Source organism: Phyllobates terribilis, unplaced genomic scaffold, assembly GCF_046119375.1.
Source record: "Phyllobates terribilis strain yellow unplaced genomic scaffold, ASM4611937v1 Scaffold_5__5_contigs__length_657084704, whole genome shotgun sequence".
In the NCBI taxonomy this organism is placed as follows: Eukaryota; Metazoa; Chordata; class Amphibia; order Anura; family Dendrobatidae; genus Phyllobates; species Phyllobates terribilis.
The window spans coordinates 363,732,646-363,804,734 of record NW_027362765.1 but is presented as its reverse complement, the minus strand read 5'-3'; the positions used below and the strand labels follow the sequence as shown (position 1 = coordinate 363,804,734).

The window sequence follows — 72,089 nt, the reverse complement described above, 5'->3', positions numbered from 1 at the left end:
ATGTCAATCGCCTTGAAGCCCATCCTCAGCAGGAGCTCCACAACTTTAGACCTTGGAGGACATGCATCACTGCCCCTCCACCGAAGACGGACCACATTCCTACGCACACTGCCTGGCCCGGCTGTTGGGAGGGACCACACTGTATCCCCCCCTTTTTGCTCTCGGAAGGCCCCGAGGCCATGCCTCTCTATCCAGAAGGATAGATCAACCTCTCGACCCTCTACCATTAGTGATCTCTCCCCTTTCTTTAGAGCCTCCAGAAGGCGCCGTTGCAACATGCCGTCCCCAAAGCCCGGAGACAAGGAGGATGCCCTATTTGCCCCGGAGGTGACACTGGCATAACTCTGGACAGGTGTTGCCACCCCCGGGGGGGCAACCGGACCAGTGACCACATCAGCCCGAACAGTATCACCATTACCCACCTCCATCTCACCCTTCCCCAAACCAGCAACCACACCACTAGACAATGAATTAGCCTCATTCACCCCCACCATCACATTCATTCCTGCTGGACCAGTAACAATGGCGGATGACATTTTGACCTCTGCATCAGGCACAAGGGGCTCAGTCACCTCCATAGAACTAGAGGCGACCTCACCCCCGGTCTTATGTGTGCCCTCCACATCATTGGTCGGTAATTTCCGCTGTTTGGCATTCGGAATAATGTGCCGCTGATCTTTAGATGCTGTTAGGTGCCGCTGATCTTTAGCATCAGGATCTTCCGGACCAGCGACGCCAACACAAAATAGCACTTTCGTGGGAGGACCGGAACGCTCAGCCCCGACAGCCCCCTCACACTGCCGTCGCTTCTCAACTAAGTGATCAGCGGCAACAGCACTCAGAGGCGCCGAGGCTACCGGAGCTGCCCCCGACACCGGGCTGCTCCCCCCTCCCACTGAGGAGCGCACCACAGCATCGTGGCCTGATGGAACGCCCGCCGCCGGGCCGCCCTCACTGTCCAGCCTCTCGGCTGATGCACCTCCTGCTACGTCCCCACTACTACAAGCAGAGACGGAGCTCTGCGCCTCACTACCGCGCTCTGTAATCTCCCTGCGCCTTTGCACCGGATCCACAACAGAACCCGGGTTGGGCTGGGCAACGGGGCTTATACAGCGAGCTGAGCCTGCCGCCGACTCAGGGGGTACAGGGAGGGGGGCATATACGTATCTTACCGCCTCCTGCAGCTTTGGCTTGGTCTTCTTTGCCTTTTTGTGGCCCCCAGGTGCCTCTTCTGGTAGATCGTCACCAAGATGGAAGTTTTGGAGGCACACTGGGGACTCCAGGAGCTTAATCTCTGCCATTAGCGCCCCTCCCTGGCCGCTGCTGTCACTGTCCTCCCCAGAGCCGGCAGAACTGCGACCGGATGTCACTGTCGCCTGTCCTGCAGGGAGCTCGCTGCACGTGGCCTGCGGGTGACTTTGCAGGCTGCCAGGTGGGGCTTCCTGCTGGTCATCATCACTCTCATCATCCACCTGGCTCTCAGGCTGCAGCCCCATCTGCCTTTGCTCTCTGGTATCAGCCATTTCTCTAAAGCGGTCTTCATTTATTAGTTTTTCTTTGAAATGACCACTCTGCTCCCTGATGTCAGCTTTCCTCAGTTCCAGCAGGTGAATCTCGCTGGTCAGTCGCTTTACCTCGGCCTGGAGTTTAGCCTTGCTCTGTTTGGAGGCCCCCGCAGCTTTGGCGCTTGTGCAGCGCAGCTCCTCCCGGAGCCTCCTGATGAGCTTACTGGCATCTTCATACTCACGGAGGCGGATCATGACCCGGGAGGCATAGGTGGACACAGACTCCCGGGGTCCCTGCAGGGAGGTCGGCCTCACCTCCGTGAGCACTCCGCTTTCCTCCGGAAGGAGCACCATCTTGCACGCCGCTGTCAGGCTTTACCTCCATGCTGGAAGCCTTGCGGCTTCTAGGGGTCTCCACAATCCCGGGAGGAGTAGGAGCCACATTGCTGCGACTCCTGGTGCAGCGTCTCACCCCCGAGTCCTCTGATGTGCAGGCCGGTTGCTGGTTTCTTCTGCCCCCCGCCGGCCTGGTTCGGGAAGCAGAAGCCTGGGACTTGGCTCCTTCACTCATCCCAGAAACCAGCTCTCCCTCCGGGAAAGAGAGAGAGCAGGTCCCCAGGTGGAGAGGTGTTGGTTCTCAGAGATCAGGAGCTCACAGCAGGATCTGCAGCCACCACACCCGTAATCACCACACTGACTAGCAGCTGATCAGAGCTGCACCCAGTATGCTGCTGGTGGAGTCACTGTGTACATACAATACATTACTGATCCTGAGTTACATCCTGTATTATACTCCAGAGCTGCGCTCACTATTCTGCTGGTGCAGTCACTGTGTACATACATTACTGATCCTGTGCCCTCGCTGCGGTCTTATGAGGCGACTACAGAGAACCTGAGGCCGCAGGTGGGAGTCTCATTCATGGACAGGAAGCTGCACACAGTGGAGGCGCCGCTGATCATCATAATGAGAGACCACAAACTCCTCCAGCTCCAGAGACATCAGAGGAACTTCCCCCAGAGACTACCGAGAAGACTGACACATCAGCCGCAGCATCAGCAGCCACACATTACTGGAAGAGACAGCACAGATGATGGGGGGTGTAGTACTGACAATCACCCAGGATTAGATACACGGCTCAGCAGACAGTATCACACAGGATAGGATTAGATACACAGCTCAGCAGACAGTATCACACAGGATAGGATTAGATACACAGCTCAGCAGACAGTATCACACAGGATAGGATTAGATACACAGCTCAGCAGACAGTATCACACAGGATAGGATTAGATACACAGCTCAGCAGACGGTATCACACAGGATAGGATTAGATACACAGCTCAACAGTCGGTATCACACAGGATAGGATTAGATACACAGCTCAGCAGACGGTATCACACAGGATAGGATTAGATACACGGCTCAGCAGACAGTATCACACAGGAGAGGATTAGATACACAGCTCAGCAGACAGTATCACACAGGAGAGGATTAGATACACAGCTCAGCAGACAGTATCACACAGGAGAGGATTAGCTACACAGCTCAGCAGACAGTATCACACAGGACAGGATTAGATACACGGCTCAGCAGACAGTATCACACAGGAAAGGATTAGATACACGGCTCAGCAGACTGTATCACACAGGATAGGATTAGATACACAGCTCAGCAGACAGTATCACACAGGATAGGATTAGATACACAGCTCAGCAGACAGTATCACACAGGATAGGATTAGATACACAGCTCAGCAGACAGTATCACACAGGATAGCATTAGATACACTGCTCAGCAGACAGTATCACACAGGATAGGATTAGATACACAGCTCAGCAGACAGTATCACACAGGATAGGATTAGATACACAGCTCAGCAGACAGTATCACACAGGATAGGATTAGATACACAGCTCAGCAGACAGTATCACACAGGATAGGATTAGATACACAGCTCAGCAGACGGTATCACACAGGATAGGATTAGATACACAGCTCAACAGTCGGTATCACACAGGATAGGATTAGATACACAGCTCAGCAGACGGTATCACACAGGATAGGATTAGATACACGGCTCAGCAGACAGTATCACACAGGAGAGGATTAGATACACAGCTCAGCAGACAGTATCACACAGGAGAGGATTAGATACACAGCTCAGCAGACAGTATCACACAGGAGAGGATTAGATACACAGCTCAGCAGACAGTATCACACAGGAGAGGATTAGCTACACAGCTCAGCAGACAGTATCACACAGGACAGGATTAGATACACGGCTCAGCAGACAGTATCACACAGGAAAGGATTAGATACACGGCTCAGCAGACTGTATCACACAGGATAGGATTAGATACACGGCTCAGCAGACAGTATCACACAGGAGAGGATTAGATACACGGCTCAGCAGACAGTATCACACAGGAGAGGATTAGATACACAGCTCAGCAGACAGTATCACACAGGAGAGGATTAGATACACAGCTCAGCAGACAGTATCACACAGGAGAGGATTAGATACACGGCTCAGCAGACAGTATCACACAGGACAGGATTAGATACACGGCTCAGCAGACAGTATCACACAGGATAGGATTAGATACACGGCTCAGCAGACAGTATCACACAGGATACGATTAGATACACGGCTCAGCAGACAGTATCACACAGGATAGGATTAGATACACGGCTCAGCAGACAGTATCACACAGGATACGATTAGATACACGGCTCAGCAGACAGTATCACACAGGATACGATTAGATACACGGCTCAGCAGACAGTATCACACAGGAGAGGATTAGATACACGGCTCAGCAGACAGTATCACACAGGATAGGATTAGATACACAGCTCAGCAGACAGTATCACACAGGAAAGGATTAGATACACGGCTCCCCAGACAGTATCACACAGGAGAGGATTAGATACACGGCTCAGCAGACAGTATCACACAGGATAGGATTAGATACACAGCTCAGCAGACAGTATCACACAGGAGAGGATTAGATACACAGCTCAGCAGTCAGTATCACATAGGATAGGATTAGATACATGGTGCAGCAGACAGTATCACACAGGAGAGGATTAGATACACGGCTGAGCAGACAGTATCACACAGGAAAGGATTAGATACACGGCTCAGCAGACAGTATCACACAGGAAAGGATTAGATACACAGCTCATCAGACAGTATCACACAGGAGAGGATTAGATACATGGCTCAGCAGACAGTATCACACATGATAGGATTAGATACACAGCTCAGCAGACAGTATCACATAGGACAGGATTAGATACACAGCTCAGCAGACAGTATCACACAGGAGAGGATTAGATACACGGCTCATCAGACAGTATCACACAGGAGAGGATTAGATACACAGCTCAGCAGACAGTATCACACAGGAGAGGATTAGATACACGGCTCAGCAGACAGTATCACACAGGACAGGATTAGATACACGGCTCAGCAGACAGTATCACACAGGATAGGATTAGATACACGGCTCAGCAGACAGTATCACACAGGATACGATTAGATACACGGCTCAGCAGACAGTATCACACAGGATAGGATTAGATACACGGCTCAGCAGACAGTATCACACAGGAGAGGATTAGATACACAGCTCAGCAGACAGTATCACACAGGAGAGGATTAGATACACAGCTCAGCAGACAGTATCACACAGGAGAGGATTAGATACACGGCTCAGCAGACAGTATCACACAGGACAGGATTAGATACACGGCTCAGCAGACAGTATCACACAGGATAGGATTAGATACACGGCTCAGCAGACAGTATCACACAGGATACGATTAGATACACGGCTCAGCAGACAGTATCACACAGGATAGGATTAGATACACGGCTCAGCAGACAGTATCACACAGGAGAGGATTAGATACACGGCTCAGCAGACAGTATCACACAGGATAGGATTAGATACACAGCTCAGCAGACAGTATCACACAGGAAAGGATTAGATACACGGCTCCCCAGACAGTATCACACAGGAGAGGATTAGATACACGGCTCAGCAGACAGTATCACACAGGATAGGATTAGATACACAGCTCAGCAGACAGTATCACACAGGAGAGGATTAGATACACAGCTCAGCAGTCAGTATCACATAGGATAGGATTAGATACATGGTGCAGCAGACAGTATCACACAGGAGAGGATTAGATACACGGCTGAGCAGACAGTATCACACAGGAAAGGATTAGATACACGGCTCAGCAGACAGTATCACACAGGAAAGGATTAGATACACAGCTCATCAGACAGTATCACACAGGAGAGGATTAGATACATGGCTCAGCAGACAGTATCACACATGATAGGATTAGATACACAGCTCAGCAGACAGTATCACATAGGACAGGATTAGATACACAGCTCAGCAGACAGTATCACACAGGAGAGGATTAGATACACAGCTCAGCAGACAGTATCACACAGGAAAGGATTAGATACACGGCTCAGCAGACAGTATCACACAGGAGAGGATTAGATACACAGCTCATCAGACAGTATCACACAGGAGAGGATTAGATACATGGCTCAGCAGACAGTATCACACATGATAGGATTAGATACACAGCTCAGCAGACAGTATCACATAGGACAGGATTAGATACACGGCTCAGCAGACAGTATCACACAGGATAGGATTAGATACACAGCTCAGCAGACAGTATCACACATGATAGGATTAGATACACAGCTCAGCAGACAGTATCACATAGGACAGGATTAGATACACAGCTCAGCAGACAGTATCACACAGGAGAGGATTAGATACACAGCTCAGCAGTCAGTATCACATAGGAGAGGATTAGATACACGGCTGAGCAGACAGTATCACACAGGAAAGGATTAGATACACGGCTCAGCAGACAGTATCACACAGGAAAGGATTAGATACACAGCTCAGCAGACAGTATCACACAGGAGAGGATTAGATACACATCTCAGCAGACAGTATCACACAGGATAAGATTAGATACACGGCTCAGCAGACAGTATCACACAGGATAGGATTAGATACACGGCTCTGCAGACAGTATCACATAGGACAGGATTAGATACACGGCTCTGCAGACAGTATCACATAGGACAGGATTAGATACACGGCTCAGCAGACAGTATCACACAGGATAGGATTAGATACACAGCTCAGCAGACAGTATCACACAGGATAGGATTAGATACACAGCTCAGCAGACAGTATCACATAGGACAGGATTAGATACACAGCTCAGCAGACAGTATCACACAGGATAGGATTGGATACACAGCTCAGCAGACAGTATCACACAGGACAGGATTAGATATACAGCTCAGCAGACAGTATCACACAGGAGAGGATTAGATACACTGCTCAGCAGACACTATCACATAGGACAGGATTAGATACGCAGCTCAGCAGACAGTATCACACAGGACAGGATTAGATACACTGCTCAGCAGACAGTATCACACAGGATAGGATTAGATACGCAGCTCAGCAGACAGTATCACACAGGAGAGGATTAGATACACGGCTCAGCAGACACTATCACACAGGATAGGATTAGATACGCAGCTCAGCAGACAGTATCACACAGGAGAGGATTAGATACATGGCTCAGCAGACACTATCACATAGGACAGGATTAGATACACAGCTCAGCAGACAGTATCACACAGGAGAGGATTAGATACACGGCTCAGCAGACAGTATCACACAGGAGAGGATTAGATACACGGCTCAGCAGACAGTATCACACAGGAGAGGATTAGATACACGGCTCAGCAGACAGTATCACACAGGATAGGACTAGATACACGGCTCAGCAGACAGTATCACATAGGATAGGATTAGATACACTGCTCAGCAGACAGTATCACACAGGATAGGATTAGATACACGGTTCAGCAGACAGTATCACACAGGACAGGCTTAGATACATGATTGGAAACGTGCGGTGCACAGATGTTGCTTTCTCAGTGTAGATTGTATCCACCTTTAGATACTTTCTAACATTTTATTACATATATTTTCAGATTCAGGACCGAATCCTCGCTGACCCCCAGAAATGGCTGATAACAGAAAGGAATAGCTTGTACACAGCTTTCCTACAGTCAGCAAGAAAAGGCTGATAACAGAGAACAATTGCTTGCATTCACTGGGGCAAACCACCAGGAGAAGTCCCATTTTCTATGCATGGAGGTGACTCTTCACTGTCAGCAGATGTGGGGGAAAGAATGATGGGGCATGTCAGACTTCATCATGCCCGATCCTTGGTTGATCAGCGGTATATCCCCTCCTCCCCATGGAGACCACGTGCACGCTCAGCTGAGGGGAGGATATTAGGCAGCAATATAAAAGCCTTTGGTTGACAGGAGGATCACAATGGCAGGTGCCCTGATTGATGAGCAATGCCAGAGGCACTGTGAGGGGAGTCTATGGGGTCAGTGTCTGGCAGCGAGAGTCTCTGGCTGGTGATTATGGAGCACACACCTCCAGAGCTGCATTCATAATTCTGCTAGATGCTACTTGGATTAATCAATACTTTTTAGGCAAACACTCTCACAGCATCGCTCAGGTCCTAGAAGTCGCTGCACGCTGTGACATTGCATTCTGGGAAATGTAGTTTATTTCTGCACCTGTTGCCCCCTAGAATAAATCTGCACAGACACTGAACCAGCAGGGGTCTGCAGGCGGATATAGGGGCAGGGAGTCTCCGATGTGTCTTCTCATTGGTCCTATCCAAAAACACTACATTAAGGGACCCTACTCTCTGCCCCCCCCCCCCCCCCCAAAAAAAAAGTGGAACTGACTGATAACAGAAGACAATAGAGCAATGTCTGATGACATATTACATTCTTTTTTCTATAGTGGGTCTCTCTCCAGTGTAAAATAGCTGAAAGCAGAGAACAATAGAACGTTTTCTATGCCCCACATCCGGAGTGAAATAGCTGATAACTGGGAACAATGGAGGTCAATCTCCTGTCCTTACTGTCAGCCTTTCACTGCCTGATAACAGAGAGCACTAGACTGCATTCACCTGCATGGAGGAAGAATTCGGACCCAAATTGCGCCATTCATGTGGCCCCCGGCCGTGCACCAGATCTACGATGTGTTTAACCCCTTACTGGACGTCCTTGAAACGTGACTAAACAATGGGTTGTGGCCAAAAGGAGTCGCAAAATGCGCCAGTTTCTGAATGTCGCGCACTATTGTTTAGGTGTTAAAAATTGGTGGTGGCGTAAGTAATGGCGCCTCGTCAGACGCGGCAAATCTCTGCTGCCTGTGATCGCACACCGCTGTGAAGAATTAGGTGCACTTCCTACCAGTCGGTGAGGATGAACCTCCCTCCATGATCTGACGCTTTCCCCCTCTGCTAGGTGGGAGCTCAGCGTCTGCGTGCAACCCTCCAGCGGGTGACAGCCTCACTTCTCAGGGTTGGCGCAGTCAGGCGGGTCCACTCATAATGAAGAAATTGCAGGTATTTCACGTACTTTTCACATTTCACAAGCAGCGCTCCCCAGCCGTCACATCAGAGACAGCGAGTGGCAGCGCCAGCACACGACTGTGCCCATCATCCTTCCTCATCCTGTGTAAAGAGGTCGGAAAAAAAGACCCGAACGGTTTGAATATTGTGGACCGCGCTCGTTTAACGGCCCAAACTCAGCGCAAGTAAACGCAACCGAAATGTTTCTGTGTGATGGAGCAATATGTCAGCATTCGGGGCCCCACTTTGTATTTGTCTGTCATTACGACACATTTTGGGCAAGGATGTGAAATCCTATTCTCCTCTGTTCCCAGAACCATCCCCAACAGTAAGGACTTCTCACCCCTGAGGCTGATCTGCTGCTCCGGCCTGAGTCCTGGGCTCTACACCTCCGGAAGGGGTTCATTCTCTCACAAGTGGCACCATGCTTGGCACAGTAATAGTGCCGCCTCCTGAATGGAGAGGGAATGAATAATCTCATGTACATGTCACCAGCTTGTTTCATACACCAATCATAACTCCCAGCGCTCTGCAGAGATGATTCAGAGTTCTCTGTAGCTCCACAATATTCTCTGCCCTAATATGCACATATGCAAAGAGGGACCCTGCTATACCTCCAGACTGCTGGGGGCGCTCTACAGACGCTAATAGGCATGGAGATGAAGGAGCTCTGTAAATATAACACTGCTTATCCTGACCTGATCCTGAGTTACATCCTGTATTATACTCCAGAGCTGCGCTCACTATTCTGCTGGTGCAGTCACTGTGTACATACATTACATTACTGATCCTGAGTTACCTCCTGTATTATACCCCAGAGCTGCTGTAGCACCCCGAGGACTCGGCTGCTACAGGGGTATTGCACCTCTGCCAGAGGTGTGATATTCCACTCCCGGGTAAGGATGGAGTGTGGACCAGGGCTCAGTAAGCTGCATGCACCACATACCCCATTTCCGAGGAACAGACCAACGGTGCTCCCACTAGACAGAGTGCAGGCACGACCGACCATGTCCCTGGCTGGAGTGGGGAGGGAGGGGTGTAACACCCAGTGGTGTAGGAGCAGATAGGGTTGGGTTTCTGGGCATAGGTAGGAGCCCATTGGTTGCTAGTCACCTGGGCTCGGGTGTCAGAAGGAGGTATATAAGGTGGGCACCATCTTAGAACAGGGTCGAGTTCAGTCCGGTCAGTTCAGAGAGGAGCTCAGCCAGAGAGGGCTGACAGGGAGCTGTGGCTCAGTCTGGGCCCAGCTCCAGAGCCAGGCCTGGAGTAGAGGCCTGAGACAGCAGAGAGGGAGAGAAGAGAAGGAACGGAAAGGAAAGTAAGAAAGGAACTGAAACAGAAAGAGAAAGGAGGCGAGGAACACAGAGAAAGGCCCAGAGACACGAAGGCAGAAGGAACCCCATATTCCCAGAGGAGATACTGGGTGAAGGGTTGGCAGAGCAGGGTACCGGAACCCGAATTGGTGGAGGCGACTAATCCTCAGCCAAAACCGGAGGTTGTCACCACATCTTGGTGCGACCCCTCACTACATCCACCAGAAAGGCATACCGCATAGGGTCAGGGAAACCGGAGAGAGGTTTCACCAACAGGAGGCCCGAGGAAGCTGGACAAAGGTGGGTCACTGGTGAGGACGGCCAGTAGAAAGGAAGAGAGGGGAGCTCTGAACCGCACTCTGGAATTGCCTGGGAGTTGACCGAGTCCCTCACCTGGTGGACGCAGCACGGCTCGGGCGGTCACTGCTGGCCGAAGTGATCTGAACAACAACAGTGAGTAAAGCTTTGGAAACTGCACCACAAGTCTCTGTGTTTCATCGCCGCACCAGCACCATCAGTACTGGGACACTCGCACCATCACTCCCATCATTATCCACACTAGCTGCCCTGAGGCAATACTCCTCCCGTGGGGAGTCATCCCATACTCAGCTGCACAAACAACATCAGCCTCAGCGGTCTGCAGTGCAGCGGCGGTCCCCACTGACCGCAATCCACGGGTGGCGTAGTCGGACACTTATTACAATACAAATAGACTGCCACTGGTTTGACCACCCTGGGCACGGACCGGGTCACCGCCATGGAGAACTACAACCCCCAGCGATCCGGCTCCGGGTATTCCCCCTGCACAGCAGCAGCAGCACAGGCCCAGGGGGCGCGTCAACTTTGGCGTAGTCGGCAGGATCATTACCAACCCGCCACAAACGGGTATTGCGTGCCTGAAGAAAATTGCACATGTACCTTAAAAAGAAGTTTCCCGCCGTCCGGAGTCGTTTCCCGCCATCCGGAGCCGATTCCCGCCATCGGACGCCATCTTGGACTGTTTCCCGCCATCTTCATCCGTTTTTCCCGCCCTGGCAGAGCGGACGCCATTATGTGCGCACCAAAGGACAGCAGGAAGCCACCTCCCATCGTGGGCCAGGTCCCAGAGTGGCGCCAAAGAAGGAGCCCGCCCCCACCAGCCATGAATGCAGCAATGGAGATGTCCATCAACGTGGGGGGGCTGCCCCTGAAGGTGATTGTCAGTAGATGCCCCCAAGACCAACCCCCATGGGGGCGGATAGGAAAGAAAACTGAGGGGCTGGGTGCGGCCTTGATCAGTCTGGACCTGCTGCACCCGGAGATGGAGGGAGCAGAAAAATCCACCAGCACCCTGGCCCGCAGCCTGCTGCAAGCGGAGCCACCCTGCAGCCTGACAGAACTGCTGGCCCAACTGCCTAGAGACCCGGAGCGTGCGCGCGCAGCGCTGGAAGATCTGAATAGAAGAATGGTCCTGGCGCAGCGGGATGTGTTTGCCGGGTGGAGAGAGGAGATGGCCCGGCAGCACGGAGGTGACCAGCAGAGGACCCCGCCGGAACCGGTCAGCGCGCTTACCACTGGGCGCGGAGAAGAGGGACCGGCAGCTGCATATGACGCCGCGGAGGAGGCCACGGAGACCGAGGCAGGTAATGGGGACGCCACCACCCCAAGCCCGGGGAACACCAGCCTGCCCTCACCCTCCGTTGCGGGACCCGAAGCCCCGTGGACCGTACCTGACACCACGCCTCCACCGCCACCAGCTAGGCCTCAGGCAGCAAGCACCGTCGTAACGCCCCGCCCCGCACTGTGCCCTCTGAACCCTGGCGCCGTACAGCGTGAGACGTCACAGGCCAGGACCCAAGGCCCAGCACACCCGGGCGCCGCTGCCTCACCAGCGCCCCCTACCTTGGCGGTGCCACCCCCGGGCGCGACCAACAAGCGACCACCGGCCTGGTCGCAAGGCCGAGTGCCCCCGGACGCTGCCACCCGTCCGAAGCCCACAGTGCCACCCTTGGGCGCGGACCTGTATGCCCAATATACCAGCCCGGACGGGCTACCCTTTGAATGGCCGCCGGAGTTCGCCAACCCCCGTCTCCGGAAAGAGCGACCCCTGAGTGAGCCTTTGATCCCGGCCCCGGAGACCGCCAACATCGCTCCACCCCTGCCGGAGGATGCCCAGTTTGCATGGGACCCCACTGGCGAGAACCTCATGGGCTTCACCCAGGAGACCCGGGCGGAAGAAGCCCAGCGCCTGGAGTGTTGCCGTCAGCAGCTAGCCACCTATGAAAGAGAGCGGCATCAGAGGCGCATCAGGGAGCAGCGACTCCAGGCCAGGAGCGCGGAGCAAAAGAGGAGGGCCCGACAAGACACCCACGCCATCCGCGGACCCAGAGCCACCGGGACCGTAGTCAAGTTCCAGCTGGAGCATGGCTGGGGCTTCGTCAGAGACCCGGAGGCTGACACCGACGTCTTCGTCACTAGAAGGGACGTTGAAAGCCACCTGCCAGAGGGACGTCACGGACGTGACCTGTACCCCGGCGACGTGGTCACCTACACCCGGCACAAGGGCGCAAAGGGACTGTATGCTCTCCATGTCCACCATCTAACTGAGGAGGAGCTGCGGTACCGCCCAGACATGGACTACCCTGAGGATCCGGACGGGTCTGAAGAGTACAAGGAAGAAGCATCAGGAGGACACCTGTTAGAACCTTGCTCTTAGGTTTTTTCCTTTGCTGGTCACATGACCTTGTTGGCCTATTTGATCCTGCTCCGCCCTTCTGGCTTTGCTGGACTTCATTGTATATCTACTTTCTAGCTAGCCTGTGCTCTGTATCTAACTCTGTTAGTTTGCTTGGTCTATGGACCTCTATGTTCTATATATTTTGTTTGTTCGTCTGTCTGCTACTATTTCTGTTAGGAGGTGTCCCATTTTCCTCCCAGTCCTTAGTACTTGTAGGGATTCCTTCCCCACATCTATAGGTCTCCGTACAGACTAGCTTAGGACTTTAGCAGGTCTGATCGCAGGATCAGGTCCCCTGTTACATCGTAGGGATTAAGCTGAGTTCTATCGTAGGGACAGATCTCCTCTCTTTCCTTAGCTCTGGTAGCAGAACATAACAGTAAGTCCAGCCTACAAATTCTCTAAGGAAAGATTTTTCTGTTCCATCATGGTGGCGGTTCAGGATTTGGCTCATCGCCTGCAGGGACTCTCTCTGGAGGTGGCAGAGCTCCGTCAGCACGTGAGTAACTGTCCTGGAGCACATTTCTTGGAGCCTAAGGTATGTTTGCCGGATTTATTTTTTGGTGAACACCGAGAATTTTTTTCATTTAAAAATGCTTGCTTATTGTATTTTCGTTTGAGACCCAAGTCCTCTGGGGATGAATCCCAGCGCATAGGGTTCATAATGTCACTTTTGCGCAAAGAGCCTCAGGAGTGGGCCTTTTCTTTGCAACCTAGTGATACATGCTTCAGATCAGTGGATAGTTTTTTTTCTGCTTTGGGACTATTATATGATGATCCTGACCGTGTCTCATCAGCTGAGACTGAGTTGAGACGTTTGAAACAGGGATCAGGTAATGTGGAAAAATATTGTACTCATTTCCGTCGTTGGTCTACTCAAACAGGGTGGAACGATTCTGCTCTGAAAAGTCTATTTCTTGCTGGGCTCAATGAAAGGGTTAAAGACCTGCTAATTGCTTATCCTACACCTGAAGATTTGCAACAGGCTATGCAATTAGCTATACGGGTGGATAGGAGACTGCGTGCAAGGGTTAATGAGAGCAAATCCTCTGCTATGTCAGTTTCTGGTTATGAGAATGTGTGTACTAACAGTGGTGAACCGATGGAGATTGGAGCGATGGCACCTCGCTCTCAAGAAAAAGACCGTAGATTTTCTGAAGGCTTGTGTTTCTATTGCGGAAAATCTGGTCATTTGATTAAAGGCAGTGAGCTTCGTATGAAGAAAGAAAAAAAAATGGTCAGTCGTGCCCGTATTGCCTGTTTAAATTCCAAGGGTGTATTTTTATCTGCTTCCACGATTGCTCAGGAAAAATTAATGGAATTTCGGGTGTTTGTTGATTGCGGGTCTACTCTGAATGTTATTGATGGGGGATTCTTGGAAAGACTCAATTTAAAACCCGAACCTTTATCATCCCCCATTGCTGTGGTTTCTGTGGATGGTTCCCCTTTGAAGAATATTACTCTCAAGGTCTGTGAATTTCCTTTCACTATTAATGGTGTTCACCATAAGAAATTGGATTTGGTAGTTTTGAATAACTTGCCTTCTCCAGTAATATTGGGTTTGCCCTGGTTAAAATTTCACAATCCTGTACTGGATTGGTCTACCAGTGAAATTAAATCCTGGAGCCATAAATGTTATGACAAGTGTTGTAACGGGCGTATTGCAGCTTTGGATAGGGGAGAATTGCCTGTTCCTATTCAGGATTTTTGGAGAGTTTTTTCTGAGAAGGAATCGCAGGTTTTGCCTCCCCATAGAGACTATGATTGTTCTATTGAATTTGTCCCTGGAGCGACTCTTCCTAAAAGTCGTTTATTTAACCTTACTATTCCTGAGAGGAAGGCTTTGGAGGAATACATACAGACAAGTTTGGCCGCCGGTCACATTAGGCCCTCTAAGTCTCCTGTGGCGGTTGGATTTTTTTTTGTAAAAAAAAAGGACGGCGGTTTACGTCCTTGTCTGGATTTTCGTGAGATTAACAAAATTACTGTACGCAATCCTTACCCACTGCCATTGATTCCTGATCTGTTTAACCAGTTAATGGGGGCCAAGTGGTTCTCTAAAATTGACCTTAAGGGGGCATACAATCTGTTGCGCATGAAGGAGGGTGACGAATGGAAGACTGCTTTTAACACTCCTGTGGGTCATTTTGAGAATCTGGTGATGCCTTTTGGTCTTACCAATGCTCCTGCATTTTTTCAGAATCTTATTAATGACATCCTTAGACCTTTGATCGGCAAAAATGTGGTTGTGTATTTGGATGACATTTTGATTTATTCGCCTGATCTGGAGTCTCATTGGCGGAGCGTACGTGAGGTATTACAGTTATTAATGGACAATTCGCTTTTTGCTAAGCTGGAGAAATGTGAGTTCGCTGTACAGAGAATTAGTTTTTTGGGCTACATTATCTCCAGCGAAGGTTTTGAGATGGACCCGGTTAAAGTTCAAGCTGTACAGGAATGGCCTAGGCCTATTGGTTTGAAATCGATACAGAGGTTTTTAGGTTTTGCCAATTATTACAGAAAATTCATAAAAAATTTTTCTAGTATTGTCAAACCTCTGACTGATCTCACCAGGAAAGGTGCTGATGCGGTTCAGTGGTCTTCTGAGGCCATTGAAGCTTTTGTGTATCTCAAGGAGAGGTTCACCTCTGCTCCCATCCTTATGCAGCCTGATGTGACTAGGCCGTTTTTGGTTGAGGTTGATGCTTCCTCTGTGGGGGTTGGCGCAGTATTGTCTCAGGATAACGGGGATGGATTACATCCCTGTGCCTTTTTTTCAAAAAAATTTTCGGAGACTGAACTGAATTACGATATTGGTAATCGGGAATTATTGGCTATTAAACTCGCATTTGAACACTGGCGCCACTTCTTGGAAGGTGCGGAATTTCCCGTTCAGGTTCTTACGGATCATAAAAATCTGATATATCTTGATGCTGCCAAGCGCCTGAATGCCCGTCAGGCTAGGTGGGCACTGTTTTTCTCGCGGTTTAATTTCTCCGTTACTTACATCCCTGGTACTAAGAATGTTAAGGCGGATGCCTTGTCTCGCAGTTTTTCTCCCATAGTCGGTGCTGAGAAAGAGGAGAACATTTTACAAGAAGGTGTTGTGATAGCTGCTTTGGACTCCGTTTTGGAAAATGAGATTCTTAAAGCACAGGAGAATGCCCCTTCTAACACTCCTCATGGGAGGTTGTTTGTGCCTGGGACCTTTAGGAGAGATTTGTTTGTTGAGTGTCACGAATCTCGGTTGGCAGGTCATCCCGGAATCTCTGAGACCAAGAGACTGGTGGGTCGCAGTTTTTGGTGGCCTGGATGGCAGAAGGAAGTCATTAAGTGGGTGCGTCAATGTACTATATGTGCTAGATCTAAGTCCTCACATACTCCGGCTGCGGGGTTGCTTTGTCCTTTGGAGGTTCCCAGTGCTCCTTGGACACATTTGGCTATGGACTTTATAACTGACCTTCCCCCCTCTGAGGGTTTTACTGTCATCTGGGTGGTCGTGGACCGTTTTAGCAAGATGTGTCACTTGGTTCCCTTCATCAAACTGCCCTGCGCTAAAACTCTCGCAAAGGCCTTTGTCAAGGAAATTGTCAGACTTCATGGCGTTCCTACTGACATTGTTTCTGATAGAGGTCCTCAGTTCGTGGCTCTTTTTTGGCGTGCCTTTTGTGACAGGTTGGGAGTTCATTTGTCGTTCTTGTCCGGATATCATCCTGAATCTAATGGCCAGACAGAAAGGAAAAACCAGGATGTTGAGCAGTTCTTGCGTTGTTTTGTGGCAGACAATCAAGAGGGGTGGTCTGCCACTTGCTGAATTTGCTCTGAACAATCATACATCTTCTTCTGCTGGTTGTTCGCCTTTTTTTTGTTGTTCTGGGAGACATCCGTCGTTTGGGTCGTTCTCCAAGTTGGGATCTGCCGTGCCTGAGGAGGAGAATTTTTCCGGTGATTTGGAGAGAGTTTGGACGGATGTGCGTGGTAATCTTCAGGAGGCCAACAGAAAATCTAAAGACTACTTTGATAGGAAATGACAGGAGGTTTTGTTCGCTGTTGGTGACATGGTTTGGTTGTCCTCTAGGAATCTGCGGTTGAGGATTCCTTCTAAGAAATTGGGTCCCAAGTTTGTAAGGCCCTTTAAGGTGCTTCAGGTTGTCAACCAATCTGCTGTTAGGTTGGAGGTTCCTACCTCCTGGAGAATTAATCCGGTATTTCATGTCTCTCTGTTGAAAAAAGCTGTTGTATCGGATTGTGACGCCTCTGCCTCTGTTCCCCCGGTGGTGGAGGACGGGGAATATGAAATTTCTCGCATCCTTAACTCTAGACGGTATAGAGGTAGTTTGCAGTATCTTGTGGCCTGGAAAGGTTTCGGACCCGAGGATAACTCTTGGGTGAGGTCGGATGATGTTTCCGCGTCCAGACTTATCAGAGCGTTTCACAGGAGATTTCCTGATAAGCCTGGTCCTAGGGGATCCGGAGGATCCTCTTAGAAGGGGGGGTACTGTTAGAACCTTGCTCTTAGGTTTTTTCCTTTGCTGGTCACATGACCTTGTTGGCCTATTTGATCCTGCTCCGCCCTTCTGGCTTTGCTGGACTTCATTGTATATCTACTTTCTAGCTAGCCTGTGCTCTGTATCTAACTCTGTTAGTTTGCTTGGTCTACGGACCTCTATGTTCTATATATTTTGTTTGTTCGTCTGTCTGCTACTATTTCTGTTAGGAGGTGTCCCATTTTCCTCCCAGTCCTTAGTACTTGTAGGGATTCCTTCCCCACATCTATAGGTCTCCGTACAGACTAGCTTAGGACTTTAACAGGTCTGATCGCAGGATCAGGTCCCCTGTTACATCGTAGGGATTAAGCTGAGTTCTATCGTAGGGACAGATCTCCTCTCTTTCCTTAGCTCTGGTAGCAAAACATAACAACACCGTTACCAGTAAACGGTAAAATGGAACTGTGTATAGTTACCCGTCAGGGTACAAGAACTGTTACTTGTGTGCCCCTTCCTAAATTACCAGGCTGAGGACTGTGAGCAGCCATTCCCTATTCCCACTGGCCGAGGACTGAGAGCGGCCATACCCTTGTAAATAGTTGCGCTTCTTAAAGCGCCCCCTACTGGTTTTATACAAAAACCGCAACGTCTACCTCAGGATTAAATGGACTGTTGCACCTTTTCCTGGTCGCAAGTTGCACAGCGGCCAGAACTCAAGAATCGGTCTTGGAAATGTTTTACTTGAAAATGTTTTTGCTTAAGAATGTCTTATACTGAAAAAGTTACATATGCTGCTAAAAGAGTTTATAGCATTTTATATGTGTGTGAAGAAAGTCTTGTAATGTTTTATGATGTTTATACCAGTAACGTTTAAAAGGAAAAGAGTACCTCCCATAAAGGGATGGGTTAAAAGTTATTGTCTTATATACAAATGCATTCTAAAAACTTGTATGTTTAAATTGTCTTTGCTCTTTTCCAGCCCGAGGACGTGCTGTGATTTACCAGGGGGGAATGTAGCACCCCGAGGGCTCGGCTGCTACAGGGGTATTGCACCTCAGTCCAGAGGTGTGATATTCCACTCCCGGGTAAGGATGGAGTGTGGACCAGGGCTCAGTAAGCTGCATGCACCACACACACCCCATTTCCGAGGAACAGACCAACGGTGCTCCCACTAGACAGAGTGCAGGCACGACAGCTTCTGTTCCTGGCTGGAGTGGGGAGGGGGGTGGAAAACCCAGTGGTGTAGGAGCAGATAGGGGTGGGTTTCTGGGCATAGGTAGGAGCCCATTGGTTGCTAGTCACCTGGGCTCGGGTGTCGGGAAGGAGGTATATAAGGTGGGCACCATCTTAGAACAGGGTCGAGTTCAGTCCGGTCAGTTCAGAGAGGAGCTCAGCCAGAGAGGGCTGACAGGGAGCTGTGGCTCAGTCTGGGCCCAGCTCCAGAGCCAGGCCTGGAGTAGAGGCCTGAGACAGCAGAGAGGGAGAGAAGAGAAGGAACAGCAAGGAGAGTAAGAAAGGAACTGAAGCAGAAAGAGAAAGGAGGTGAGGAACACAGAGAAAGGCCCAGAGACACGAAGGCAGAAGGAACCCCATATTCCCAGAGGAGATACTGGGTGAAGGGTTGGCAGAGCAGGGTACCGGAACCCGAATTGGTGGAGGCGACTAATCCTCAGCCAAAACCGGAGGTTGTCACCACATCTTGGTGCGACCCCTCACTACATCCACCAGAAAGGCATACCGCATAGGGTCAGGGAAACCGGAGAGAGGTTTCACCAACAGAAGGCCCGAGGAAGCTGGACAAAGGTGGGTCACTGGTGAGGACGGCCAGTAGAAAGGAAGAGAGGGGAGCTCTGAACCGCACTCTGGAATTGCCTGGGAGTTGACCGAGTCCCTCACCTGGTGGACGCAGCACGGCTCGGGCGGTCACTGCTGGCCGAAGTGATCTGAACAACAACAGTGAGTAAAGCTTTGGAAACTGCACCACGAGTCTCTGTGTTTCATCGCCGCACCAGCACCATCAGTACTGGGACACTCGCACCATCACTCGCATCATTATCCACACTAGCTGCCCTGAGGCAATACTCCTCCCGTGGGGAGTCATCCCATACTCAGCTGCACAAACAACATCAGCCTCAGCGGTCTGCAGTGCAGCGGCGGTCCCCACTGACCGCAATCCACGGGTGGCGTAGTCGGACACTTATTACAATACAAATAGACTGCCACTGGTTTGACCACCCTGGGCACGGACCGGGTCACCGCCACAGAGAACTACAACCCCCAGCGATCCGGCTCCGGGTATTCCCCCTGCACAGCAGCAGCAGCACAGGCCCAGGGGGCGCGTCACTGCACTCACTATTCTGCTGGTGCAGTCAATGTGTACAAACATTACATTACTGATCCTGTACTGATCCTGAGTTACATCCTGTATTATACTCCAGAGCTGCACTCACTATTCTGCTGGTGCAGTCACTGTGTACATACATTACATTACTGATCCTGTACTGATCCTGAGTTACATCCTGTATTATACTCCAGAGCTGCACTCACTATTCTGCTGGTGCAGTCACTGTGTACATACATTACATTACTGATCCTGAGTTACATCCTGTATTATACTCCAGAGCTGCACTCACTATTCTGCTGGTGCAGTCACTGTGTACATACATTACATTACTGATCCTGAGTTACATCCTGTATTATACTCCATAGCTGCACTCACTATTCTGCTGGTGCAGTCACTGTGTACATACATTACATTACTGATCCTGAGTTACATCCTGTATTATACTCCAGAGCTGCACTCACTATTTTGCTGGTGCAGTCACTGTGTACATACATTACATTACTGATCCTGAGTTACCTCCTGTATTATACTCCAGAGCTGCACTCACTATTCTGCTGGTGCAGTCACTGTGTACATACATTACATTACTGATCCTGAGTTACATCCTGTATTATACTCCAGAGCTGTACTCACTATTCTGCTTGTGCAGTCACTGTATACATACATTACATTACTGATCCTGAGTTACCTCCTGTATTATACTCCATAGCTGCACTCACTATTCTGCTGGTGCAGTCACTGTGTACATACATTACATTACTGATCCTGAGTTACATCCTGTATTATACTCCAGAGCTGCACTCACTATTCTGCTGGTGCAGTCACTGTGTACATACATTACTGATCCTGAGTTACCTCCTGTATTATACTCCAGAGCTGCACTCACTATTCTGCTGTTGCAGTCACTGTGTAGATACATTACATTACTGATCCTGAGTTACCTCCTGTATTATACTCCAGAGCAGCACTCACTATTCTGCTGGTGCAGTCACTGTGTACATACATTACATTACTGATCCTGTACTGATCCTGTATTATTCTCCAGAGCTGCACTCACTGTTCTGCAATCTTCAGTGTGAACTCTTCCAGCATTGTCTGCTTGCCTGATGCTTTCTCTGGAGATTTGCTCTCTGCTCTGGATTATGAGATTACATGCTGGATTACAGGACTGTTGCTGTATTTTGTTCTCTGTTACTTTGTATCATGTTGTTTGTTGCATGGTTTCCCTGATGTAGATGTTGCCCCCCGTGGCTCCCGTAGAGCTGACTCTTTGCTGAGTTATTTTAGTTACTGAGTCACCTGCGCTGTTTGGTTTCGCTTTGTAACGCTCCCCAATATGATGGCGGCAGATCCCGCGCCCCGAGGTGTCGGCCATTTGCCAGGAATCTCCATTACTCCTGAGCGAGATATTATTCCTTCTGCTCGCAGTAAAACCTGTTCATCTTGTTATCACTCGTTTCACTTCCGAGATCGTACACGGAATAATGCCGATAGTGCGGCTGCCGCTGGACGTGGCGGTGAATCAGCGGAGGTCACGTGATGCGTCACCGGATGATAAACCGGGAGAGCAGATCACACAATAGAGGAGCTTTCATGTTACTGACATCTCGTTCTCACCTCAATGGCGTCTGTACACGACCGCAATAAACGTGTGCGGTTTACCACCAATGGCCGCGCGTCCGCAACCACCACGCGGTGGGTACAGCTGGTTATACACGCACCGCGGCGCTGCTCCCCGCCGCACTACTCCAGTCCTGCAGTTTCTAATAGGGTGTGTGCCCACGGTCAGGAGCCGCTGTCTATACAGCGTCAGACCCGCAGCGTCCGGATGTCACAGCATTTCTAGAAATCCCATGTCACCTGTGCGTCTCTGTACTCCTGCGGATCACCCGCGGACACGGACATGCGTCGCGTCTTTCAGACCCGTAGCATGTCAAGTTCTCTTGCAGGTCCACATGCAGGCTTTCCCCATAGACTAACATCTAACGTCAGCATGTGAAAAAAAAAAAAAGGCGCCGCTCATTTGCATAATGGGCGGAAGCCGCGCAGCTATCCCACAGTGTCGAGTCCGTGTGCACATACCCTCTAAATCTCTGCTTGCTTCATTTCTGAGCTTTTTTGGATTTTTGCTTGAATTTAGCAGCATTTTGGCGCAATTTTTGAAAAATCGTTGTGAAAATGCAACATGTGTACAAGGTGTGAAAACCCTCAGAGTAGATCTGCTGTGGATTAGCGGCATGAATACCGCGCCAATCTGCAACAATGGTGATCTATGGCTGATATATGCAGCTGTATAGGCGCATATAGTGTATATAGGTATATAGTGGTATATGGGGGTCTATAGATGATGTATGGAGATGTATAGGCACATACAGGGTGTATAGGTATATATTGGTATATGGGGGGTTTATAGATGATGTATGCAGCTGTATAGGCACAGAAAGGATATATAGTGGTATATGGGGGGTTTATAGATGATGTATGCAGCTGCATAGGCACATACAGGGTGTATATAGGTATATAGTCGTATATGGGGGTCTATAGATAATGGATGCCGCTGTATAGGCACACACAGGGTGTATATAGGTATATAGTGGTATATGGGGGTCTATAGATGATGATGGATGCAGCAGTATAGGCACATACAGGGTGTATGTAGGTATATAGTGGTATATGGGGGGGTCTATAGATGATGGATGCAGCTGTATAGGCACTTACAGGGTGTATATAGGTATATAGTGGTATATGGGGGGTCTATAGATGATGATGGATGCAGCTGTATAAGCACATACAGGGTGTATATAGGTATATAGTGGTATATGGGGGGTCTATAGATGATGATGGATGCAGCTGTATAGGCACATACAGGGTGTATATAGGTATATAGTGGTATATGGGGGGTCTATAGATGATGATGGATGCAGCTGTATAAGCACATACAGGGTGTATATAGGTATATAGTGGTATATGGGGGGTCTATAGATGATGATGGATGCAGCTGTATAAGCACATACAGGGTGTATATAGGTATATAGTGGTATATGGGGGGTCTATAGATGATGATGGATGCAGCTGTATAGGCACTTACAGGGTGTATATAGGTATATAGTGGTATATAGGGGGTCTATAGATGATGGATGCAGCTGTATAGGCACATATAGTGTATATAGTGGTATATGGGGGGTCTATAGATGATGGATGCAGCTGTATAGGCACATACAGGGTGTATATAGGTATATTGGGGGTCTATAGATGATGGATGCAGCTGTATAGGGTGTATAGGTATATAGTGGTATATACTGGTATATGGGCATCTATATATTCATGATGTGACTTTTGTCTGGCCAGCAGGTTTATATTTCCCACTTCTTGACTTCTCAGAGCTTATTCACATGGAGCAGATTCCTGTGACTGATCCCCCGGATTTCTGCAGCCTCCGTTCACCCCCATGTTTCTTTTTGACACTGAGCAGAGATATAAAATGTTCTCGCTGTGACACAGATCTGAGTGATCGGAGGATGCGGGTGATTTACAGAACTGATGGCTCCTCTTTCTCCTCTTTTCTTCCGCATTCATTTCTATCTCAATCTAATGGTTTATTAAAGGGATGGGCGGGTACAGTATGAGCTTCTCTGCCCGGAGGACCCAACACCTCGATACATGGACAGAGTGTAATGCTTCAATCCCCCTGTGGGGGCGCTGCAGGAAAACTGAGCACTTACAGTAGTGTTACCCACTCTGACTGATACTGATCACGGGGGTCCAAGTGTGTGATCTACCTGCGAGGTGTGGTGTCCTCCCTGGATGAGGTTGGTTTTGGGAGAGGATCGGTGGGATCTCCTTACACTTGGTGTCCTGGTCAGATTCAGATTGTCCACCTGACCCCCCACAACGTCACCCACCCACGTACATACAGTGTATATGGGGAGTCATGCTCCAATCCTGCTGCCTTATCTGGATAGTTTGGGGGTCCGGGCTGCGTCCCCTTATATCTGCAGCTGTGATGATATATGGCAGCGGCGCCCTCATGGAGTCAGATGACTATATCGCACAAATTATCCCAAAAATAGAGGACAAGCCGCCCCCACACGAGACATTAATAAGCCGTCTCCCCCGTATGGAGTGCTACAAATATAAGACGTGAGTGTCGCTGGCGCCCCCCGGGACACGGGGTAAATATAAAGCTGCAGAAGGCTTGGAATAGAAGACACATGCTGCTCCTCCATGGGAGAAATGACAGAAGACGTCACCGATTCCAGCAGGGGGTGAAGCTCCACAACCTCCGAGCAGACTTGGTACAACTCCTCGGCACCTCTGCTTGCTGTCAGGGACTGTCAGCGACCCTGCTCATCACCACGTACCAAGACCGAATACAACCCTATATACAGAATATTCACCGACAGCAAGCCCAGATCTGCAATACTGGAGGGGCAGTGTACTCGGGAGGGACACAGATTCTCATTATACACCTGGATCCTCCGCCAGGTGTCGAACCGCGGCTCCACCTCCTCGTAAACGCTGCGACATACAATAAGGCGTTTTATGGGGAGTACGCAGCACCTATGAAAAAATCTTCACGCCTCCAGGACCTGGAGCTGCTTCATGGTGCTATATATAACGGAGAAGCGTCTGTGGGGAGTTTGTCAGCGTTTTTCAATGCAACTCTTTTAATAACTGCAAAAGCGAAAAAAAAGTTTGGCCTCCGAGACCCCCACTGATCGCCGACAATGCAATATAATGCAATATAACTGCTGATAACTTCTTCTTTCCAGAATATCCCTTTAAGAAAATCCACCCTTTATATCTGGAGCAGTTATTGTCCTTAGACTCTGCAGAATGATCTACATTCTTCACACTTATCCAACACCAAGGAAATAAGTGCATAAGTACTCACGCCCCGCACCCCTCCCCTAGGGCTGTAGACTCACCGCCATGGCAGTCGTCTCTCTCATGAGAACGCCAGGACTGGAAGCAGCGGTGACGGCATCTGAATTCCTCTACATCAATATCTGACATTATGTCTCATGTCATGCTCTGACCCCAACATGGAAGATAGGGGGGGTCCTTTTAAGAAAGGGTCACAAAATACATTGTTGCCCCATTTCTGATCCACTAGAAACTATTCCAGACCATTAAATCACAACAACAATCGGTCTACTAAAAGGCAGAGTAAATGTGACTCCGCCAGCAGAATAGTGAGTGCAGCTCTGAAGTATAATACAGGATGTAACTCAGGATCAGTAATGTAATGTATGTACACAGTGACTGCACCAGCAGAATAGTGAGTGCAGCTCTGGAGTATAATACAGGATGTAACTCAGGATCAGTAATGTAATGTGTGTACACAGTGACTGCACCAGCAGAATAGTGAGTGCAGCTCTGGAGTATAACACAGGATGTAACTCAGGATCAGTAATGTAATGTATGTACACAGTGACTGCACCAGCAGAATAGTGAGTGCAGCTCTGGAGTATAATACAGGATGTAACTCAGGATCAGTAATGTAATGTATGTACACAGTGACTGCACCAGCAGAATAGTGAGTGCAGCTCTGGAGTATAATACAGGATGTAACTCAGGATCAGTAATGTAATGTATGTACACAGTGACTCCACCCGCAGAATAGTGAGTGCAGCTCTGGAGTATAATACAGGATGTAACTCAGGATCAGTAATGTAATGTATGTACACAGTGACTGCACCAGCAGAATAGTGAGTGCAGCTCTGGGTTATAATAGAGGATGTAACTCAGGATCAGTAATGTAATGTATGTACACAGTGACTGCACCAGCAGAATAGTGAGTGCAGCTCTGGAGTATAATACAGGATGTAACTCAGGATCAGTAATGTAATGTATGTACACAGTGACTCCACCAGCAGAATAGTGAGTGCAGCTCTGGAGTATAATACAGGATGTAACTCAGGATCAGTAATGTAATGTATGTACACAGTGACTGCACCAGCAGAATAGTGAGTGCAGCTCTGGAGTATAATACAGGATGTAACTCAGGATCAGTAATGTAATGTATGTACACAGTGACTCCACCTGCAGAATAGTGAGTGCAGCTCTGGGATATAATAGTGGATGGGTAATGTATGTGCACAGTGGTTGTGATGTGAATTATTATGCTTCCTATACCGCTCCTCCTGCTTGTGCAGGTGATATTTGGGGGTGGGTGTATTACCAGCAGCTCCTGGGGCCATTATGGGGCAATGTGAATAGGATCGGTGTCGCCTGCAGGAGGTCGTTTATTAACATCACATCAGGTAATCGCTCACAGTGCAATTCCCCAGTTCTGCTGCTTCCCTTTGCTCTCCTTGTTGTGAAGGGTGCAGCGATATCTTCCAGGTTGAGGACTCGTCATCTGCTGCAGCCGCCTCCTGATCACTTCACAGTTTCCCCTTGATCGGGCTGAGTCACGCCTGCCGTCCCCTGTGCTCTCATGTGTCTATCACCCTGTGCCGGCCATGACATCACACTTGTCACACGCTCCGATGTGCGCACACAGCCGCGTATAAGAAAGTGCTGGACGTTATCACCGGATCCGTCATTCCATGCAGATTATATACATGGGCTCCTCATCCGGGGGTGTTCGCTTACTCCCTGTTATCAGCCTTCTCAGGCAGGAATGAAGCTGATCGTAGAGATTTTTTTTCTTATGCTCCAAAACACCTGAAATATATTAGCGAAATTGTGTCGACAGTTCGTTTGCTGACTGATGTGTCTCCACGGTAACAGACTACAAACAAACTGTAGTCTGATCCTGCAGTGGCACACTACTCCACCCGCTCATTCATTCACATCTGCAAGTAGTTTCACTTTCCTTGCTGTGCTTTTTGTCCGTGGGCCGAGTATTCGTGGATCACATGACGATACTACATCCCAATTCCTCCCTATAGGTTTTTTCCAATGCTGTCAGTGAAAAAGCTCTACAGAGTGAAGAGGTTGCCGCTTAGGGACAGTGTGTCTACCCCAGCTGGCCACCCAGTCAGCACCAGGAGTCAGGAGTCAAAGGTTTGAGAGCCCCCAAGTGGTCTTCAGGGTCCCTCAAGGTCAATGCTCAAGTGACATTTTGAACCTTGGGTTTTCCCAACCTGAAGGCTTTAATCAGAAGGCCCCAAGTTCCTACAACCGTTCGGGACAACCTGCATTCATCTCGGTGCAAACCTCCTCGACCATTACCAATGGTGCCACCGGTCCCAGCCATTGATGCTGATACCAATCCTTAGTAAAAAGGCCGACAACCAAAAGCTAGAAGACCTGGGTGGGGACAGGGTGACTATGTGGTTCACGCCACAGCCGGACTGCAGAACTGGACTGACCACGAGGCGGAGGACTGAGGTGGAGACGAGAATTGGAAGTGCGTCCATGGGGGATTTCAGTGCACGACATTGTGATTCCTGTGATCGGTGATTCACTCAGAGAAACGTCCCCGAGAGATGGAGGAAACCTCAGAGCAGACGAGAGCCGCTGTATATAACCTGCACTTACCCAGACCAAGAAGAGGAGCCGACAATCTGCCCCCGGCCGAACTATCAGGAATAACCCTACCGGACAGGAATAGTCCACACAGAGAATAGAAATCATAACCCTCATCATCCAGGTCCAATAATCATCCACAATCTAAGGAGACAAAACCTCAAACTACATATCCATCATTCATCAACATAGTTCACAGCAGAATCACTGTGTATATACAGTACTCATCCTGTGTTATACATACTCCTGAGCTGAACTCACTATTCTGCTGGTGAAGTCACTGTGCACATACATTACATTACTGATCCTGAGTTACATCCTGTATTATACCCCAGAGCTGCACTCACTATTCTGCTGGTGCAGTCACTGTGTACATACATTACGTTACTGATCCTGAGTTACATCCTGTATTATACTCCAGAGCTGCACTCCTTATTCTGCTGATGCAGTCACTGTGCACATACATTACTGATCCTGTGCTGATCCTGAGTTACATCCTGTATTATACTCCAGAGCTGCACTCACTATTCTGCTGGTGCAGTCACTATGTACATACATTACATTACTGATCCTGAGTTACATCCTGTATTATACTCCAGAGCTGCACTCACTATTCTGCTGGTGCAGTCACTGTGTACAAACATTACATTACTGATCCTGAGTTACATCCTGTATTATACTCCAGAGCTGCACTCACTATTCTGCTGGTGCAGTCACTGTGTACAAACATTACATTACTGATCCTGCGTTACATCCTGTATTATACTCCAGAGCTGCACTCCTTATTCTGCTGGTGCAGTCACTGTGCACATACATTACTGATCCTGTACTGATCCTGAGTTACATCCTGTATTATACTCCAGAGCTGCACTCACTACTCTGCTGGTGGAGTCACTGTGTACAATACATTACATTACTGATCCTGAGTTACATCCTGTATTATACTCCAGAGCTGCACTCACTACTCTGCTGGTGGAGTCACTGTGTACAATACATTACATTACTGATCCTGAGTTACATCCTGTATTATACCCCAGAGCTGCACTCACTATTCTGCTGGTGGAGTCACTGTGTACATACATTACATTACTGATCCTGAGTTACATCCTGTATTATACTCCAGAGCTGCACTCAGTATTCTACTGGTGCAGTCACTGTGTACATACATTACATTACTGATCCTGAGTTACATCCTGTATTATACTCCAGAGCTGCACTCACTATTCTGCTGGTGCAGTCACTGTGTACATACATTACTGATCCGGAGTTACATCCTGTATTATACTCCAGAGCTGCACTCACTATTCTGCTGGTGCAGTCACTGTGTACATACATTATATTACTGATCCTGAGTTACATCCTGTATTATACTCCAGAGCTGCACTCACTATTCTGCAGGTGCAGTCACTGTGTACATACATTATATTACTGATCCTGAGTTATATCCTGTATTATACTCCAGAGCTGCACTCACTATTCTGCTGGTGAAGTCACTGTGTACATACATTACATTACTGATCCTGCACTGATCCTGAATTACATCCTGTATTATACTCCAGAGCTGCACTCACTATTCTGCTGGTGCAGTCACTGTGTACATACATTACATTACTGATCCTGAGTTACATCCTGTATTATACTCCAGAGCTGCACTCACTATTCTGCTGGTGCAGTCACTGTGTACATACATTACATTACTGATCCTGAGTTACATCCTGTATTATACTCCAGAGCAGCGCTCACTATTCTGCTGGTGCAGTCACTGTGTACATACATTACATTACTGATCCTGAGTTACATCCTGTATTATACTCCAGAGCTGCACTCACTATTCTGCTGGTGCAGTCACTGTGTACATACATTACATTACTGATCCTGAGTTACATCATGTATTATACTCCAGAGCTGCACTCACTATTCTGCTGGTGAAGTCACTGTGTACATACATTATATTACTGATCCTGAGTTACATCCTGTATTATACTCCAGAGCTGCACTCACTATTCAGCTGGTGCAGTCACTATGTACATACATTAATATGGTCATTATTATTATGGATTGATCGGCCGGACACTTTGGATTCAGGTTTTCTTACACCGGGTCTTGTGTTGCTCTCTGGCACTTGATACATTGGGTGGTCTCTACAGTGTTTTTCCCACAGTCCGGGGTCTCTTCAGTGTCATCATGAGAAGAATTTGCACTTAGAGGTGTTGAGTGCAGCAGAGGCTGGAGATAAGGAGGCTCCTGAGAGGAGATAAAACCATATTTCCAGCAGACACCAGGCAGGAAGTACTACTCTCATCATGAACTTTTCCTTGTAGGGTCACAGCCGGGGTCACTCATCAGCAGAGGGGAAGCAGCTGAATATAGTGACCCCTATGTTGGTCTGCATGGCCCCCCTTATTGAGGTGCCATCCCTATAAGTGCAGCAGATACTTAAAGTATGGACAGAACTCCAGACCCGAACTCATCATCCCTACAGGCAGGAGCCCTGCCTCCAGGCCATATTATAACTGTAATACCCAGATGTGTGAGACCGACTGTGATTAATACTGTATATAGGTAAATTAGATAGTGCTTTATATGGGGGCACTCTATCTAGCACTTTACAAAAAGGCTCTCTAACTGTCATGTATATGGGGCACATTCTATCTAGCACTCGATATAAGGGCTCCCTGACTGACACTGTATATGGGGCACATTCTATCTAGCACTATATATACAGTGGTGGCCAAAAGTATTGGCACCCCTGCAACTCTGTCAGATAATACTCAGTTTCTTCCTGAAAATGATTGCAATCACAAATTCTTTGGTCTTATTCTCTTCATTTAATTTGCTTGCAAGGAAAAAACACAAAAGAGAATGAAGCAAAAATCAAATCATTGATCATTTCACACAAAAATCCAAAAATGGGCCGGACAAAAGTATTGGCACCCTCAGCCTAATACTGCACAACCTTTAGCCAAAATAACTGCGAACAACCGCTTCCGGTAACCATCAATGAGCTTCTTACAATGCTCTGCTGGAATTGTAGACCATTCTTCTTTGGCAAACTGCTCCAGGGCCCTGATATTTGAAGGGTGCCTTCTCCAAACTGCCATTTTGAGATCTCTCCACAGGTGTTCTATGGGATTCAGGTCTGGACTCATTGCTGGCCACCTTAGAACTCTCCAGTGCTTTCTCTCAAGCTATTTTATAGTGCTTTTGGAAGTGTATTTTGGGTCATTGTCCTGCTGGAAGACCCATGACCTCTGAGGGAGACCCAGCTTTCTCACACTGGGCCCTACATTATGCTGCAAAATTTGTTGGTAGTCTTCAGACTTCATAATGCCATGCACACGGTCAAGCAGTCCAGTGCCAGAGGCAGCAAAGCAACCCCAAAACATCAGGGAACCTCCACCATGTTTGACTGTAGGGACCGTGTTCTTTTCTTTGAATGCCTCTTTTTTTTTCCTGCACATTCTATGTTGATGCTTTTTCCCAAAAAGCTCTACTTTTGTCTCATCTGACCAGAGAACATTCTTCCAAAACGTTTTAGGCTTTCTCAGGTAAGTTTTGGCAAACTCCAGCCTGGCTTTTTTATGTCTCGGGGTAAGAAGTGGGGTCTTCCTGGGTATCCTACCATACAGTCCATTTTCATTCAGACGCCAATGGATAGTACGGGTTGACACTGTTGTACCCTCGGACTGCAGGGCAGCTTGAACTTGTTTGGATGTTAGTCGAGGTTCTTTATCCACCATCCGCACAATCTTGCGTTGAAATCTCTCGTCAATTTTTCTTTTCCGTCCACATCTAGGGAGGTCAGCCACAGTGCCATGGGCTTTACACTTCTTGATGACACTGCGCACGGAAGACACAGGAACATTCAGGTCTTTGGAGATGGACTTGTAGACTTGAGATTGCTCATGCTTCCTCACAATTTGGTTTCTCAAGTCCTCAGACAGTTCTTTGGTCTTCTTTCTTTTCTCCATGCTCAATGTGGTACACACAAGGACACAGGACAGAGGTTGAGTCAACTTTAATCCATGTTAACTGGCTGCAAGTGTGATTTAGTTATTGCCAACACCTGTTAGGTGCCACAGGTAAGTTACAGGTGCTGTGAATTACACCAATTAGAGAAGCATCACAGGATTTTTCAAAGGGTGCCAATACTTTTGTCCACCCCCTTTTTAGGTTTGGTGTGGAATTATATCCAATTTGGCTTTAGGACAATTCTTTTTGTGTTTTTTCATTGAAGACAAATTAAATGAAGATAATAATCCCAAAGAATTTGTGATTGCAATCATTTTCAGGAAGAAACTGAGAATTATCTGACAGAATTGCAGGGGTGCCAATACTTTTGGCCACCACTGTAGGAGCCCACTGACTGACACTGTTTTTAGAGCACTGTGTCTGGCACTGGTTACGGGGACACTCTGGCTGTCTCCTGTGTGCAGCATGTACTTCACCTGCTGAATCTTTATTCTCCCTGAATTGTCAGTCTTTGGAAGGGATGAAATCATTATGATCCCGCGATTCCCAGGACTCTCAGGACGGCTGTGACATTACACATGGCGGTGTCTGTCTGGCATCAGGTCTGGGGGAGATAACCAGAAATATCCCAGAGTAAACGCATGAAATACGTCCCATAGAGCCGCAGATCTGCACAATGGCCGGAGGAGAGGACAGAGGTCGGGGGAAGGACCCCAATATTACATGACGAGGATTGGGACTAGTGCAGACCATGAGAGTCTCCCGGAGCAGAGACCCCACAGGACGGTGGCGGAGGGAGTCACAGCCATACTCTGATACATACAATGGTGGGGGATGGGCAGTTGGGACCCCCATTCTAATGATTGTAACAATGGAGCCCTCCTGGATCACTATCATGGCAGAGACCCTTCATACGACGCTGGCAGAGGAAAGAGGGGGCACAAACTAATTCAGGTTGTGTCATTTATTGTAAACCAGATGTAGCTCCTATGAATACAGCAGCCAGCCGCCCAGCGCTGCCATCTGCTCCGCCAGCGCAGCGCCAACCATCGCAATCTGCCAGCACTGCCGTTATGTCACAGCCAAGTAGGGCAGCCATACTGTTAACCCGTTCATTGCCACTCCAGCACAGATACAGCTCCACACCCCTCTAGTTCTTGGGATCATGCGGCGTCTTCTTATAACTGTCCAATCTGCAGGCACAGAAGACGCAGCGCCAGTGTGGATAATCGCAGTGCGAACAGGAAGGCGTCCCATAGAGCCCTCAGTCGGTAAAGCAGTGGGCAATAATCGCCCCCCAGTATATCGCCCCTCCAGTATATCGCCCTGGACCTTGGGCGTCATAGATGGCGATCCATCATTATACGAGATGATCCCAGGAGCTTCTTGTTACCAGAGGACACTGAAGGGTTAACTCCGCAGCGGTGCACACGCCATTGCCAAGAGCAGAGCAGACTGTGCCGAGCCGCGCTGTGCTCCACCGTCCTCCTGTAAATTAGCCGCTATTTATAGACGTATACGTCCTGCCGGGTGCGGAAACACCGGAGCAACAACATGTCGGGAAAATCCATGAATCAAGGCAGAGAGAGGAGGGAGGGATGATGGCCGTCCACAGAGGAGCAACCGATATCCACCATCAACGTGTCACCAGTGGGAGGGATGATGGCCGTCCACAGAGGAGCAACCGATATCCACCATCAGCGTGTCACCAGTGGGAGGGATGATGGCCGTTCACAGAGGAGCAACCGATATCACCATCAACGTGTCACCAGTGGGAGGGATGATGGCCGTCCACAGAGGAGCAACCGATATCACCATCAACGTGTCACCAGTGGGAGGGATGATGGCCGTCCACAGAGGAGCAACCGATATCACCATCAACGTGTCACCAGTGGGAGGGATGATGGCCGTCCACAGAGGAGCAACCGATATCCACCATCAACGTGTCACCAGTGGGAGGGATGATGGCCGTCCACAGAGGAGCAACCGATATCCACCATCAGCGTGTCACCAGTGGGAGGGATGATGGCCGTTCACAGAGGAGCAACCGATATCACCATCAACGTGTCACCAGTGGGAGGGATGATGGCCGTCCACAGAGGAGCAACCGATATCACCATCAACGTGTCACCAGTGGGAGGGATGATGGCCGTCCACAGAGGAGCAACCAATATCACCATCAACGTGTCACCAGTGGGAGGGATGATGGCCGTCCACAGAGGAGCAACCGATATCCACCATCAGCGTGTCACCAGTGGGAGGGATGATGGCCGTTCACAGAGGAGCAACCGATATCACCATCAACGTGTCACCAGTGATGGCCGTCCACAGAGGAGCAACCGAAATCACCATCAACGTGTCACCAGTGGGAGGGATGATGGCCGTCCACAGAGGAGCAACCAATATCACCATCAACGTGTCACCAGTGGGAGGGATGATGGCCGTCCACAGAGGAGCAACCGATATCACCATCAACGTGTCACCAGTGGGAGGGATGATGGCCGTCCACAGAGGAGCAACCAATATCACCATCAACGTGTCACCAGTGGGAGGGATGATGGCCGTCCACAGAGGAGCAACCGATATCCACCATCAGCGTGTCACCAGTGGGAGGGATGATGGCCGTTCACAGAGGAGCAACCGATATCACCATCAACGTGTCACCAGTGATGGCCGTCCACAGAGGAGCAACCGATATCACCATCAACGTGTCACCAGTGGGAGGGATGATGGCCGTCCACAGAGGAGCAACCAATATCACCATCAACGTGTCACCAGTGGGAGGGATGATGGCCGTCCACAGAGGAGCAACCGATATCCACCATCAACGTGTCACCAGTGGGAGGGATGATGGCCGTCCACAGAGGAGCAACCGATATCCACCATCAACGTGTCACCAGTGGGAGGGATGATGGCCATCCACAGAGGAGCAACCGATATCCACATCAACGTATCACCAGTGGGAGGGATGATGGCCGTCCACAGAGGAGCAACCGATATCCACCATCAACGTGTCACCAGTGGGAGGGATGATGGCTGTCCACAGAGGAGCAACCGATATCCACATCAACGTATCACCAGTGGGAGGGATGATGGCCGTCCACAGAGGAGCAACCGATATCCACATCAACGTATCACCAGTGGGAGGTAGAGGGATGATGGCAACTGATACAACACCAATGCAGAGGTGGAAGCGTAATGGTCACCAGTGCAGAGGTGGAGGGGGGATAATGGCCATCTATAAGGGAGCAACTGACATCCACACTCCGCATGGCAACATCGCAGGATGGAAGGAGAGGGATGGCTTTCCACAAAGGAGCAACTGATCTGCCCCCTCCATTCACATGTATGGATGTAAATAAAAGGTTCAGAGATCCACCGTGTGTTTCGGTTTTTACTGCAAATTTTTGCATTGTATTCATGGCCATGAAGCTTCCTCCAAAACATCAGTACAGTCAGCCTTTCAGTGTGCTAAAATGGCTGATAACAGAGAGCAATGGTAGTATTCCATTTCTAAGCACATATCTGTGTGCTTAGTGTCCCAGTGAAGCCCCGGCGGCCGGTAGTAATGTGGGTCAGGAGCGGAGCGGGATATAATGTGGTGATGACGTCACTGTGTAATTATGATAATAGAAGCGGCGTGCTAGGAAAATACTGTCATCTGCTGCTGACCTTGATCCCACCAGGATGAGTCTATCCGCTGCTCCATTGTAGCGTGAGAAAGTAAGAGGATCCCGGGATCTGCGGCCGTGGCCCCTGCATCATACGCAATGTGCCGCTCCATGCTCAGTATCACACAGCGCCCGCAGGTCCGGTACTGAGCGCGGACACATGGCTGCAGTGCTGTGCTTCCCTATGACCGTGACCAGTGGTGGACACAGACAGAAGAGGCCCCGGTGCAAGAACAGTACAGGGGCCCTTTGCAGTCCAATAGTTTTGTCTATGAATCATAGAATCATAGAATCATAGAATGGTAGAGTTGGAAGGGACCTCCTGGGTCATCTGGTCCAACCCCCTGCTCAAAGCAGGATTCACTAGATCATCTCAGACAGATGAGCGAGGCTGCTTGTTGCTTTGGAGGTGGATGTGGCCCCCTTACCTCTTGGGCCCCTGTGCGGTCACACAGGCTGCACCAATAATCCATCCGTCCCTGTCTGTGACCGGCCACCATGTCAAGGGCGCATCAAGGTCACTAGAGACCCCTAACATGCAGGAAATTAGTACTTTTACAAACTCTGCTGCCCGACTAATCCACCTGTCCCCCCACTATTCCCCGACCTCTCCTCTCTGTCAATCCCTTCAGTGGCTCCCCATTACCCAGAGACTCCAGTCCAAAACCCTAACATGGCATACAAAGTCACCCACAACCTGTCTCCTCCATACATCTGTGATCTAGTCTCCCGGTACATACCTGCACGCAGCCGCCGATCCTCACAAGATCTCCTTCTCTACTCCCCTCTTATCTCCTCTTCCCACAATCGCATACAAGATTTCTCCCGTGCTTCCCCCCTACTCTGGAACTCTCTACCCCAACACATCAGACTCTCGCCGACCTTCAAAAAGAGCCTGAAGACCCACCTATTCTGACAAGCCTATAACCTGCAGTAACCACCGCTCCACCAATACTGCTGCACGACCAGCTCTACCCTTACCTACTGTATCCTCACCCATCCCCTGTAGACTGTGAGCCCTCGCGGGCAGGGTCCTCGCTCCTCCTGCACCAGTCAGCAACTTCTATTGTCTAAGATTATAGTACTTGTTGTTTGCTATGTATACCCCCTTTTTCACATGTAAAGCACCATGGAATAAATAGCGCTATAATAATAAATAATAATAATTAGTGAATGGGGTAAGTTGCCAGTTTGCTGCACATCCGATCTTCTATTTTTGGGGACGTATTTTACTAAACTGCTGCCCTACTACGTGTAAATAAAGCACCTAGTGCTCAAAAAGTAGCATCCAGAAATCTGCAATATGAGGGGACCCTGAGAATCATTTCTGTCTGTGTAGGACCATCCACCTCCAGTAATAGCAGGGGGGATGGTGAAGGGGGGGATACACATGATGAGACACCAGACTGACACAGGATGAGAGACAAGTGACAGATGACAAGAGATAAGAGACAGCAGACAGAGGAGCGCTGACTGACAGACCGCCACATACACAGACACAATGTCGTCTCATCAACACTCATCTGTCAGGGCAGGAAAACCTCAGCAGATGTGACCTGGGTGCGGACTGTCCGTGACCTGAGCGCACCACAAAGCCCAGACACACCAGGATCAGTTAGCGTCCGGAGCTGAAATCGAAATGCAGCCTAGAACTCAGGATCTAATCAGATAAAGAGAGAAGATACAGATAGACGGATCAATAAATAAGTAGATAGATAGCAGCGTGAGAACATAACCTACCTGCTCCTCACACGCTGCCATGATCCCCCACCGAGATCTGGGGCCCCTGTCTTATATTGGAGCCACAGGATGAGGGGCGCAGAGACAATTACAGAGGAACTGCAGGAAAGTCATCAGCATCTGTATTTACAACACAGATGTATCAGAGAAGAATTTTGCAAACTCAGCTCTGCTACATCAGACAAGTTTTCCTCTGCCACCTCTGACAAACACAGCTCTGCTACATCTGGAAAGTCCTTTTTTCTACATCTGACATGTTCAACGAGTTCAGCTCTGCTTGATGTGAACAGCTCAGCTGCAGCAGAAATAGATGTGCACGGCTACGCTGTCCTGCAAAGGACGATCTGCCGCACTACTTGCCACAAGCCCAGCTCTTTTTTTTTCCTATGACAAACACAGCTCTGCTATATCAGACAAGCTGTGGAGGCTCCATCAGACAACCTCAACTCTGCTGCATCTGTAACCTTTTCCAAGCAAGGTTCCCATCCCGGCTCTGACACTATTACCTCCAGTATTTGGGGTAACTAACCCCCCCCAATGTCATCATTGATGCCAGGTTTAGGGTAGGAGTAGTAAGGGGTCTACACATGTACATCGCCAGCCGAATAGTTGTGATTACTGATCTGTTTTTTGTTTGCTGTGTTCACACAGTGCTGCTGAGATTTGTGTATTTCTGTTTGTTTTTTTTCTTTAGAATCGCAGTGTTTTTTTGCCAGAATTTTGGAAAATCGTGGCAAAAAAGGTTAATTTTTAATGTGTGAACACAACCTTAAAGAGGATCTGTCAACAAGTGAAAACGGTTCAGATTTTGCTCTTATTTTGCTCCCCTGAATTTCCCTTTTTTTTTTTTAATCCGCCATACGGGTCCAGACATATGGGCCTATTTATTTAGTGCTAATATTTATGGACTTTACCAAGGGAGCGTGTCTCACATGGTAATCATGCAGTGTAACATAAAGACCCGCCCCAGAGGATTCGGTAAGTCACGCCCCTAATTAAAGAACATAAGAATTAGCAATAAATATAAAGGCTCATATCTCTGGATCCTATGGCGGATTTTAAAAAAACAAACGGTACTGGGTAGGCAGTGGTTCTGGTTTCCCCCTGTGCCCAGTATTGGGGTTCTGGGTAGGCAGTGGTTCTGGTTTCCCCCTGTGCCCAGTATTGGGGTTCTGGGTAGGCAGTGGTTCTGGTTTCCCCCTGTGCCCAGTATTGGGGTTCTGGGTGAGCAATGGTTCTGGTTTCCCCCTGTGCCCAGTATTGGGGTGCTGGGTAGGCAGTGGTTCTGGTTTCCCCCTGTGCCCAGTATTGGGGTGCTGGGTGGGCAATGGTTCTGGTTTCCCCCTGTGCCCAGTATTGGGGTTCTGGGTGGGCAGTGGTTCTGGTTTCCCCCTGTGCCCAGTATTGGGGTGCTGGGTAGGCAGTGGTTCTGGTTTCCCCCTGTGCCCAGTATTGGGGTTCTGGGTGGGCAGTGGTTCTGGTTTCCCCCTGTGCCCAGTATTGGGGTGCTGGGTGGGCAATGGTTCTGGTTTCCCCCTGTGCCCAGTATTGGGGTGCTGGGTGGGCAATGGTTCTGGTTTCCCCCTGTGCCCAGTATTGGGGTGCTGGGTGGGCAGTGGTTCTGGTTTCCCCCTGTGTCCAGTATTGGGGTCCTGGGTGGGTGGTGGTTCTGGTTTCCCCCTGTGCCCAGTATTGGGGTGCTGGGTGGGCAGTGGTTCCGGTTCCCCCCTGTGCCCAGTATTGGGGTGCTGGGTGGGAAATGGTTCTGGTTTCCCCCTGTGTCCAGTATTGGGGTGCTGGGTGGGCAGTGGTTCTGGTTCCCCCCTGTGGCCAGTAATGGGGTGCTGGGTAGGCAATGGTTCTGGTTTCCCCCTGTGCCCAGTATTGGGGTGCTGGGTGGGCAGTGGTTCTGGTTTCCCCCTGTGCCCAGTATTGGGGTCCTGGGTGGGCAGTGGTTCTGGTTTCCCCCTGTGTCCAGTATTGGGGTGCTGGGTAGGCAGTGGTTCTGGTTTCCCCCTGTGTCCAGTATTGGGGTCCTGGGTGGGCAGTGGTTCTGGTTTCCCCCTGTGCCCAGTATTGGGGTGCTGAGTAGGCAGTGGTTCTGGTTTCCCCCTGTGCCCAGTATTGGGGTGCTGGGTGGGCTATAGTTATGGTCTCCCCCTGTGCCCGGTATTAAGGTACTGGGTAGGCAGTGGATCTGGTTTCCCCCTGTGCCCAGTATTGGGGTGCTGGATGGGCAGTGGTTCTGGTGTCCCACTGTGCCCAGTATCGGGGTGCTGGGTGGGCAGTGGTTCTGGTTACCCCTTATGCCCAGTATTGGGGTGCTGGGTGGGCAGTGGTTCTGGTTACCCCTTATGCCCAGTATTGGGGTGCTGGGTGGGCAGTGGTTTTGGTTACCCCCGTGCCCAGTATCGGGGTGCTGGGTGGGCAGTGTTTCTGGTTTCCCCCTGTGCCCAGTATTGGTGTGCCGGCTGGGCAGTGGTTCTGGTTTCCCCCTGTGCCCAGTATTGGGGGGCCGCCTGGGGTGAATCATCTTCTCCCCCGCATCCTCCCTCCTACATTCAGCACTGGGGAAAGTCTATGATTGAGTGCAGGGGGCGGGGCCACATAGTTGCAATGAATGGAGAACGGAGAACGTCACTCTCCATATATGGGCATTGACGTCACTGGCGGGTGGACCAATGACTTATAAGCAGTGGCTTCGGGAACCCCCGAGGCGGAAGTGAATTTAAAGAGCCGCTCGGAGCTCAGATCGCTCAGTGATCGCGGCGCTGAGATGAAGGTGACCTCCATAGAAAGCCGGCGTCTGCACCGGCTGCTCAGGAAGGAGTTCTCCCGGTGCCTGGTGCTGGACTGCCGCCCGTACCTGCCCTTCAGCGCCTCCAGTGTACGCGGCTCCATCAATGTCAACCTGAACTCCGTGCTGCTGCGCCGGGCGCGGGGGGGAGCGGCGCCCCTGCACTTCGTGGTGCCTGAAGAGGCGGCTCGGTGCCGGCTGAGGGATGGACAAGTGTCCGTGGTGGTTGTGCTGGACGAGCGGAGCCAAAGGTGGCAGAAGCTGAAGAAGGAGAGCGCCGCGCACATAGTGATCACCACCCTGATGAGCCTGCCGGCCGGGCCCCGGGTCTGCTTCCTGAAGGGTGAGGAGCCGGCTGCATGCCGACCGTCACAGCCAGGTCCCCCTATACCTGCCCTGACATCCTGTGTATACAGCCCCCCTCCCCCCCTATACCTGCCATGACATGATGTGTATACAGTCCCCCCTATACCTGCCATGACATGATGTGTATACAGTCCCCCCTATACCTGCCATGACATCCTGTGTATATAGCCCCCCTCCCCCCCTATACCTGCCATGACATGATGTGTATACAGTCCCCCCTATACCTGCCATGACATGATGTGTATACAGTCCCCCCTATACCTGCCATGACATGATGTGTATACAGTCCCCCCTATACCTGCCATGACATCCTGTGTATATAGCCCCCCTCCCCCCCCTATACCTGCCATGACATCCTGTGTATACAGCCCCCCTCCCCCCCCTATACCTGCCATGACATGATGTGTATACAGTCCCCCCTATACCTGCCATGACATGATGTGTATACAGTCCCCCCTATACCTGCCATGACATGATGTGTATACAGTCCCCCCTATACCTGCCATGACATGATGTGTATACAGTCCCCCCTATACCTGCCATGACATGATGTGTATACAGTCCCCCCTATACCTGCCATGACATGATGTGTATACAGTCCCCCCTATACCTGCCATGACATCCTGTGTATATAGCCCCCCTCCCCCCCTATACCTGCCATGACATCCTGTGTATACAGCCCCCCTCCCCCCCCTATACCTGCCATGACATGATGTGTATACAGTCCCCCCTATACCTGCCATGACATGATGTGTATACAGTCCCCCCTATACCTGCCATGACATCCTGTGTATATAGCCCCCCTCCCCCCCTATACCTGCCATGACATGATGTGTATACAGTCCCCCCTATACCTGCCATGACATGATGTGTATACAGTCCCCCCTATACCTGCCATGACATCCTGTGTATATAGCCCCCCTCCCCCCCTATACCTGCCATGACATCCTGTGTATACAGCCCCCCTCCCCCCCCCTATACCTGCCATGACATGATGTGTATACAGTCCCCCCTATACCTGCCATGACATCCTGTGTATACAGTCCCCCCCTATACCTGCCATGACATCCTGTGTATACAGTCCCCCCCTATACCTGCCATGACATCCTGTGTATACAGTCCCCCCCTATACCTGCCATGACATCCTGTGTATACAGTCCCCCCCCTATACCTGCCATGACATCCTGTGTATACAGTCCCCCCCTATACCTGCCATGACATCCTGTGTATACAGTCCCCCCCCCTATACCTGCCATGACATCCTGTGTATACAGTCCCCCCCTATACCTGCCATGACATCCTGTGTATACAGTCCCCCCCTATACCTGCCATGACATCCTGTGTATACAGTCCCCCCCTATACCTGCCATGACATCCTGTGTATACAGTCCCCCCCTATACCTGCCATGACATCCTGTGTATACAGTCCCCCCCCCCATACCTGCCATGACATCCTGTGTATACAGTCCCCCCCCCCCCATACCTGCCATGACATCCTGTGTATACAGTCCCCCCCCCCATACCTGCCATGACATCCTGTGTATACAGTCCCCCCCCCTATACCTGCCATGACATCCTGTGTATACAGTCCCCCCCCCCTATACCTGCCATGACATCCTGTGTATACAGTCCCCCCCCCCTATACCTGCCATGACATCCTGTGTATACAGTCCCCCCCCCTATACCTGCCATGACATCCTGTGTATACAGTCCCCCCCCTATACCTGCCATGACATCCTGTGTATACAGTCCCCCCCCCCCTATACCTGCCATGACATCCTGTGTATACAGTCCCCCCCTATACCTGCCATGACATCCTGTGTATATAGCCCCCCCTATACCTGCCATGACATCCTGTGTATACAGACCCCCCCCACACCTATACCTGCCATGACATCCTGTGTATATAGAAACCTCAATATCCTGTATATACAGATTCCAATATCCTGAGTATACAGACCCCAGTATACCTACCCCCCTATACCTAAACTGACGTGTGCATAGACCCCCATTTCTACACTTATCCCCCCATATCTATGTATATAGATACCGGATGCCTAATTTTATATCTATGTACATATATACAGGCTGTACTTCCCCTGATAACACCCATATTTATGTATATAGAGACCCCCCATAGCTGTCCTAATTACCAAATTTCTATGTTCTTGGACCCTTCCTATACCTACTGTGATAACCCCCATATCTATGTACATAGATGCCCCCCCCCCCCAAAGCAATCCTGCACCACTGCTTATATACACACATGCTCTACCTCCCTCAGCACTGTATATAGCTATATATGGTCCCTCATGTATACATTACCAGTGCCTTTACATAGATGGGTCTTTAGCATCTCCTGTATTATACAGTGTTGTATGTATTGTCCTCCCCCCCTTATTATACAGTGTTGTATGTATTGTCCTCCCCCGTATACCCCCATATACACCCGTACATCTGTTCCAGCCTCCTGTATTATGGGGTTGATGATCAGCACAATGTACAGACATCTGTATTAATCATGGATCGTCCTCTGAATTCTTCCCCTATTAGCGGTGACTCAGGTCTCAGTTTTTGATGCTTACACATCCCTTTGTTTCCTAATTGGGGATCATCATGTCTCAATGCCTCCTGCTTGCTTCTCATCTAACCCTACACCATCCATACTGTTCTTACTCTGTGGTCCTGTATGGGCTGCTGTAATGTGTTTTCTGGTTGTACACTTGGTATCATGGCCACTGCTGTCTGATCCAGTGATGTTACACATTGCATATCCCATTATAGATTCTTCTGATTCCCTTCTCTGTGATTGATTCCCCTCCCCCATTGATTGTTGCTTCATTACTACAGCCCTCAACCTCGGTTCATATCTGCTATTTTTAGAAGGTAATGTCGGCTTGTCTGGGTAGGGTTCTTCTCCTATTGTAGCTCATCTGCTTATGTAACTGATGTTATAGATTATTATTAGTTCTGGTTATGTATCTCAGATGATGATCTAATGTCAAAGGCATCGGCCATGATTTTCTGTCTCTGAGCTCCCTCGTTTGGGTGTGGGGGGCTCCCCTTTATAGATGGTGTTTCCTGTTCCCATTCTCCCATTGCTTCTCTGGATGACATTCCTGTATGTATCTGATGGGGGGGGATACATTGTATCCTGTACAGGAAATTCAGTCATTTGGCCCCCTCCCCTCCTCCGCTGAATAGAATGACTTTTATAGAGGAGTCAGGAAGAAGAGTCTGTGGTTAATTGAATCATCTCCTCCATTAGACAGCTGCCATGCCCTGTACTGGTCCATAACTGGTGGCTGCAGCTTGTTAATGGGGCAGTAAAGTAATGACCCCCTGAGGCTTCTGCTGGGATGTGAGGAGGTTATGTGCAGGTCATGGGGGGTCTGATTGTCACCTCCAGAATGTGCATGTCTGATGGGGTCTGCAGGCCTCCTGCTCTTATCTAAGCTCCAGCCTTGGACCTAACCCCATCCCCCACCGATTCCTGTCTATGGTGTTGGCTTTTGCAGTGAGAATTTCCCCTATATTGGGCGGAAAACAAAAAACAAACATCTTAGCCCTTGAGTTAATTTTGTATGAAATTCTGTCCAGTCCTTTTTGGAAAATTTGGGTGACTATAATATGGCCACCATTTCAGCTTTCCCAGTTCAGGCTGGACACCCCACACACACACCTTTATATGCTGGGACAAATCTTGTATCCTGTGATTTCATCTCCTTGGTCTGAGTCCACAGTTGGCATTAATGTCTTGGATTTTTGCCCTTGTTTGTCTGCCCTTGGTGTAGTGAATTGATGGGTTGCGCTTTACTACGTTCTGACCTATAGATGGTCTTATGGCTTCCAGCTGTGGGGTCACTACAAGTCCCAGTGTATCCTCCCTCCAGTAACACAGGGATCCTAATTTGATTTTGCTCTGCCATAAAGTGATTCTCCCCTCAGCACAATCCCATTAAGTAAAAGCGCTAAATGTCTATTGACTCCTGAGACAATGCATTACATCCCCTCCCCGTGTCCTGCTTTACCTTCCTGTCTCCCCCGGTCCAGGAGGTAAATGCTAATCACATCCTCTCCCCTGAGCCCTGATTAGTGCAGGACATATGGCTGCCGCTCTGCCTTGTGACAGGAATAACCTGCCCGGCCTCCGTTTGCCATCACACAGGAAATTCTACCCTTCCGTTTTGCCACCACCCAGCAGATCCCCCAGATAATAATCACATTTCGCTCCGGCTTATCCTCATGTTCATCTACCGATAATCCCCTTATTATATAATGTTCCCAACCCGAGAACAGGATGCAGCGGTTCTAATATTCCCGGGAGGAAACATTGTATCAATAAAGAGTGAATGATGGAAATTGTGTCTTGTAGGAGGATACGAGTCGTTTCACACTGAATATCCCGAATGCTGCGTCGATCAGAGAAGTTTATCTCAAGAGGAAAACGAAAGTGACCGAAATCTCCTCTGTGAGAAGATCTCTTCCTTCAAGAAACCGTCCTACGATGAGGTGAGCTCCTCCTGTGCCAGTCACCGTCACGTTTTGTTAGAGATCATTGTAATTGTTCTTGTATGTAGATCCCCTTTTTCACATGTAAAGCGCCATGGAATAAATGGCGCTATAATATTTTGCAGCAGCATATATGGTGGGGGTTTTTGATGAGGGTCCACAAACTGGTGGGGGTCTGCTACTCGCTGCTGCAACCACTAGCCACCGGTAATTAGCAGCATTGCAAATCTTGAGTCCCTGGAATGATGACCTGGTCATTGTGCCATGAACTAGCCAAACCAGTTGACCTTTGATGGGTTTTCCTGATGGATCTGCTGTTATACGAGGACTACAGATGACCAGCGGAGACCTTTCCATAAGAAACAGCGCCATTCTTTGTCTTGGTCATGTTTGGTATTGCAGCTCAGTGTTGCAGGCATGTTTCTACAATCCATTTATTGTTCACACTCAGATTGTTGCTTACAGATTGTTATAATCTATCTGGTGGCTAGTGTGTAACACCGATTATTTCTGCAATGATGAAGGAAATGCTTCAGTAACAGCCATAAATTCCAGCTTTCTAAAACGTATACAACACGTCCTTAGATGATCGATCTGTTACAGAAGGGCGACCGATATTACAGTCCTATATGTGGGACCGATTTAGACAAGTTGTTAGGAGCAGGGATTGAAGGGTTAATCTGTGATTTAGGCGCTGTCTCTCCGGGGACGTGATGTAGCTCGCGGCTCGGCCATGCTTCCGGAGATCAATAAGAGCCCTCGAGGCTTCCTGCTCCAGGATTAGACTTTGCTGAGGAGATGGACTGGAAAGAAGAGATGACTTGAAGCACAATGTCGGCCGTGACTCATCCGCTGCCCCTATAGACACGACACTCTATATCCCGGGGATTGTTATACTGATGAATTATTGATGGCGGATGATGAATATTTCATGATGTCTCAATGACTTCCATACCATAATGGATTGTCAGCTCTTGCGATCAGCCGTTCTGGACTCTTCGGCCACGGCCCCACTATCAGTATTTGGTCAGTATTCGGTCAGTATTTTTTCTCAGGAGTGGGAGCCAAAACCAGGAGTGGGTGATAAATGCAGAATTGGTGACTTGTTTCTATTCTACCTTTTCTCTGATTGTTCCTCACCTGGTTTTGGCTCCCACTCCTGAAAAAAAAATACTGACCGAATACTGATAGTGGGGCCGTGGCCTTCTATAGATGATGTTTCAGGCTTAATCTTCTGATGAATTAGTAACTTCCATATGAAAAGAGACAGTTCCTATTTAATCAGTGGTTTCCAACCTAACTCTCCAGCTGAGACGGGCTGATGTAGATGAAGGATGTCTGGCACCTTAGAAGCAGTTCCTGCCTTTGTAATGAGAGGGTGCACGTAGGCTGGATGACCACAAATGGCGTTACTCTGCTTCAGGACATGGACCTGGGATGGGTTGGATCGTACGGCAGCTATTGTTGGTGCCAGAGCATTTAAGCCTCTACCTTTCTTTTCTGGATAAAGGCGACCAGTTGACTGAAGATCCTATTTCCCTATCCTGGGTTCTGTGGGCAGGAAGTGATGTGGGTGAATCCGTGGGCCTGGCGCTGGGAGGTCTGTGTGGGCTCCGTATGATTCATTGGCTTATAATCCTAGGGTGACGAGCAGCGACGCAACAGCCTTCCATATTTAGAGCGGCTTTGTTTCATCGTAGTGAGCGGGGAGATTACTCATTTCATCTGTAACCCACTCGACCTTGATCATTGATCTGAATATTCAGTGCTTTGTCAATGTTACTATATCGTATTTTGTTCTTTCTGTCTTGCAGGGCAGTCCTGTAGAGATCCTTCCATTTCTCTATCTTGGCAGTGCTTATCATGCTTCCAAATGTGAATTCCTTGCAAACCTCCATATCACCGCCTTACTAAACGTCTCCAGAAAGTGCTCTGATTGCATCAAGGACAAGTATGATTATAAGTGGATTCCGGTGGAAGACAACCACAACACGGACATCAGCAGCCACTTCCAGGAGGCCATAGATTTTATAGGTATGGGGCTGAACAGAAATCAATATTATGGCTAACATGGTTTCCACAATTCATCTTAGTAAGTTTAGACTTGTATCCTATACAAAACACGTGCACGCGATGCTCCAGGTACATAAGCCACATTAGATGGCTCATTAGGGTCCTATATTCATCCCTGGCACCCCCTCTCCCTCCTTCCATACACATGCACATTCTTCTTGGTCCTGTATGTAGTCACGAGGGTTTATCCACCGGCGAAGACAATGGTCAGGCAGGTGAAATCCAACATTCCTGATCCTCATCTCCTGTGACTTCTGCTTTAAGGGTAGAGACGGGAGCCCCTCATACACACTAATTGGTCAGGAAGTCCCCCTGAATCTGCTGGGTTCAGCCAATATCCATCTCATGTGTATGGCCAGTGAACGGTGCCTTTATTTTACCAGGCCATTAGGGAGGACAACTGTCCTTTTATGACACGGCCATAAAGGTCAAGGTGCTATTCAGGGTCAGTCCTGGGTTAGGGATGGAAGAGGTAAGGAATGTCTGTTTTTACTACCTGCCCCATAAAGACAGCTGCTGCTGGGCGCTGTACGTTTTTATGACTGTCTGCCCCTATCCCACCCATTGATTAAAGCCCTCGGAGCAGATTATTTACCCTTCTGGGGGGGTTATACATTACTGCTCTGTAATTACGGGAACTCCTCCTTCAGGAATAGACCATTTGTCTACATCTCCAGCCATCTCTTGGTGGAACAATAGTTATTACTGGCCAATAAAAGTGACTAATGGCCAGGTGATTAGTGGTTATCTCCGTGTCATAAGTCATTGTTCATGCAGGTGGGCTGCTTGGTGGATGGAGAGTTCAGACAGGGGCCAGGACAATGCTGAGATCTTTCTGTGCCTTTTCCCCTGGTAGCGATTGTCTAAAGTTGTACGACATTTACCATTTGCATCTGTCACAGATAAAATTGATGCAAACTGCAACTCTGCTGCAGCACTTCACCCCCACCCCACCTTAATGCCATCTTATGGGAGAAACTTCTGATTCATACATGTAAAATAACATGGCTCTAACCTCAGGTCACGTAGGAGAAGCTAGCCCAACGTATTAGCCATTTTAAATCCCAGTAGGTCATAGAGTTGATCATTGTTGCAGGCTGCCGCTGTCTTCTGTTACTTATATACTATGTTTTCTTGTGCAGATACTGTGCGGCTGGCAGGAGGGAAGGTCCTGGTCCACTGTGAGGCTGGAATCTCCAGGTCTCCTACTATATGTATGGCCTACCTCATGAAAACCAAGAGATTCCGTCTGGAGGAAGCCTTCGAGTATATAAAGCAACGCCGCAGCCTTATCTCTCCCAACTTCAGCTTCATGGGTCAACTTCTTCACTACGAAACTGAGATCTTCTCTTCCAAAATCAGCGCCCCTCTGGCCTCCATGCCTTGCAAAAGGGACTCTGTGTCGTTCTTCACAGAAGAGATGGACCTTGGGCAGCACTTTGAGGGCTCTTGCTTTTCGTTCCCGACTCCTGTTCCACTCAGGTCTCCGATGCACCAATTAAAACTTAGTCCGATCACTGCTACTTCATCCTGCTGATACAGGAACCAATCTTGTGGACAAACCATCTTTTTTTTTTTTTTTTTTCAAATGTGCAATATATGAATTTGGTTATCGCACCGTCCCATAGATGCCCGATGTGTCCTTAGAGCTTACATCCAATGCTTTAACGACTGTCACCTTCCGACCACTTGGATTCCACTGTTTACACATTGAGGAAGTTCCTGATTTTACATGATCTCTGCCCCAGTGTTTAGGTAAAGATGAGATGTTTCATAGGTCCTGATTAAAGGTATAGTGTACCTTCCCCTTTAAATACAATACTTGAACAGCGCACCCTTCTTAACTCTTGGGTAGAACTTTGTGATTGGCTAAAGTAATGAATTGCTGCAGGGCGAGAGATTTGTATGTCTCTGTGCTCCTCAGGGGTGGGTGTTGGCGCACTGCAGACACATGCAAGTGGTTTCCAACATGTAAAGTAGGTGGAACGTTGAGCACCTCCCAGCCTTTATTACTCCTTTTTACAATTTCTCCAGCAGTTGTTGGGTGGGTGGTAGAGGCACTTGTATTTCAGGGCTTCAAAAAGCAACAAAAATCTGCATGTATTAAAATTGTGCTATGCAGCAGAGAAACCTATGATGGAGGAGAGAAATGTTGCAACAAGTTTTCAAGCTGCAACATTTGTATCGCTGTTGCAAAATCAATAAACTGGTCTGAAATCTATAGTTCTTTGGCTGGTGCAAAAGCACAATTTTGAGCATGCTGCCAACTGTCTGGATTAGGCTTGCTGGGATTTGTAGATTTGCAAACTATATTCTTGATAGATGACCCTCCTGATACTGGTGTCACTGTAAAATAAGGCTAAGTCTACACTGCTTCATGTGTCGCACAACAGAAAAAAAAAAACAGTTCAACTTGTCATCAAGTTACTGTTTTTAGAGCTGTGATTTTGCGGAAAAAAAAAAGTGCAATTCGCAGTCCTATGTGACTTTGTATTGAGGTTTATAGCAATTAAGTCGCAAGCAAATTGTGACCAGCGACAGAAAATCCCAACACTCGGAAACATATATAATTATGTTGCAATCGCCGTTCACAATGCAACAAACAGGAAATCATTAGCTGCGCCATTGCAATGTGACACGTGTTTAGCCCGGTCCTTGTGATGACCACGGTCCTGTCCACGTGAACCACACTTTGCAGTAACAAAGTCCTGGTGGGGTGTGTGGCTGCAGCTTCTGGAATAATGCACTCTATACATTATATTTTATTGCAATAACCAAGCAATATCTGTGCTCAGAAGTTCCTTTATAATGAAAGGTCTGAATCTTTTAGCCTCAGTTTGGCAGGAAAGGACTGAATGGTCCGTGCCAGTGCTGAGGGGGTTAACACTGGATTATTCACTTAACCTCTCATATGCTGGAGGGGAGTTTGATGTTACTGTTGCTCATATTCATAACTGAATATTACAGGGTACAATGCAATAATTCTCCTGTGTTTTATAATTGGGGGGGGGGGGGATCTGAGCCTTCATTGTGCCAATAAATGTGTTTTTTTTTATTTAAACCAATCTCAATATAATTTTGTTATTTTAATTAAATAAATAAGAGAACTGAAAAGATGTGTGACCACAAGAAACCTGGAGCAGCACCCGATCACCTGACACCGGTGTCTCACCCACCGCCTGAGACTTCAAAGGGTCGGGACTGACATCAGGTCCTCGGTGCAGCGTCAAGACTGGACATGCAGCAGATTACCTGCAAACATGAAACGAAGGGAGCAGACACCTTTATGATCGCTGCCTCCTAACAACTAAATTAGGGTCATTTGTGTTGGAAAAAACTCATCTTTGTTCGGTCTGGAGCTTTTACAAGTGCAGTAGAGTTATTAAACATCGGTAACCTAGGTGAAGGTATAGCGATCGACACAGGGGATTGATGGGTTACACTTGCCTGTGCCCTTAAATGGCTGATAACAGGGAACAAAACACTATATTCATAAGGCTGATGGGTAAACACTATGGATAAGGTATAGACTGCAGGGCTACTGTTCCTTTAAAAGAGTACAAGTTTTGCTCTGCAATGTGGCTGTGTTCGAAGTCCTAAAGACTTGACCTGTGGGCCCTTACACAAGTGTCAGGGGCCCCTGGTGTCTGAGGTGTAAGCCAGTATGATAAAGGATGAGCTTTTGTCAATAAAGTACAGTTCTGACATTCGCTTATCTGCTGCCACATGAAAGGATCACCCATGATGAATGGCAGCATGCCCAATCCTGGCCCCTCCTGGCACATCATGTACAGGCAGCTAATGATTGCAGGATATCGGATCGCCAACTACCCAGAGGTTCGCCTAAAGCAGCCTGTAAATAGTGAAACCTGTGGCGTCATCTCATCCTAAGACTGGAGGACACTGGATTCAAGGTCCAGACGTATCTGTAACTAAATCAGTGGAATGACCAAGAGTGTTATCTCCCGGACATGGGGTCTGAAGGTGGCCATGCACCTCGGAATGTCTGGTAGACACCCCCAACGTCCATAAATGTGACTACTACGCTTCATGTTTTCAATGCGGAAAGGTTAATAAACATTTTCCAGACACCTCTGGCAGCGGCTTATCTTTATTAAGAACTAGGGATCGGGCATGTTAAGCTCCAACATGTCTGATCCCTCTTTCCACTACCATCTGTCATTTGTCGAGAGCCGGACATCACTAGATAGTCAGATGATCCAGCCAAAATCTGTAGGTTCAGGTAACACTTATCTGATGTGAATGGCCACCTAAGTTCATATGTCCTCACATTTTAGATGGGAAAATACTGATGACTTTGCACCTTCAGTCCCTCATTATTCACCACAAAGAAGGGAAAAGAAGCTTAAAGGTCCTTCTCCATCATGTTATGAAGGAGCCAAACATCTAAATGACTTCGTTCTCGTTTGCCTAGGGTCCTGTCTAGATTGAAAGGCCACGGAGTAAAAGGCATTACACACAGTATTACAGCACAAAGTCCATTCTCCATACACTATGAGGACCAATGTATTGGAACACGTCCGACTCCTAACAACTCAATTAGGTTACTAACGCAGACCCTTTGTATAAAATCTGTTCCTTCGCCTTCAGTATCTAACATACAGCCTCACTGCCCCCCCCCCCCACCAGGTATATAACATCCGCCCCCCACCACGCCGTCTGCCGTTACTACTATGAGACAGAGCTGCCGGCGGGGCAGAGCTCACTGATACCAGCGAGGTCCTGTAATAGGAGCCACCGGGGTAACCAGTCCCGCCATGACATTTCTTCCTCCTGAATCTTTCCCATCTGCTGTGAGTGATATTAAGAGGTGAAAGGAACCAACTCAGCCACGAAGTGGAGACCCCGTAATGATACAGAGCAGGGGGGCCGAGTGCTGAGGAGCAGAGGACAGAAAAGTCACCACCGCTCTCCTGACCCCATAAATGCAGAGTCCAGACCTCATCTGGCACAAACACTGCGCCCCCGCCTGGAGCTTCATGGCCGAGCAGCAGCATGCAGCCGTACGTCACCAAGCACAATGCTGAGCGTCGGATAGAGTGGTGTAAAGCCGCCACCACTGGACTCTGGAGGAGACGTGTTCTGTGCAGTGACGGATCGCACTTCTCTATCTGATGGAGGTGTCTGGTGATTCCAGGAGGATGTTACCCCCTGATTGCATTGTGTGGCTGTACAGATGATGGAGGAGGATAATGCTATGGGCTGTTATCAGGGGGCGGCTGCAGCCCCTCAGCTCCAGTGATGGGAAATCCTAATCTTCAGCACAAGACATTGTGGGCAATTGTAGCTGCAGCTTTGTGGGAACAGTTTGGGGAAGACAATTATCTGTCCCCCATGACTGCGCCCAGTGCACAAGCTCCATACAGACATGGGGGGAGAACATGAGCGGCCGCACAGAGCCCGGACTTCAACTCCATATAACAATGGAGATTGTGAGCCCGGACCCCCTAACATCTCGGTCTGACGCCAAAAATGATCTTCCAGATGATGGGGTAAAAATTCCCACAGACGCCTCCAAAATCTTATAAAAAAACCCAGAAGAGCGAGAGCTGTTGTATCTGCAGAGGGGCGACTCCATATTATTGTCTATAGATGTAGGTGCAGAACAGAGAAGCCCCCGGAGGTGAATGTAGAGGGGGCACAGACTTTTGTATCTATGGTGTATTAATGCACACCAGTCCTCCACACATATTAGTGCACTAAAGATGTCATATTAAACCCTATTTTCAGTGCCACTGACTAACAGGTTGTAATAAATGGCAATTCATCAACTAAAACTGGGTTAAGGTAAAATTATAAGCGGGAGCTGAGGAAAGTAAGCAGTGAGGAGGAAAGCAGAGGGCCGTGATTCAGCGTCTGACTCATTGTGTATTGTGTGACGGAGCTATTAATATGTTCTCGGATGAGAAATCAAGAAATTACATCAAGAAAACAGGCTGGAACCAAGACGCCCAACACATAAGTGGATCAGGGTCTGCTGCTGGGCCAATCCATGCGAGCAAAGTGAGAGCCCCCTGCAGACCCCATGTTATCATCAGTTTACTGTATGAGTGACTAGTATATAGCTATACGTATAGATGTGGGTGCCCCTGTAGTGGAAAGTAGCGACAACAATGTATGTGAAATAATAAAATCCTATATACAATGTATGGAGCTGAACGTGGGCTGGCCTGCTGCAGTATGATTGACAGCTCTGCTCTCGCTACAGTGTGACTGACGGCTCTGCTCTCGCTACAGTGTGACTGACAGCTCCGCACTCAGGTCCCGCTACAGTGTGACTGACAGCTCTGCTCTCGCTACAGTGTGACTGACAGCTCCGCACTCAGGTCCCGCTACAGTGTGACTGACAGCTCTGCTCTTGCTACAGTGTGACTGACAGCTCCGCACTCAGGTCCCGCTACAGTGTGACTGACAGCTCTGCTCTTGCTACAGTGTGACTGACAGCTCCGCACTCTGGTCCCGCTACAGTGTGACTGACAGCTCTGCTCTCGCTACAGTGTGACTGACAGCTCCGCACTCAGGTCCTTCTGCAGTGTGACTGACAGCTCCACACTCAGGTCCCGCTACAGTGTGACTGACAGCTCCACACTCAGGTCCTTCTGCAGTGTGACTGACAGCTCCACACTCAGGTCCCGCTACAGTGTGACTGACAGCTCCGCACTCAGGTCCTTCTGCAGTGTGATTGACGGCTCCACACTCAGGTCCCGCTACAGTGTGACTGACAGCTCCGCACTCAGGTCCTTCTGCAGTGTGACTGACAGCTCCACACTCAGGTCCCGCTACAGTGTGACTGTCTGACGGCTCTGCTCTCGCTACAGTATGATTGACGGCTCTGCTCTCGCTACAGTGAGACTGACAGCTCCGCATTCAGGTCCCGCTACAGTGTGACTGACAGCTCTGTACTCTGATCCCGCTACAGTGTGACTGACAGCTCCACACTCAGGTCCTTCTGCGGTGTGATTGACGGCTCCGCTCTCAGGTCCTGCTACAGTGTGACTGACAGCTCTGTACTCTGATCCCGCTACAGTGTGACTGACAGCTCCACACTCAGGTCCTTCTGCAGTGTGATTGACGGCTCTGCTCTCAGGTCCTGCTACAGTGTGATTGACGGCTCCGCACTCAGGTCCCGCTACAGTGTGACTGACGGCTCCACACTCAGGTCCCGCTACAGTGTGACTGACGGCTCCGCACTCAGTTCCTTCTGCAGTGTGATTGACAGCTCCGCACTCAGGTCCTGCTACAGTGTGATTGACAGCTCCGCACTCAGGTCCTGCTACAGTGTGACTGACAGCTCCACACTCAGGTCCCGCTACAGTGTGACTGACAGCTCCACACTCAGGTCCTGCTACAGTGTGACTGACAGCTCCGCACTCAGGTCCTTCTGCAGTGTGATTGACAGCTCCGCACTCAGGTCCTGCTACAGTGTGACTGACGGCTCTGCTCTCGCTACAGTGTGACTGACAGCTCCACACTCAGGTCCCGCTACAGTGTGACTGACAGCTCCACACTCAGGTCCCGCTACAGTGTGACTGACGGCTCCGCACTCTGGTCCTGCTACAGTGTGACTGACAGCTCCGCACTCAGGTCCCGCTACAGTGTGACTGACGGCTCTGCTCTCGCTACAGTGTGACTGACAGCTCCGCACTCAGGTCCCGCTACAGTGTGACTGACAGCTCCGCACTCAGGTCCCGCTACAGTGTGACTGACAGCTCCGCACTCAGGTCCCGCTACAGTGTGACTGACGGCTCCGCACTCTGGTCCTGCTACAGTGTGACTGACAGCTCCGCACTCTGGTCCCGCTACAGTGTGACTGACAGCTCCGCACTCAGGTCCCGCTACAGTGTGACTGACAGCTCCGCACTCTGGTCCCGCTACAGTGTGACTGACAGCTCCGCACTCGGGTCCCGCTACAGTGTGACTGACAGCTCGGCACTCAGGTCCCGCTACAGTGTGACTAACGGCTCTGCTCTTACGTCCGTCCCTCTGTAGTGTGATTGACAGATCCACTCTCAGATCCTTCTGTAGTGTGATTGACGGCTCCGCTCTCAGGTCTGAATGGTTTAAGAAAAACAAAATTAAGACTTTGGAGTGGTCTAGTCAAAGTCCTGACCTTATTCCAATTGAGATGCTGTGACATGACCTTAAAAAGGCGGTTCATGCTCAGAAACCCTCCAATGTGGTTGAATTACAACAATTTTGCAAAGATGAGCGGCCAAAATTCCTCCAGAGCATTGTAAAGACTCATTGCCAGTTATCACAAACGCTTGATTACAGTTGTTGCTGCTAAGGGCCCAACCAGTTATTAGGTTTAGGGGGAAATCACTGTAGGTTTGGATTTATTTTTTCCCTTAATAATAAAGACCTTCATTTAAAACCTGCATTTTATGTGTGTGTTATGTTTGTCTAATATTTACATTTGTTTTGTGATCTGAAACCTTTAAGCGACAAACATGCAAAAAATAAGAAATCAAGAAGGGGGCAAACACTTTTTCACTCCACCGTATAGTAGTACTTCAATTGTAAAGCGACATGATACGTACAAAGGTAAAAGTCATGCTTCACTATATTCTATTTAGTATAATTTCTCTTTTTGTGGAGCGAGCCCAAGCCTTAGAAGAATAGGGGTCCCCACCATCTTCTGCACCGCCAGGGATATGGCGGCTGAATTATGGCCATCTGAATGAGGTTAGTGCCTCTGTGCCTTCCGCTTCTTATTCTGCAGTTATGGACTGAGTTCTGTAATGGAGACATTTTTTGCAGTTATACATTGCCCCCTTGTGGCCACTTTCTCTAATTACTACCCAGAGTGGAGATTTAGTTTAGTCGCCGGATGTTTCGCTTTTCTAAAGTATAGAACAATGAGCGCCGTTATCTCCCCGCCAACCATATGTATCAGCAGAACATAGAGAGTGAACTGAGACTTTTAGAAAAGAGACGTCATCTACAGGGTGTTGTGCCTGAAGCTATAGCAGGTCATAGTGTCCTTTACATACTTCCTTTACATTTTTTTTCTTTTAAATTCACTTCTGGCTTTAATGCAAAATACAGTTGCAAAAAAAAAAGGTGGCTTTTTACTGAAAAACTCAGCGTGAAACCACCTAAATCAGTTCCATGTATCTGACTTGGGTTGGTTTAGTGCAGATTAAATTTTCATTCACTCTGGTTTATCCACTGCTCCATGATACAATATTTCCCCAGTCAGTAGTGGTGGTGGCACTGGCTATCTGTGTAGGGATTGGAGAGTTGTGTGTTTTGACATGTTCATAGAATGTTAGAGTTGGAAGGGACCTCCTGGGTCATCTGGTCCAACCCCCGGCTCAATGCAGGAGTCACTAAACCCTCTCAGACAGATGTCTGTCCAGCCTCTGTGTGAAGACGTCCATTGAAGGAGAACTCACCACCTCTCGTGGCAGCCTGTTCCACTCATTGATCACCTCACTGTCAAAAGTTTTTTCTAATCTGTATCTTCTCCTTTCAGTTTCATCCCATTGCTTCTCATGTTTCCTTGTGCAAACGAGAATAAGGACGATCCCTCTACAATGTGACAGCCCTTCAGATATTTGTAGACAGCTATTAAGTCTCCTCTCAGTCTTCTTTTTTGCAAGCGAAACATTCCCAGATCCTTTAACCGTTCCTCATAGGACATGGTTTGCAGACCGGTCACCATTCTGGTCGCTCTTCTCTGAGCTTGCTCCAGTTTTTCGATGTCTATTTTAAAATGTGGCACCAAGAACTGGACGCAGTATCCAGATGAGGTCTGACCAAAGAGGAGTAGAGGAGGATAATCACTTCACATGATGCAGACTCTATGCTTCTCTTAATACATCCCAGAACTGTTTGCCTGTTTTTGCTGCTGCATCACAGTGTTGACTGTGCAGTCTGTGATCTATTACTATACCCCAGTCTTTTTCACACGTGCTGTTGCTTAGTTCTATTCCTCCCATTCTGTAGATGTGTTTTCGTTTTTCTTGCCCAGATGTAGAATCTTGCATTTCTCAGTTAAAAACCATTCTATTAGTTGCTGCACATTGTTCAAACTTATCTAGATCCTTAACTCTGTCTTCTCTAGTATTAGCTATCCCTTCTAGCTTTGCATCTCCTGCAAATTTGATTAGTTTACCTTCAGTTCCCTTATCTAATCATTTAAAAATGTTGAACACTGGGGCCAGGACAGAGCCTTGTGGTACTCCACTTGAAACATTCTTTCAATTGGGTGTGTAACCATTTATTACCACCCTTTGAGTACGATCACTGAGCCAGTTATGAATCCACTTAACTGTAGCCTTCTCATTCACATACTTTGTAATTTTTTCAGTAAGGATAGTTTAAGATACTGTTAGAACCTTGCTCTTAGGTTTTTTTTCCTTTGCTGGTCACATGACCTTGTTGGCCTATTTAATCCTGCTCCGCCCTTCTGGCTTTGCTGGACTTCATTGTATATCTACTTTCTAGCTAGCCTGTGCTCTGTGTCTTGCTCTGTTAGTTTGCTTGGTCTACTGACCTCTATGTTCTATATATTTTGTTTGTTCGTCTGTCTGCTACTATTTCTGTTAGGAGGTGTCCCATATTCCTCCCAGTCCTTAGTACTTGTAGGGATTCCTTCCCCACATCTATAGGTCTTCGTACAGACTAGCTTAGGACTTTAGCAGGTCTGATCGCAGGATCAGGTTCCCTGTTACATCGTAGGGATTCAGCTGAGTCTTATAGTAGGGACAGATCTCCTTTCTTTCCTTAGCTCTGGTAGCAGAACATAACAGTAAGTCCAGCCAGCAAATTCTCTAAGGAAAGATTTTTCTGTTCCATCATGGTGTCGGTTCAGGATTTGGCTCATCGCCTGCAGGGACTCTCTCTGGAGGTGGCCGAGCTCCGTCAGCACGTGAGTAACTGTCCTGGAGCACATTTCTTGGAGCCTAAGGTATGTTTGCCGGATTTATTTTTTGGTGAACACCGAGAATTTTTTTCATTTAAAAATGCTTGCTTATTGTATTTTCGTTTGAGACCTAAGTCCTCTGGGGATGAATCCCAGCGCGTAGGGTTCATAATGTCACTTTTGCGCAAAGAGCCTCAGGAGTGGGCCTTTTCTTTGCAACCTAGTGATACATGCTTCAGATCAGTGGATAGTTTTTTTTCTGCTTTGGGACTATTATATGATGATCCTGACCGTGTCGCATCAGCTGAGACTGAGTTGAGACGTTTAAAACAGGGATCAGGTAATGTGGAAAAATATTGTACTCATTTCCGTCGTTGGTCTACTCAAACAGGGTGGAACGATTCTGCTCTGAAAAGTCTATTTCTTGCTGGGCTCAGTGAAAGGGTTAAAGACCTGCTAATTGCTTATCCTACACCTGAAGATTTGCAACAGGCTATGCAATTAGCTATACGGGTGGATAGAAGACTGCGTGCAAGGGTTAATGAGAGCAAATCCTCTGCTATGTCAGTTTCTGGTTATGAGAATGTGTGTACAAACAGTGGTGAACCGATGGAGATTGGATCGGTGGCACCTCGCTCTCAAGAAAAAGACCGTCGATTTTCTGAAGGCTTGTGTTTCTATTGCGGAAAATCTGGTCATTTGATTAAAGGTTGTGAGCTTCGTATGAAGAAAGAAAAAAAAATGGTCAGTCACGCCCGTATTGCCTGTTTAAATTCCAAGGGTGTATTTTTAGCTGCTTCCACGATTGCTCAGGAAAAATTAATGGAATTTCGGGTGTTTGTTGATTGTGGGTCTACTCTGAATGTTATTGATGGGGGATTCTTGGAAAGACTCAATTTAAAACCCGAACCTTTATCATCCCCCATTGCTGTGGTTTCTGTGGATGGTTCCCCTTTGAAGAATATTACTCTCAAGGTCTGTGAATTTCCTCTCACTATTAATGGTGTTCACCATGAGAAATTGGATTTGGTAGTGTTGAATAACTTGCCTTCTCCAGTAATATTGGGATTGCCCTGGTTAAAATTTCACAATCCTGTACTGGATTGGTCTACCAGTGAAATTAAATCCTGGAGCCATAAATGTTATGACAAGTGTTGTAACGGGCGTATTGCAGCTTTGGATAGGGGAGAATTGCCTGTTCCTATTCAGGATTTTTGGAGAGTTTTTTCTGAGAAGGAATCGCAGGTTTTGCCTCCCCATAGAGACTATGATTGTTCTATTGAATTTGTCCCTGGAGCGACTCTTCCTAAAAGTCGTTTATTTAACCTTACTATTCCTGAGAGGAAGGCTTTGGAGGAATACATACAGACAAGTTTGGCCGCCGGTCACATTAGGCCCTCTAAGTCTCCTGTGGCGGTTGGATTTTTTTTTGTAAAAAAAAAGGACGGCGGTTTACGTCCTTGTCTGGATTTTCGTGAGATTAACAAAATTACTGTACGCAATCCTTACCCACTGCCATTGATTCCTGATCTGTTTAACCAGTTAATGGGGGCCAAGTGGTTCTCTAAAATTGACCTTAAGGGGGCATACAATCTGTTGCGCATGAAGGAGGGTGACGAATGGAAGACTGCTTTTAACACTCCTGTGGGTCATTTTGAGAATCTGGTTATGCCTTTTGGTCTTACTAATGCTCCTGCATTTTTTCAGAATCTGATTAATGACATCCTTAGACCTTTGATCGGCAAAAATGTGGTTGTGTATTTGGATGACATTTTGATTTATTCGCCGGATCTGGAGTCTCATTGGCGGAGCGTACGTGAGGTATTACAGTTATTAATGGACAATTCGCTTTTTGCTAAGCTGGAGAAATGTGAGTTCGCTGTACAGAGAATTAGTTTTTTGGGTTACATTATCTCCAGCAAAGGTTTTGAGATGGATCCGGTTAAGGTTCAGGCTGTGCAGGAATGGCCTAGGCCTATTGGTTTGAAATCGATACAGAGGTTTTTGGGTTTCGCCAATTACTACAGAAAATTCATAAAAAATTTTTCTAGTATTGTCAAACCTCTGACCGATCTCACCAGGAAAGGTGCTGATGCGGTTCAGTAGTCTTCTGAGGCCATTGAAGCTTTTGTGTATCTCAAGGAGAGGTTCACCTCTGCTCCCATCCTTATGCAGCCTGATGTCACTAGGCCGTTTTTGGTTGAGGTTGATGCTTCCTCTGTGGGGGTTGGCGCAGTATTGTCTCAGGATAACGGGGATGGATTACATCCCTGTGCCTTTTTTCAAAAAAATTTTCGGAGACTGAACTGAATTACGATATTGGTAATCGGGAATTATTGGCTATTAAACTCGCATTTGAACACTGGCGCCACTTCTTGGAAGGTGCGGAATTTCCCGTTCAGGTTCTTACGGATCATAAAAATCTGATATATCTTGATGCTGCCAAGCGCCTGAATGCCCGTCAGGCTAGGTGGGCACTGTTTTTCTCGCGGTTTAATTTCTCCGTTACTTACATCCCTGGTACTAAGAATGTTAAGGCGGATGCCTTGTCTCGCAGTTTTTCTCCCATAGTCGGTGCTGAGAAAGAGGAGAACATTTTACAAGAAGGTGTTGTGATAGCTGCTTTGGACTCCGTTTTGGAAAATGAGATTCTTAAAGCACAGGAGAATGCCCCTTCTAACACTCCTCATGGGAGGTTGTTTGTGCCTGGGACCTTTAGGAGAGATTTGTTTGTTGAGTGTCACGAATCTCGGTTGGCAGGTCATCCCGGAATCTCTGAGACCAAGAGACTGGTGGGTCGCAGTTTTTGGTGGCCTGGATGGCAGAAGGAAGTCATTAAGTGGGTGCGTCAATGTACTATATGTGCTAGATCTAAGTCCTCACATACTCCGGCTGCGGGGTTGCTTTGTCCTTTGGAGGTTCCCAGTGCTCCTTGGACACATTTGGCTATGGACTTTATAACTGACCTTCCCCCCTCTGAGGGTTTTACTGTCATCTGGGTGGTCGTGGACCGTTTTAGCAAGATGTGTCACTTGGTTCCCTTTGTCAAACTGCCCTGCGCTAAAACTCTCGCTAAGGCCTTTGTCAAGGAAATTGTCAGACTTCATGGCGTTCCTACTGACATTGTTTCTGATAGGGGTCCTCAGTTTGTGGCTCGTTTTTGGCGTGCCTTTTGTGACAGGTTGGGAGTTCATTTATCGTTCTCGTCCGGATATCATCCTGAATCTAATGGCCAGACAGAAAGGAAAAACCAGGATGTTGAGCAGTTCTTGCGTTGTTTTGTGGCAGACAATCAAGAGGGGTGGTCTGAGTTTCTGCCACTTGCTGAATTTGCTCTGAACAATCATACATCTTCTTCTGCTGGTTGTTCGCCTTTTTTTTGTTGTTCTGGGAGACATCCGTCGTTTGGGTCGTTCTCCAAGTTGGGATCTGCCGTGCCTGAGGAGGAGAATTTTTCCGGTGATTTGGAGAGAGTTTGGACGGATGTGCGTGGTAATCTTCAGGAGGCCAACAGAAAATCTAAGGACTACTTTGATAGGAAACGACAGGAGGTTTTGTTCGCTGTTGGTGACATGGTTTGGTTGTCCTCTAGGAATCTGCGGTTGAGGATTCCTTCTAAGAAATTGGGTCCCAAGCTTGTAGGGCCCTTTAAGGTGCTTCAGGTTGTCAACCAATCTGCTGTTAGGTTGGAGGTTCCTACCTCCTGGAGAATTAATCCGGTATTTCATGTCTCTCTGTTGAAAAAAGCTGTTGTATCGGATTGTGACGCCTCTGCCTCTGTTCCTCCGGTGGTGGAGGACGGGGAATATGAAATTTCTCGCATCCTTAACTCTAGACTGTATAGAGGTAGTTTGCAGTATCTTGTGGCCTGGAAAGGTTTCGGACCCGAGGATAACTCTTGGGTGAGGTCGGATGATGTTTCCGCGTCCAGACTTATCAGAGCGTTTCACAGGAGATTTCCTGATAAGCCTGGTCCTAGGGGATCCGGAGGATCCTCTTAGAAGGGGGGGTACTGTTAGAACCTTGCTCTTAGGTTTTTTTTCCTTTGCTGGTCACATGACCTTGTTGGCCTATTTAAGCCTGCTCCGCCCTTCTGGCTTTGCTGGACTTCATTGTATATCTACTTTCTAGCTAGCCTGTGCTCTGTGTCTTGCTCTGTTAGTTTGCTTGGTCTACTGACCTCTATGTTCTATATATTTTGTTTGTTTGTCTGTCTGCTACTATTTCTGTTAGGAGGTGTCCCATATTCCTCCCAGTCCTTAGTACTTGTAGGGATTCCTTCCCCACATCTATAGGTCTCCGTACAGACTAGATTAGGACTTTAGCAGGTCTGATCGCAGGATCAGGTCCCCTGTTACATCGTAGGGATTATGCTGAGTTCTATCATAGGGACAGATCTCCTCTCTTTCTTTAGCTCTGGTAGCAGAACATAACAGATACTTTATCAAATGCTTTGCTGAAGTCAAGATATACTATATCTACTGCATTTCCCTGCTCTACCCAGTCAGTGATTCCATCATAGAAGGAAATCAGATTAGTCTGGCATGACTCGTTTGCTATAAGCCTATGCTGGCTCTGGTTAATTACTGTAGTCTAATCCAAATACTTACATACATGCTGTTTAATGATTTGTTCAAAGATCTTTCCTAGTAAAGAAGTAAGGCTCACTGGCCTGTAATTTCCTGACTCTTCCTCTTTTTTCCTTTTTTGAAGATAAGGACATTTGCCCTTCTCCAATCTTCTGGGACTTCTCCTGTTCTCCAGGATTTTTCAAAGATTCTGCAATTTCAGTACCCTGGGATGTAATTCATCTGGACCAGGATATGTAAATTAGATAAGTATTCTCTCACCATCTGTTTGTAAATCATGTGGATTCTTCTATTTCTTTGTAACATCCCTGGCGGCGTGCTTGCACCTCCACCTCCACCTCCCACTATGCAAGACCACAATCTTACCTGTCAGTCCAGCCTACAAACCTTGCTCCAGTTCATGCTGTGTGCATGTCCCTTGACTGACTGCTTAGGGCGGCGGCCCGGTTACTTCCTGATTCTTATAGCTGCTGTGGGCGCACCCCTAATGCGTCTCCAGCCTATTGCTGTGAGTCACTGGATATTTAAGCCCCCTCCACCCAGAAGGAGGTGCCTGAGCAACACCTTCACTCAGTTAGTCCTTGCTACTGAATTGCCAGGTCCTGTCCTGTTTCTAGTCTGTTTCCGCCACTCTGGGGGCTGTATACCCAGGCTCGTTCTTGTATCTCATTGCAGTAGCAGTTCCAGTCTGAACTGTATCCTAGCCTGTTACCTGTTTGTCTCTATGTCCGTACCTTCCATTTTCCTGCAGTATCTGAACCTGCACCTAACTCCAACTCGTTGTCTCTGTACTTCTGTTTGTGAGTTTTGTGTCCACTCGCTACTTCATAGGAAGTACCTTGTGTGTATCTGGTTCTGCTTGTCCCTTTTCCCTTCCTCCTGTGTTCTAGCCATCTTCCTGTATTTTCTAGTCTGTTCCATGTGAACAGAGCCCTGTCCTCTCTGCCTTGTCCACCGCACCTGCGGTTTCGCTCTGCTCTGTCTTGCCCACCGCTTCGGCGGTTTCTCTCTGCTCTGACTTGCCCACCGCTCCGGCGGCTTCCCTCTGCTCTGCCTTACCCACCGCTCCGGCAGTTTCTCTCTGCTCTGACTTACCCACCGCATCGGCGGCTTCCCTCTGCTCTGCCTTACCCACCGCTCCGGCGGCTTCTCTCTGCTCTGACTTACGCACCGCTCCGGCGGTTTCTCTCTGCTCTGACTTGCCCACCGCTCCGGCGGCTTCTCTCTGCTCTGCCTTACCCACCACTCCGGCGGCTTCTCTCTGCTCTGACTTGCCCAACGCTCCAGCGGTTTCTCTCTGCTCTGACTTGCCCACCGCTCCGGCGGCTTCTCTCTGCTCTGCCTTGCCCACCGCTCCGGCGGCTTCTCTCTGCTCTGCCTTGCCCACCGCTCCGGCGGTTCCGCTCTGCTCTGTCCACCGCTCCGGCGGTTCCGCTCTGCTCTGCCTTGCCCACCGCACCTGCGGTTTTCGCTAAGCTCTGCTTGCTCACCGCACCAGCAGTTCCTCTCTGCTCTGCCTTGTCCTCCGCTCCGGCAGTTTCGCTTTACTCTGCTTGTCTACCGCATCTGCGGCTCTGTAACTGTCTCCCAGTCTGTACTGGACCCTATCCAGCCTGCGCTCCAACCTGCTAGTACCTCCCTGTCTGCACTCCAGCCGTGCTTGCTAGTATTTCCCTGTCTGCATACCAGCCGTGCTTGCCAGTGCCCACCTGTCTGCATACCAGCCGTGCTTGCCAGTACCCACCTGTCTGCATACCAGCCGTACTTGCCAATACCCACCTGCCTGTATGCCAGTCTAACCTGCCTGTTCCTGCATTCCCCGGTGTGGGTCAACAACTGTGACCGGGGTCTGACCTGGAGTTGCACCTGGTCCCTCTGCTCGGTTTCTCCTTGGTCCATGGAGTCGACTAAGCCGCCATGCGACCTTGGTCGGATCGGGTTGATACTTAGTTACGCCCCTCCAGGCACTCCTCGGTTCATGGTACAGTGGGATCACTAATCACGCTCACGCCAGTCAGTCCGGGCGTGAGCGTAACATTCTTCAATAATACAGTGAAGATCAGTTGATGTTACATTTGCTTTCAGCCTGTAAAAATCCTATAGCATCTTTGACTTTTCTTTTGCTTTTGACATATCCCCAAAATTGTTTTTTATTGCTTTTGTTCTCTCTTGCAAGCCTCACTTTATTACTGGCTTTAGCTCTTCTAACGCTTGCCCTGCATACAGCATTAAAAGGAATATTTTAATAAATAAAGGAACATCTTAATATCAAAAAAGTATTTCAAGGGCACCCATTGTCAAGACACTTTAAAGACATTCACAACCAATCCCATAAAGGTCTTACATTCTTTGGCATTCAAATTATCCCTACACATTGGAGCGGGGAAGACTATATCAGCAGTACGCCTAGGATTTTCTTACTAAAAAGTTTAGCACCAAAAGATTTAAATTTTGACACTGAATTACATGACTTCTAATGCCACCTTTAATGCCACCCAGAATCCCATATAGTAGTTAGGATTTCTTTATGATACTCCTTATTACAAAATTGATTCAATATAGCGTCTGCTTCATGTAATCATTGTAATGGACTTCTCTGTACAAAAAAATCCATCCCCTTTCATTTTTTAAACCCCCCTAACTCTCACCCCTTTTTTGCCCCCTTGCCATGCGCTATAATAAATCCCCTTATGACCCTGTCTCTCTTTCCCACTTCCCCCCTTTTTTCCATGGTTTCAACATTCATGACAATTATTGTACAACCTTTTTTATGTGTTTTTAAAATTGTGAAATCATTAATGATACAGCCACTCAATTAGAAACTCTTCATAAATATAGACTTTTTATATACATTTTTTAGTTCATATATAAATCATATTTTAGCATGTGTATTAGAATAAATTTGTATGTTTAATGAATTGTTTATTTCAATATTTATATGTCCATATACAGTATATATATTATATATCAATGTTGGCATCCTTTATTATTATTTATTATAGCGCCATTTATTCCATGGCGCTTTACATGTGAAAAAAAGAGGTATACATACAAATATAATGATCTTTAACAAAACGTGATGGCGACTAGTACAGGAGGAGAGAGGACCCTGCCCGCGAGGGCTCACAATCTACAAGGGATGGGTGAGGATACAGTAGGTGAGGGTAGAGCTGGTCGTGCAGCGGTATGGTGGAGCGGTGGTTACTGCAGGTTGTAGGCTTGTCGGAAGAGGTCGGTCTTCAGGTTCCTTTTGAAGGTTTCCACGGTCGACGAGAGTCTGATGTGTTGGGGTAGAGTTCCGGAGTAGGGGGGATACACGGGAGAAATCTTGTATGCGATTGCGGGAAGTGGAGATAAGAGGGGAGTAGAGGAGATCTTGTGAGGATCGGAGGTTGCGTGCAGGTAAGTAACGGGAGACTAGGTCAGAGATATATGGAGGAGACAGGTTGTGAATGGCTTTGTATGTCATGGTTAGGGTTTTGAACTGGAGTCTCTGGGTAATGGGGAGCCAGTGAAGGGATTGGCGGAGCGAGGGGAAAAGCCAGGGAATAGCGGGGGGACAGGTGGATTAGTCGGGCAGCAGAGTTTAGGATGGATTGCAGGGGTGCGAGAGTGGTAGAGGGGAGGCCACAGAGTAGGAGGTTGCAGTAGTTGAGGCGGGAGATGATGAGGGCGTGCACTAGTGTTTTTGCAGATTCGTGGTTGAGGAATGTGCGGATCCGGGAGATATTTTTGAGTTGGAGTCTGCAGGAAGTGGAAAGGGCTTTAGTTCTTTTCCACCATAGCATTTAATCTCTATATGCATATATAAATAAATATGATGGAATGTCTTAACATGCAGTGTTTGGGAGATTAATGAATGTTCTGGAGTGGGGGCAGAGTTATAGTTATAGACTATAAAGTGCTCCTCAGTACCATCTGGAACATACATGCCTCTTCCAGCACCGCCGTCCATCTTCTGCTTGGTATCCAGGGGACGATACTGGCCAGAGCACCCCTGGCTCTACAGACGATGCTTCTGCGCACCCTTTCTGGCTCTACGGACACAGCTTTTTTTTCCCACACCCTGCCTCCATGTGCTACACAGCGACAGCACCATGCAGACATCTATGAAAGTTCAGTGAGTAATCTACTTTACACGGAGCACAACGCAGCATGGCTAATAAGAATCGTTGATACCATGCTGCAATTAGTATTTCATTTTGGAAAGCTTTTATTTTTCTAGGGGTGCAGAAATAGAATTCAGTGTGGGTGCACCCAGATTTAATGACATTTCCATCAGGATTATATTTTGCATTTGCCAAAGAATTTGTGGACTAAATAAGTACGAATTGTGATTTTTTTTTAATCAAATAGCTTTGCTTCATGTATTCTTAAACCATTATTTGATAGTATTTCCATCAGAACTGCTATATATTGCTATAAAGCATCTTTCAATACACTGTGTGTTTTGTGTCTTACTTCCTTTTCATTTTATTTTTTCTTTCTCTCCCATGAAAATTTATATATAGTTGTAGGCAAGTCAGTATGCTCTCTCCTTACGACTATTACCACTTTTACCCATAGTGAGTTGCGTATTGGATTCTTTTAGCATTATATTCTTCTTTAGATATGCCCCACTCTTTCAAATTTGATATACATTTCTTTTTTCCTTTTTAGCAAATGTTTAAAGTTCTGTGTTCATCCATTCTTGTCTCTTTAAATGCTTCCTATTCTTCATTCTTTTGGGGATTGTTACTGATTGTGCAGTGAGAATTTCATTTAGCAAAAGCTCCCATCCTTCTTGGACATTTCTGTTCTTTAGAACATCTGGTCATTGGACCTACCCTCTTTCTGGGTCCAATAAAATCAGCCTTTCTGAAGTCCAACCATAAAGTCTTCCTCCTCGCAGGTCTTCCTCTTCTTGTAATCCAAAATTCGAGGATAGCATGATCGCTGCCTCCTAAATTCCAAGCCACCTTTACTTCCTCAACCAGTTCCTCCCTGTTGGTAAGAATTAGGTCCAAGATGGCAGATCCTCTTGTTCTCTCTTTTACCTTTTGAAAGATAAAATTGTCAGTGAAAGAAGATAAGGATTTTCTGGACCCATTACTTTTGCCTGAGATTCCCAACAAATATGTGGATAGTTAAAATCTCCCATGATCACCCTGTCATACTTTTTTTGAGAACAAAGACATCTGATGTAGAAAGAGTTCATCAATATCTTCAGTCTGTCCACGTGACCTATTGTAAACACCTACAATAGTGTCCTTTCTGTTCTCTCCTTGTATTCGTACCAAGTTTCTACAGAGCTACCATTCTCTGAAGCTTGGATCTTACATCTACAATGCATCACCTCCTCCCCTCTTGCTAAGCCTGTTTCTTATAAATAAGCTGTAGGTTTGTATTCCATTCATGTGTATCATCCCACCAAGTTTCAGTGATGCCAATGACATCATATCTCGATTCCTGTGAGAAGCTCCAATTCTTCTTGTTTATTTCCCATGCTCTGTGTATTTGTATAGACACATTTTAGTTTGTTTTCGGTTTTTCTTGCTCCTCCATTTTCATTCAGAACTTGTCATCTTTCTTCTTTATTTCCACAACTAATAGCAGGGTTCACAAAAGAATTCATTAGCTGCATACTTTTTCCTGGCTGTATATTTCTCATCCCATATTTCTCTAATTTAACCCCTTCATGACCGGAGCATTTTCTGTTTTTGAGTTTTCGCTTTTTTGCTCCCCTTCTTCCCAGAGCCATAGCCTCTTTATTTTTAGGTCAATATGGCCATGTGAGGGCTTATTTTTTGCGGGACGAGTTGAACATGTAAACGCCATCACTAGTTTTACCATATCGTAGACTGAAAAACGAAAAAAAAAAATTCCAAGTGCAGTGAAATTGCAAAAAAAAAAAAATGCAATTCCAGTTGTTTTTTTTCTTTCCATGTTCACTGAATGCTAAAACGGACCTGTATTATTCCCCAGGTCATTTCGAGTTCGTGGACACCAAAAATGTATAGCTTCTTTTTTATTTAAGTGGTGAAAAAAAAATGGCGCCATTTTCCGAGACCCGCATCGTCTCCATTTTTCATGATCAGGGGCCGGGTGAGGGCTTATTTTTTGCGTGCCGGGCTGACGTTTTTATTGATACCATTTTGGGGTAGATACGATGTTTTGTTCGCCCGTTATTGCATTTTTTGCAATGTAGCAACGACCCCAAAAAATGTAATTTTGGCATTTGAATTTTTTTTCTCGTTCCGCCGTTTACCGATCGGATTAACAGAGATTGACAACGGCATTTAACTAGTTAACAGCCGCGGGTGAATCGCGATTCCACCCATGGCTGATGCGGGCACATGTCAGATATAATAATCAGCTGACATGTGCTCGGTTCAGTGCGGGCTCAGCGCTGGAGCCTCCGCTGAACCGGCCTTTCCGACGTGGTTCGTACTATTACTGACCACGTCGGAAAGGAGTTAAAGCTCTCCTGATGAGTGTAGCAAGACGTCTACTTTCCGTTTTTTGTAAGATGTAACCCATCTTTAGCAAGGATTCCATCATACAAGTAATTCACTCCATGGTCAAGAAACCCAACAAGTTGCTGACAGCACCATCGACATAGCCAGTTGTTCACCTGTAGAATCCAGTTCAATCTCCATGTTCCATCTACTGGGAGGATGGAAAAGAAGACCACTTGCGCTCCCAGTTCCTTCACTTTCCTGCCTAGGTCTTCAAATTCTCTACATATGGTTTCCAGGTCTTTTTTTTGCTGTATCATTAGTTCTTACGTGTGTTAGTACACATATGGAGTTGTCCGCGGCACTGAAGAGTAGTGTTGAGCATTCCGATACTGAAATATCGGGTATCGGCCGATATTCGCGGTATCGGAATTCCGATACTTAATTCCGATACTTTTACAATATCGAATACCGGAATCGGAAGTTCCCATAATGCTTGCGCTCTGCAGTGTCTCTGAAGGATGACAAGCTGGGTGGCAGCGCTCAGCTGAGATCCAGCCTGTCATCAGAATGCCATCCCAGCGTGGGAGAATTCTCCTGATTGTTTAAAAGCCGGCGGGCGGTAAAAAGCTGCCGGCTTTTAAACAATCACACAGCCCCATACTGCTTCCCCGCAGCCTACCACCCCGATCCTCCGCTCCCCTCGCCATCTCCAATCCCAATCGTAAGTTAGGACCGGGCGGGGAGCACAGCACCAAGGAGCGGGGAGCAAAGGACCCGGGCGGGGAAGCCGGCAGTGAAAAGACTTCACCGCCGGCTTTCCCGTTCTGTGCTGCGCTTTCCCGCCGGTTATTTCAAATGAACAGCTGAGGAATCAGGTGATGCCGATCAGCTGTTCATTTGAAGTAGCCGCGGTGCCATGAGGGTTCATGTGAGTTCATGCTTCACTGCATTGCATGAACTCACATGAACTTTCCCACGGCCGCACAGGTCAGCCTCACCTCCCAGACGATCAGCCCGTCATGATTGGTGTGTGCGGGTGTGTGCGATGTCTGTGCGATGTGTGCGGGTGTGCGCGGTGTCTGTGCGATGTCTGCGAGTGTGTGCGGGTGTGTGCGTGCAGGCAGACATAGGCCGATGTGACACTACTACTCCCATCGGCCTATGTCTGTCCCCCGTCCACTCGTGCCAGCAGGATCAGCTCGATGGGAGCAGTAGTTCCCATCAGCCTGATCCTGCTATTTAAATTGCCCTACTGTGTCCCCAATAAATGTTAAATACATGTCATTGGTGGCCAGTGGTTGCCTACAATAAATTAGTTTATACATTACCTGTCCCCGCCGATCGCCACCTAAAATAAAGTAAAAAATAAAAAACTACACCTATACTCACCTAGACACCTAATTCCCCGAAGCCATCGATCTCCTGTAATAAAATATAAAATAATAAACCACAACCTTATCCTTACCCCTCCGTAGTAGTCCACGAGTGTCCCACGAAGATCTCCAGTTCAGAGCGGCCACATAGAATGTGACCGCTCTGAACCGCTGCCGCCGCTAGAATGATGGGGCCGTAAAGCAGCCCCGTCATTGCATAAGCGGGTTCACCGGAGTTCAGGCAGCGCTGCTCCGGTCAGCTCCTTTACGGCCCTGCTGTATCGTGAGAAATTCCCACGGTACAGCAGTGCCGTAAAGGAGGTCTCCGGAGCTGCGCTGCCTGAATGCACTCCGGTGACCTCAGTCAGGGGCTCCCGCTGCCGGGAGCGGACGTGTTCCCGGCAGCGTGAGCTTACAGCAGCCATGACAGCTGTCACCATCTCCAGATGTGACAGCTGTGCATGGGAGATCAGCGCAGGAACGTGGACAGGTAACTATTTTTTTTTTTTTTAGTAAACTAAGAATTAAATAAAATGGTGTTTTATTTCAAATAAATTATTTTTTTCTGGGTGTAGTGTGTGTTTTTTCTTTTTAACACTTTGTAGGTTAGTAATGGGGGTGTCTTATAGACGCCCATCATTACTAACCTGGGCTTCTGGCAGCTGGCGCTGACATGAACCCCAACCCTATTACCCCCTGCCACCGCACCAGGGCAGCGTGGAAGAGCGAGGCTAAGTGCCAGAGTTGGCGCATCCTATGGATGCGCCATTTCTGGGGCGGCTGACGGCTGGTGTTTCTAGCCTGGGAGGGGGCCAATATTCATGGCACCCTTCCTGGGCTATTAATATCAGCCCCCAGCTGTCTGCCTAGCCTTTGCTAGCTATTAAAATAGGGGGGACCCCACGTCATTTTTTTGGGGGGGTCCCCCATTTTAATAGCTAGTAAAGGCTAGGTATTCAGCTGGGGGCTAATATTAGTAGCCTGGGAAGCTCCGTGGGTTTTACCCCCTTCCCAGGCTTCAAACATCTGCCCCACCCGTCTGCTTAACCTCCGCTAGAGACTAAAATTATGGGGGATCCCACGCCAATTTTTTTTTTAAATAAATCCTTTATTTTAACACTAAATGACATTTGAGGAGTTAATAAAGATGCAGTCCCTAAATTATTATTTATTTTTGAATTAATTTTTCCCAAAAATTTTGACGTGGGCTTTGCTATATTTTTGTATGCCAGCCAGGTACAGCATCCAGCTTCTATGAACGCGCCATTTTCCGGGGTGGCTGCGGACTGCAATTTGCAGCGGGGGGGGGGGCCCAGAAAGCTTGGGCCTCCCTGCGCTGCAGATTCCATCCCCCAGCTGCCTAGTTGTACCTGGCTGGACACAAAAATAGGGCGAAGCTCCACGTATTTTTTTTTTTAATTATTTCATGAAATTCATGAAATAATAAAGAAAAAAAGGGCTTCCCTATATTGTTGTGTCCGGCCAGGTACAAATAGGCAGCTGGTGGTTGGGGGCAGCCCGTTCCTGCCTGCTGTACCTGGCTGGACCCAAATATAGTGCGAAGCCCCACGTCAATTTTTTTTTAATTATTTCAGTATTAGACATGACCGCCATGAATTTCTAGTAAAGTATTTAAAAAAAACACAACACCCAGAAAAAAGTCCTTTAATTGAAATAAAGACACAATTCTTTATTGTTCTAAATTAAACTATACTTACCATCACGCCCATTCCAGCTGAAGCCAACGATCTCCTGCAATAAAAGAAAAATAATAAAGCAACCTCATCCTTACCTTTCCATGGTTCCCACAACAGCTTCAGCTCTGCTACATCGAGATGACAGGCTGGACCGCAGCAGAACGCTGCCATCCAGCCTGTCATCCCGCAGACACTGAGAAGCGCAGGCATGCTTGCGCTCCTCAGTGTCTCTCTGTGACGGCATCCAGATGAGCCGAGGTCATGTCCAATGAACTCGGCTCACCTCATGCACGTCACTGACAGCGTGGGAAAATTCTCACGCTGAAGCGCTGAGTGCAGGAGAATTTTCCCACGCTGTCAGTGACGTGCATGAGGTGAGGTCATGTCCAATGAACTCGGCTCACCTCATGCACGTCACTGACAGCGTGGGAGAATTCTCCTGCACTCAGCGCTTCAGCGTGAGAATTCTCCCACGCTGTCAGTGACGTGCATGAGGTGAGCTGAGTTCATTGGACATGACCTCACCTCATGCACGTCACTGACAGCGTGGGAAAATTCTCACGCTGAAGCGCTGAGTGCAGGAGAATTCTCCCACGCTGTCAGTGACG

General features: G+C 48.2%; 1 protein-coding gene across 1 annotated transcript; it reads left to right on the top strand.

The window, feature by feature from the left end:
• The first annotated feature begins 39,439 nt into the window (after positions 1-39,439).
• DUSP5 (dual specificity phosphatase 5) lies at positions 39,440-48,323 on the top strand. Its single transcript, XM_073681278.1, has 4 exons — positions 39,440-39,883; positions 44,282-44,418; positions 46,233-46,452; positions 47,634-48,323. The coding sequence occupies exons 1-4, from the start codon at positions 39,520-39,522 to the stop codon at positions 48,026-48,028; spliced, it is 1,116 nt and encodes a 371-aa protein (XP_073537379.1). The 5' UTR covers positions 39,440-39,519; the 3' UTR covers positions 48,029-48,323.
• The last annotated feature ends 23,766 nt before the right edge of the window (positions 48,324-72,089 follow it).

Bases quoted from the DNA above. Each gene is read 5' to 3' on its own strand.
- DUSP5 (XM_073681278.1), top strand. From the start codon at position 39,520: ATGAAGGTGACCTCCATAGAAAGCCGGCGTCTGCACCGGCTGCTCAGG. The intron at 39,884-44,281 runs GTGAGGAGCCGG...TGTGTCTTGTAG, and splicing joins CCGGGTCTGCTTCCTGAAGG to GAGGATACGAGTCGTTTCAC. The intron at 46,453-47,633 runs GTATGGGGCTGA...TTTCTTGTGCAG, and splicing joins GGAGGCCATAGATTTTATAG to ATACTGTGCGGCTGGCAGGA.